Source organism: Salarias fasciatus, chromosome 5, assembly GCF_902148845.1.
Source record: "Salarias fasciatus chromosome 5, fSalaFa1.1, whole genome shotgun sequence".
Lineage (NCBI taxonomy): Eukaryota > Metazoa > Chordata > Actinopteri > Blenniiformes > Blenniidae > Salarias > Salarias fasciatus.
Genome location: NC_043749.1, coordinates 6,282,055 through 6,342,095, shown reverse-complemented (window position 1 = coordinate 6,342,095; position 60,041 = coordinate 6,282,055). Strand labels below are relative to the sequence as shown.

General features: G+C 44.3%; 4 protein-coding genes and 1 long non-coding RNA gene across 10 annotated transcripts; 2 read left to right on the top strand and 3 right to left on the bottom strand.

Annotated features, from left to right (window-relative positions):
* The first annotated feature begins 3,193 nt into the window (after nucleotides 1-3,193).
* LOC115388545 (uncharacterized) lies at nucleotides 3,194-12,283 on the top strand. Its single transcript, XR_003931483.1, has 3 exons — nucleotides 3,194-3,301; nucleotides 11,880-12,037; nucleotides 12,143-12,283. It is a non-coding gene; the product is annotated as an uncharacterized LOC115388545 (long non-coding RNA).
* Nucleotides 11,766-14,336, bottom strand: tada3l (transcriptional adaptor 3 (NGG1 homolog, yeast)-like). Of its 2 annotated transcripts, XM_030091704.1 has the most exons (9): nucleotides 14,172-14,336; nucleotides 13,662-13,900; nucleotides 13,324-13,571; nucleotides 13,091-13,196; nucleotides 12,852-12,987; nucleotides 12,654-12,757; nucleotides 12,446-12,552; nucleotides 12,135-12,326; nucleotides 11,766-12,030 (listed from the first exon to the last, which is right to left on the bottom strand). In XM_030091704.1, the coding sequence occupies exons 2-9, from the start codon at nucleotides 13,869-13,871 to the stop codon at nucleotides 11,838-11,840; spliced, it is 1,296 nt and encodes a 431-aa protein (XP_029947564.1). In that variant the 5' UTR covers nucleotides 13,872-13,900; nucleotides 14,172-14,336; the 3' UTR covers nucleotides 11,766-11,837. The 2 variants fall into 2 exon arrangements, with proteins under 2 accessions (XP_029947564.1, XP_029947565.1); XM_030091705.1 differs by lacking the exon at nucleotides 14,172-14,336 and having other exon boundaries at nucleotides 13,662-14,152.
* Nucleotides 14,337-14,683: 347 nt separating this feature from the next.
* On the top strand, nucleotides 14,684-17,382 carry LOC115389148 (actin-related protein 2/3 complex subunit 4-like). Its single transcript, XM_030092583.1, has 6 exons — nucleotides 14,684-14,822; nucleotides 15,448-15,566; nucleotides 15,820-15,931; nucleotides 16,021-16,116; nucleotides 16,568-16,738; nucleotides 16,845-17,382. The coding sequence occupies exons 1-6, from the start codon at nucleotides 14,820-14,822 to the stop codon at nucleotides 16,848-16,850; spliced, it is 507 nt and encodes a 168-aa protein (XP_029948443.1). The 5' UTR covers nucleotides 14,684-14,819; the 3' UTR covers nucleotides 16,851-17,382.
* Nucleotides 17,383-17,755: 373 nt separating this feature from the next.
* Nucleotides 17,756-28,519, bottom strand: pfkfb4a (6-phosphofructo-2-kinase/fructose-2,6-biphosphatase 4a). Of its 4 annotated transcripts, none has more exons than XM_030092082.1 (14): nucleotides 28,283-28,519; nucleotides 23,697-23,813; nucleotides 23,504-23,600; nucleotides 23,362-23,428; nucleotides 23,206-23,280; nucleotides 23,070-23,126; nucleotides 22,853-22,974; nucleotides 22,074-22,281; nucleotides 21,851-21,997; nucleotides 21,675-21,779; nucleotides 21,065-21,194; nucleotides 20,429-20,491; nucleotides 20,277-20,341; nucleotides 17,756-18,502 (listed from the first exon to the last, which is right to left on the bottom strand). In XM_030092082.1, exons 1-14 carry the CDS (start codon nucleotides 28,332-28,334, stop codon nucleotides 18,443-18,445), a joined length of 1,365 nt encoding a protein of 454 aa, XP_029947942.1. In that variant the 5' UTR covers nucleotides 28,335-28,519; the 3' UTR covers nucleotides 17,756-18,442. The 4 variants fall into 4 exon arrangements, with proteins under 4 accessions (XP_029947942.1, XP_029947940.1, XP_029947941.1 ...); XM_030092080.1 differs by lacking the exon at nucleotides 28,283-28,519 and adding an exon at nucleotides 24,352-24,631; XM_030092081.1 differs by lacking the exons at nucleotides 17,756-18,502; nucleotides 28,283-28,519 and adding exons at nucleotides 18,527-19,812; nucleotides 24,352-24,632.
* Nucleotides 28,520-31,645: 3,126 nt separating this feature from the next.
* On the bottom strand, nucleotides 31,646-46,051 carry mapkapk3 (MAPK activated protein kinase 3). 2 transcript variants are annotated; one of them, XM_030091151.1, is made up of 12 exons: nucleotides 45,379-45,423; nucleotides 44,398-44,838; nucleotides 42,003-42,072; nucleotides 41,405-41,544; nucleotides 39,158-39,222; nucleotides 38,952-39,031; nucleotides 38,726-38,852; nucleotides 38,476-38,551; nucleotides 38,240-38,364; nucleotides 34,439-34,524; nucleotides 34,254-34,334; nucleotides 31,646-32,318 (listed from the first exon to the last, which is right to left on the bottom strand). In XM_030091151.1, the coding sequence occupies exons 2-12, from the start codon at nucleotides 44,472-44,474 to the stop codon at nucleotides 32,163-32,165; spliced, it is 1,083 nt and encodes a 360-aa protein (XP_029947011.1). In that variant the 5' UTR covers nucleotides 44,475-44,838; nucleotides 45,379-45,423; the 3' UTR covers nucleotides 31,646-32,162. The 2 variants fall into 2 exon arrangements, with proteins under 2 accessions (XP_029947011.1, XP_029947010.1); XM_030091150.1 differs by lacking the exons at nucleotides 42,003-42,072; nucleotides 44,398-44,838 and having other exon boundaries at nucleotides 45,379-46,051.
* Nucleotides 46,052-60,041: the final 13,990 nt, after the last annotated feature.

Here is a 60,041-nt window from a genome sequence, read left to right as displayed (position 1 = left end):
CTCAGGTAGCAGGGAGCTGGTGTGGAATTATCACCAGTCCGTCACAGGGCAAATGCAAGAATGTGGGCACTTGCACACTCAAAATGCATGTTTTTTTGGGGTTTTTTTGCAGCCAGAATACCCAGAGAAAACCCATGCACACAGAGGGAGAACATGCAGACACCACATTGACCTGATCTGGGGACGATCTTTTTTTTTGAGGTCAAAGTGCTGACCTCTGTGCTCCCGAACATGTTTAGATTAAGTACTGACAGCTTGGTTTCCTCCAAACTGTCAAGTTAACACGTGTAATTATCAGATATTGTCCATAACAGTCTGGTCAACTTTCTGTAAAGTACGCATAGAAGCTCCTGACCAGTAGACCCCAACCTTTTTTTTTTTCTGGGAGACTCCCAGACAGTCTCTGAGGAAACTACCTCTCCAATCTGTCATCTGAAAAACATTACAGTGGAGCCAGACTTTGGCAGACACCCTCTCTATATGAATGCACAAAAGCAGGGTCCCAGCTCTAAAGAATGTGTTATTCAAGTTTTCTATGAGCACATTTCTAATTCTTGACTTCAGAGCAGAAATATCAGGACTCTCCATGTGATCTTCTTGGAGTCCATCCAAAAGGGTTCCAGTGGTTCTCCACTGGTCTTCGGGGCCCAACATCAGCCCTCAATGGAGCTGCGGCACAAATCAAGAAATATTTCCAACTTTTCATTAAATTAAATAGGGTGGAGTTTGAACCTGCAGGAAATGATGAGAATATTACAGTTTTCCAACACACAAAAAAAAACTAGTTTAATGAAAAATGAATAAGTGACCAGCAAATAGGAATGTTTAGAAGGAACTAATACTGTCAGTGCATAATGAGCTGTAATTGAGTTAAACTGAAATTAAATTGATCTCGACTGACATGTAACTTCAAAATACCGGTCTAAATGCTGCTTTGGGTTTTAAAAGCTCTAACCTGTCCATAGCCAACATGCCCTCGTTGCACAAAACACAGTTTTGTTTGCCTTTGAAGTTAAGATATTAAAATAGGCTATATATATCTCATACTCTGCATTATGCTTGTGTGTAAGTAAACAAATTTGATATAGATTTTTCCTTTTTAATGACAGAGGTTGTGATACCAATCCTGGCTCGTATGGGCCTTGAGTCCAGTCCCGTCGGCCTGTCTCGGTCCTGAAGCATCCAAAAGGCTTCAGCTACAAACTATATTTACACGGCCTCTTGTAAAAAAGCTACTGGACCCCAGAAAACCGTCACGCGCCCTTTGTGGTGAACTTTTCTTGCACCAACACCTCATTCAGATAAGATGAATGTGTCTGGAGATAATTAAGGTTAAATCAGGCTATCTAGCTGCTGAGGGTTAAGAGTGTATTCTTAGAAACACTGTCGTGCACACGTCTAACTTGCAATCTCAGAACGGTAGAAACTCTGCTGGTTACTGCAAAAGGAAAGTAACTAATCCATTAAAGTTCAGCTAAAGGTGCATCACTGAGGTATTCGGAGGAAGATGCTCGGTGGCCTTTAGGAGAAGTGAGAGGAAACAGCAACACACAACCCAAACAGCTCTTATAAAAGCAGCAGATACTTTTATCTGAACACTGTTACATGCGGGATTTAGTTCAGGAATAACGGGGCACTCCTCTTGTAAACAAGAGTTTCGTGAAATAGGAAGAGGAAGACAGCTTAAGCTAATGCTAAAGCTAACAGTGGGCAGGACAGAGAGATGCAGCAGCTTTGGGGATTTATAAATGTGTTCTCTAATGACAAACTTGTCAGCCCACGGAAACCAAATATAACTGAATGGCTAATTTCATAATAATGAAAGTTAATGAGCTGCTAATCTGGCAGAGTTCTGATGAAGCAGAGATGACAGCTGATCTGTTAGCTGGTTTCTGTATCCCTGCTCGTGTTTTACACTCAGATTGATGGGAAGATTTGAGACAAATGGGATTAACTATCAATAAAGCTGACTTGACTTGACTTGACTAACTGTAAGCAGTGAACAGATGAGCTCAGAACAATAGCCGCTGACAGAAGGAGGAATTTCCATACAGTCGTGTTCCTTGCACAATCCCTCTGCTGTGATTGAGAGAGTGTCAAGTCTGCGACTCCACCAAAGCTCACAGGGTGACACAGTGGAAGGTATTGCAGAGGTTTCACTTCAGTTGCATTACGTGTAGGAGGAGGGAGACACGAGTGGAGCTTTAAAGATTCAACAGTCCTCAGCAACAAGGGAACAAGGATAAAGGTAGTTCAGCTATGTGAGAAGATGCCAAAACCCTTTAACAAGCCAATCGTTCAGTTGAGCGAGAAGACATCCATCCAGTCCGGCCTGTTAGACTGGGCAACGTCTTGAAACAATATCCTCGTCTATATAAACATGCTCATTTGTCCCACTTAAAATTCCTTCACTGGCTGATTAAGACACGATGGGATGAAGAATTATGTCATAAGAATTTAGAGCGAGCGATGTCTGTAATTGTATACTGTCTGCAAACAGTACTGTGGGTAGAAGCTAAATACCAAAACACAGAGAGAAGAGTGCAGCATGGAGTTTCCTAACAAGAGCTCGATTCAGCTCAGACTGTATTTTCCGAACCCTGATTAATAATGGTGTGAGGTGTGAGGAGCACATCGTGTTTTCTAAGTCTGTGAAGATTACAGCAAAGTGTTCAGCTGGGCTTGATCAGGATATTTGTGGAGCTTTCAGAGCTCTCCAGTGCTTATCCGACGGCAGGCCTGTATTATATCAGCTGCTGTTGGACTGCCCTACATGTCGTTCTCACACCTCCAGCTCCTTCTGCCACTTCCACTGTGGCTGGTGATAATGAGCTGAACCAGAGGAGACAGGACTGGAACTTCTTAAAGTTCCTCAGTGTTAACATTCATTAACAGAATAAGAAAGTGAACTGAGAGGGTGTATCTCAAAGAACTGGATGTATGGAAGCCCGTGCGCATTTGCCGTTGTTTGTTGCCTTCTGGAAGCATGATGGGACGTCATGTCCGACACCCCACCGGGCTCAATAACAGCCCCATCTCCCACCACCGCATCCCAACACGAGCAGCGGAGCAGAGGAACCGCAGATGCTTCATCCTCCCCTCAGTTTCACACCAAACCGCACGAGTCTGGCAGCGTCGGCATGCCCACACAGAAATGCTCTCCCTCCGCTGAACATGCAGCTTTGTAAAGAGAGGCTGTTTCTACTGTGTCATTCTGCATGTGAGCAACTAACGCAGCGAGGTAACACTCTGCATGGGGTGAGACAGCAAGAAGACAGGAGGCGAGGAGCTCTGAAGCCAGGTCAGAACCCTGCTTATAATAATGCTACCAACCACAAAGTACAGGGCAAATTGAATGCTTTGACCTTTGCCGGCCATGTTCCTGACACTTGTTCGCTGTATGAGCGTGTGCGTTGGCAACACGCTCAGCTCAGAGGTGACGGTGGCGTTAGCAGTGGGAGTTTGTTGGTTCTGTGCCATTTTTTCCTTATCTTGAGCCAACATGCTTGTACTAACAAGCAAGCGCCCCCACCTCGACCTCAAACCCAGCTCGCCACTGCTGGAGGGCAGAAAAGTGGAGAAAGGGAGAGTAGGAAAAGGAAGAGGGCTGAGGTTAAAATGAATAAAGAAAGAGAGAGAGAGAGAGAGAGAGCAGTTCTGTGCCTGAAATGTACTGACAGCTGAGCTTCCTGTCTGTGAGGGGCTTTCATGGCCACAAACTGACACACACAGACACACGCACATACACACACACACACACACACACACACACACATCAATCAATCCACTTTACATAGAAACTCTGTGGATATGCACAAACTCGACCTATTTGGTGATGAGTTTCAGGATGACGCAGTCAGACGAGGCTGAGACTTGTCGGTTGTGCAGAAGAGCCGCTCTTACGTAACGACTCCTAATATCCAGCGTGTGAGTCTGCATGAGTGTCATGTCTTTGGTGTTCCCCTCTCAGACAGCCACAACCTAAACCACAGTGTGTGTGTTTGTGTGTGTGTGTGTGTGTGCCTTTAGTAATTGCCTTGCTGTGTGGCCAAACACCGCGGGGGGGGGGGGGGGGGGAGGGGGGGGGGGGGGGGGTCAGTCAGCAACAGGTGTAAAAGACCATGTTAAAAGACACAGCAGACCTCTTTCTTCCATGTTTGACTTCTGGACCTTTGCTGTCACTGCTGGTAAACGAGGACAGCTGTGAAAATGACAGAAAAACCAGGAAAAAAAAAAAGTCCTATAAGAATCAAAGAGTCAAATAAATGTGATCTGTGTGTTTAAGGATGCAGAAACATGTCTATGGTCTGTGTTCTTCAGCACACAACCTGGATACTACTGAGGTAGTTACTTAATCAAATGTAGTGGGTAGAAAGCAGCTGCTGATGTCACACACACACACACACACACACACACACACACACACACACACACACACACACACAGGACAGGCTGTTACGGACAACTGCACTTGAGAGACAGATAGCAACAGTGTGTAGATTATGGGAGTAAATCATGTTAGTCACTTACATTGCTGACGCAGCTGTTAAACGTATTAACTTTGTCATGAGGGGAAGGTTTTGACTGTCGGGCTTCTAACGCAACAGAGAACATCTATGTGCACCAAGTGTTCCCTTAAATTCAGATGAACGTGTATGATGGATCAGGGTTCCGAAAGGAAATGTTTTTTCACTGTTTAGACTGTCTTGCAAGAAGTTAGATCAATAACACCCGTACGTCTCAGTTGATTAGCACAGTTGGAATCAGAGAAACGAGCTTATCCCAAACTCACAGGGAACACTGATACTTGTTTAATCCACCCGCAGAGTTGATCTGTTCCAGGATGAGAAACAGATTTTCCTACTCAGGACATTTGTTAGCAGTCAAGGTCACCATGAGATCCAAAAAGAGGCATGTTTCAGACGGAGGTGGAGGGTCTGTGGATATAAAATTAAACACATAATCCACCCAGAGATATTTTTGGTGAAAAAGTTTATCCCTATATATTTTTTTAATCCCCTAAACATGAACCCTCAGGCCGGGAACATCCCTCCCTTATTTCTCACATTAATTCTTTTTGGAGGTTTCCCTCAAACTTCTCCTATTTTAGTATGTTCCGTCCGACATGATTTGCCCTCTTGTGTAAAGAAAAAGCTCGCTAAGCTCCTTGTCCTCTCTCCCTCTCTCTCCACCCTCTCGTAAAACATTGTGGCTCTGTGTATTTGTGTGCACGAGTGTGTGTGTCTCCATGCACCGTCAGTTATGTTCCTGATCCTGGAGGGAGCGATCAGTGCGCTGTACGCTGAAGGAGGATACTCTGCCTGGATCCACCAGCAGTTCTTTATAAGGACAAGGGAAAAAAGGCTCCGCTGTCTCTATATTTAGATGGACTTTATTGGGCCTCTTGTCTTCGGTTTTCTATCCCCCTCCTCCTGTGCTGCTGGCTGTTAAAAAATCCCTCACCAAAGCCATGTGGGAGGCCGGCCCTCCTCTCCATCGCAACGAGGGGAGAGTGAGCCCCCGATAATGATCTGGGTGATAATAACAGAGCCGAGGAAACAACAGAGAGCTGGTGAGAGGACGGAGGGAGGATGAGAGAGAGGCGGTGGGTGGCGAGAGACGCTTTTTTCCTGGTGTCTCCTCAACTCCTCAGCAGCTATTATCCCCACTGATGGCGGTGAAGTCCTCGTCCATTGAAACGGAGGAAGCATTTGGAGATGGGGATGTTTTTATCATGTCACTCACGAGAGGAAACTGGTGGTTCCCTGAGTCCTGCGTGTCTTCCTGTCCGTCCCGGTCCTTCAGGGTAAGGAGGTGGGAGCCTCAGCTACTGCACTAAATCTGTGTTGGAATATCTGCATATCCATGCCGATGCTCTCAGAGCCCCCCTCAACATGCCTCTGCTATCACATCTTATCGCTAAAGTCAATAAATATTCCTCAAGAGCTTTGACCTCCACCACCTAAACTTACAGCCAATGACAACAGTGCACTAACAAGGCCCCCTCCAACAAGAGACAGCGGGATGACCAATCTTATCTGACTTTTTAAGATGATTTCAACAAAGTGGGATTTGATGGTGATCACATCTGTCCCAGAAATCTTGAAACTGAAGGCCATTAATATCAAACTCTTTCATGAGACTTGTCGAAGATGCGGGTGTTGGCTGGTCACTGACCTGGTGTGAAGAAAAGACTCATACAAACCTCCAGCATGGATTGGAGGTCTTTGCTGTGATCATAATCACTTTTACTCCTGAGCACGCAGCTACTTCCTGTAGGCATGCCAGTGGCGTCGGTTAGAGAGAGAGAGTCAGAATATCAGCCAATTACAGACAGGTGGTCATGCCTCAGGCAAATCGAGCCTGTGTGACTGACTGGCATATGCAAAGGGCATTTGCATGTAGAAACAAAGTAGAGAGCATAATGAAAGAAGATTAAGGGTCACAGGATGACCTGAAGTCACCAACATCTAGGGCAAAGGAGAACATGCAAACTCAGACACAGAAGTCTCATCCAACCCCCATTGAAACCTGGAATAGCCTACATTTAAAAAAAAAACAACTGTGGTATCCACTGCACCTACATATTGTGAGTCAAGGCATCTGCTCAATGCTAACATCTCATCCAGTTATTTGTAGATCGAATTTCATGTGATTCACATGAAAATGAAGATATCAGGAGATTTCCAAAGTCACTCGGTGCAATAATTCATGGCACTCCCTGCAGCAGTAGGGAAGAAAAAATAAAGCTTTAACTCATACAGTATGGTTTCATATGGGAGAGGGGAGGTAAATATAAGAAGATGACTAAACCCCAACAAACAGAAGCACATAAAGCCCTGAGGAACCAGGATCTGAATGTTAAACCTCTGGGTGTTTATATTTGTTCTGAAGGACTACTGTCTTTGCAGCAACACCTATAATCAAAGCTTGAGCTGATCCTCGGTCCCTTACTTCTTTTTTTGCCCCTAAATAATATGTAATGCCTTGACTGGCTAGAAACAGGTCTTGTCTTGTCTGGATTCTGCCTCTAAAACGGTAAGCGCCTGTGGTTGATTAGGCTTCTCTTTAGCAGAATGGCTCAAAGGAATAACAACAAGGCAGAAAGAAAATAGTCCTAATCTAGCGCCGACAGGTGGAGCTGACCGGTGACAGAAAAGGCTGATTTTCATACGTCCAGCCGATTTCAGGAGTCGCACAAGGGAATCATCAACTGCCATGCAAATGGAAGCAAATGAGATTCAAAGCAGAGCAAGTCAAGGGAGGGGTCAAAAATGTGGGTACGCCAGATTGTTTTATGTTCTGGATGAGGTATTTGAGTCTGTCACACTATCAGTTAATGGAATTGTTTGTATTTCTGACGTTGGGCCTGAAAGTCTATCCAGTTTTACCACAACGGCAGCAGCCGCCCAATGGGGAAGGACAAACCATGACATCAGAATAGTGGAAGTAGCTTCGGAGACAATAGTTCTCTGTGCGGGGTGAGGGCTGAGGCGTGGCCCGGCCGGACAGAGGCGCCTCTCAGCGGGCCGGGCAGCTGTCTCAACCTCTGTCTCTCACTCCGTCACACACAATTTCAATTCAGCATGAAAGCTGACATTGCATCGGGACAAAGGATCAACAGATTTATGTTAAAGCCCTTTACCCCTGTGTATCTGATTTTGTGTGTGCGCGCGTGTGTGTGTGTGTGTGTGTGTGTCTGTGTGTGTGTCTGTGTGTGTGTGTGTCCGTGCTTGTTTCCAGCTCAGGAACGCTGGGACGGAGGTGGCGTAGGAGAGCCCCGGACAAAAAAACTTAGTTCATCCACAGTGGACCAAACAAAGAGCCGATGGACAGATAGCCCCCCCTCAAACAGCCCCCCCCCCCCCCCCCCCCCCCCCCCCCCCCCCCCCCCCCTCCACTGGCCCCAGACGATAGTAGCATAGATAAGTGTGCATGTGTGTAAACACACAACGCACAGCACACTGTCTGCCCACATGACGGCGCTGTATTTACAGTCTGGCGTTCGGTAGAGCGGCGACTCGATGTCATCGGCCAGCGGCTGAAGCTCTGAACAGCCCTCCAGTGGAAAGCCCTCTTCGTCAAACAGCCGTAAACGTTTACAGGCCCTGACAGGGAGGAGTGAAGACGCTCACCATGTGGCTGAATTTCGCAGGGAGAAAGCAGGAGAGAGGGCGAAGCTGGAGCCTCAGGGACAGACCACCTGTGATTTGGAAAGAAGTCTGGCAATCCCTTAATAATAAATAAAAAAATATATGTGCAAACAGCAGCTGAGCATCAGCGAGTGTGTATGAGCAGTGTATAAACACAGAACCCACCTGCCCTTCAGTTTAGGTCTCATGACAACAAATACAACAAAAGCCCTGGGTGGTGATACGCCCAGCCTCGAGGGGCCGCCACAGCGCCCTATTCAGCCTCTCATTCACCTGCCAGCAGGACTCAAAAGGTCTCCGTGTTATTAAAAGCTTTCATACACAGGTTGACGACTTTATGAAATTACATAGAGCATCAGCCGAAGCTGAGGAGCGGGCCTTTGTTGGAGCCTCTAGACTGGATGTTGAACATCAACTATCAATATTATGTCCTTGTTTTTCTGAAAAGAAACGTTCATCGCGGGTTTAGGTCATTGTCATGAGATGAAATAAAACATGTGGGTAAAGAGAAAAACGGTTTATGAACAGACTGTTCAATACATGACTGTTCAAATCATTTGAGTGAAGGGAAAACCTTCTCAAGAAGCTGCAACAAAACAGCAGATTGGAACTGTTTCACATATAAACAAGCAGAGGAGTATGATTTCTTGGTAGAGATGCTGGTAAGATCTCAGCCTTAATGTTTATTTAAACACCAAACCACATCACAAAATTGTTAAACAGCTGGCTGGTCCTGGTTCGAGTCTGAATCCTTCCGTACAGGATTTCAATGTGTGTGAGTTTTTATATTATCAAACACTTCATCTATCTGACGCTGATTGGCGTACGGTCAGGTGGTGCAGTGATTAACACACTCACTTCATAATGAGAGAGTTCATAGGTTTCCAATCAAGTCCAGAAATATTACTACTTAAGTCTGGATATATTTCAGGGTGAGTGATGTGGTATTATTGCAGAGAGTTCTGCTGAGCTGAACATCAGCCACTGTAGAGGAGAACTACAAACATGCTGATATTTAGAACGAATGCTTGACCTTTGTTTCATGTATGTACATCACTGAGTGACAACAATAGAATAAAAACTGTGATTAACTACTTTAATCCTTTGTTTTGTCTCCTCCGCCACTGAGACACAAAGAGATGGATGGAAAAGTTTTCCTCCACTGTCCCTCTTTGTTGAAATGTTTGCTTCTTTGCTCTGTTCCTTTGAATCATTTTGGTAGTTCTATACATCCGAGGCCAAACATTCCTGCTATTAGTTTAACGATGGTGGATCAGAGTTTTCTGTTAGAGGGCTTGTTGGGGGAGTTCAGGCTGTGGCAGCTGCTGCTGTGGCCATGTGCTGGAGTCCCTGTGGAAGTCCCTCCGGATCGCTGTGCTGCTCTGTCGCTCAGTCTATAGGAGGAACCGGCTGAACCTCACACACAGCTGCACGCTGACAGTCCCACAGTTTTATCGTGAGATCAAGATCAGTGAGAACATCTTCAAGTAAAGGCCGGACACAGTGTTTATAACACCAACCAGAGGCCGGTGCTGCCAGCAGAGCAGCACTGCCACCTAGTGGTGCAAAGTACAAAGAAGAGGGGAGCGGTGTCATTTGAACATGAAACATCTGGAAAACCAACAGGCTTAAAACATAAAAAGCTTTGAATGAATGAAAATGTTTTTTTTCAGAATTAGTGACACTTGTTCCCAGTATGTGAATGTGACACATCTTTTCTCTTTTGTTTTGACTTTCCGTCACTCATTCACGGCTCCTGAACCAGCCACCTTTCCTCCCTCCCCCACACACAACCTATCTGTGCTGCTGGATGTGAGGATTGAGTCAAAATGCTGCTGGAGGACTCAAAACTTCAGCATGAAAACAAGTTTTCTGATTCTGTAAACATATTCAAACATTAAATTATGAAGTTATCTTCAGATTTCATAATTTTGTTGATAGATTAAGTGCTTCTCAGTATCTGCAGCATGATGGTGCCTCCACTGTGCTTTTTTTACACAACATAGGTTTTCATGTTTAAATATAAATGAACTGATGCATTCTTGAATATCTCTACAATGTTTTTAATAATAGAATGTTAACCTTCCCTTTTCTTATCTTCTTTCATTAGTTTTGTCCTTGTTTGATGCACTTCTCGCCTTTGTGCTACTTATTAGCAACAAAGTTTAACAAGTATGTTGTTGGCCTGTGGGAGGAAATGCCGTGCAGCTACAGAAGGAACTCAGCTAACCACACACACGTTGCTCTTCACACTTAGTTGCATCTTATTTTCAAAGAGGAGCATTTTTCTTTTACATATTTGTGGTACAAGCGCTAAAAAAGATCAAGTTAATGATTTATATTTGGATTCTGTTTGGTCTTCCAGCTATTCAGTTTCCCAAATGGTTGATTTGTTCCTGGTTTCCTGCCAGACGCCCTTCGTCAGCTGGTCTAAGGAGCTGGTGGAGGTGTTGAAGGCAGGAGCATTCAGGTCAGGAAACCTGGTGGTGACAAGATTTCTTTTCAAACCGCCTCTCCACCTCTGGCCTTGAAAGACAATCCTACCAGGAGGACTAAATCTGAGCAAGTGGACTTTCACGGATGACTTCTTTCAAAAGACAGATACTGAAAATAGATTGTTCTTGACATCAAACACGTTTTATTTCAGGAACCCAATTTCATCTTTGGACCGTTACAGCAGAGCCATAATAAACTTTTTTCTTTGTTTTGTCACACAGTGTGTGATGAAAATGTCTTAATTTTCACAAAACTGAACTAATACTCCTGAAAATGACAACAATTGGAGGCTAATGCTAATTCACTAGCAACAAGGCAGCTGCTTTTCACGGCAGCCTCACCAATACCTCTGTGTTGTGTTCTGCTACTCTTGACAAATTTGAATCAATACATCCTTTGAAATTTTTACTATTTACTATTTTTACTATTTACTATTTATTTTTTACTATATTTACTATTTACTATTTTTTACTATTTGCTATATTTGTTTACCAGGTTGAATTGGAGTCTCTTGCGGGCCAGTTTTAGCCCACAGGCCTTATGTTTGACACCCCTGGTCTAGACAGATGGCAAACTGCAGCTGCATAAGGGGTAAATTAACTTTGTTGTAAGTGAGAATACTAACCTTTAAGTGAATTCAACAAAATTCAAGGCCAAACACTTGAAGACTCGCTCAAAATTAGCATTTTGTACCTCAAAAATTACTAAGTGCGCCAATCATAAAATTACTTTCCTTTATAAATATATTTTGGAAGGTGGACTGTCATTGTGGATGCATCAACATAAAAATTTTTAGATAACTTTAATATTCCTTCATGCTGAAGGTAAAATATCAACAATGCCATTTTTGATTTTTGTTAGGTGTAAATAAACACAAACACACAAACAGCCCTAAAGTGGTCTTGATTTATTCAAACTGTCATAACATCACAATACAAATCAAATACAAAATAACATAAAAACTGGACCAACAAAGAAAAAACAGCAACGAAACACGTACAAAGTCTGAAAACGACTGTTAGTAATCGAATGCTGTACGACACAAAAAGCTACAACAGCGACCTCTCAGCTCAGATCACACAGACCTGAAGCAAACCTTACGTCACATCATTCGTGTTTCTCTAACTGCTGTTAGATTCTGTGTTAATTTGTGGAGAAAAGCAGCCTCTTCCAGCATGTTTCTCGCCTCTAGCCATCCAGTAACTTGAGGATGCTCTCTCTCTCCTTTAGCGACTTCCAGGCCTGGTCCTTCTCTTTCTTCGTCGGGGTGCGTTTCTTTTGCCTGGCCGCCATGATCCGTCGAAATCCCTCCATCACCTCATTGTCCGACACTCGGACCCTCTGCCTCAGTTCCTGTTTGCGCATCTCTTCTTTGGCCAACCTGTGAGGTGAGAGCAAATAAAGCCTTTCATGTAATCACATTCAGGACGTTTAACAGATCAGAACTCTTTGTGAATGGGATCAATGCCGAGCGTCGGCCCTCACCGGAGCAGCTCTTGCTTCCGGGCTCTGTTATGAGCGCTCAGGGCTTTGAGCTCGGCCTGTCTCTTCTGCAGCTCGGCCAGGACTTCGTCCTCAGAGTCGCCCCCTTGTCCGGGTCGCTCCTCAGAATCCAGCAGGCCCTGGGCCACCAGCTCCTCTTTGATCCGCGCCTCCAAGGAACGAGTGTGAGGAACACTGGAGAGGGGAATGAGGACAGGCATGTTAACAACAAGAAAAGAAGGAATCAAAGACATAATAAAGTTTGCAGACTGGTGGAATTTGAAAAATGTGAGTTCGTGTTGTGAAATCTTTACCTGAAACTTTTTCCTTGACTTCGAGGAGAAGTCCCCGCGCCGTCGTTAGCATCTTTCCCTGATATGTCCGGAATGGGAGAATCCTCCATGGGGGATATAATGTTCTCCTGAAAAAGGCAAAAGAAGCAAAACCAGCATAGTCTGGTATTACATCAGATGGTGAACATTACTATTTTGTATTTTCAAAGGTCAGAGTCCTGAGCGTCACCTCTACAAGGGCCTGCAGCAGGCGCTGTGTGAGAGGGCCAAACGGACATCCGTCTTCAGGAGAATCATGCTGAGATTCTGATTTTTTCAGCAGTGAGTCCACATCTGGAATATAAAAACAAAAAGAAACAAAAACAACATTAAGCAAACTGCAGCAATCACACTGATATTTTCAGGCGTAAGCTGTCGTCGCTCTTACCTTTTGCATCCAGTTCAGAGAGCGGCCCTCCCATGAGGCTCTTCTTCTTGTCATTGGCCCGAGCCCCCTCCCTCTGCTCCTCCAGCAGGTCCTCCTGCGCCCATCGCTGAGAGTAGTGTTTCCCAAGAGCAGGAATCTACAGGTCACACGATCAGCATCAGAGATCAATGCAATATTAACACTGAATAAACATTTATTTCTGGATTGGTGCCTTCGAATGACATTTCTTGCTGACATACCTTGAAATACTCGGCTTCATCCTCTGGGGCCTTTAGAAGCTCTTCAAGCAGTCGGATCTCTTCATTTGTAATATCAGCACAATATGGCTCTACTGATGCCCAGAATCTAAAATAAAAAAAAACAAACAAACAAAACAAGAACAGCTGGTTTTAAGAAGATTGACCAATCAGAACATAACAGTAAAAATCTAAATACAGGTAAAGTGGTTTTGAGTAGAGCTCTTGCTGTTGACCTGTTAGGAGCATCGTTTTTGGGAGTGCGAGGAATGTCTTGTGGGTCGTCTGTGAACTCATATTCTTGAACTTTTGGTTGTAGATTTTTGGATTTGGGTCTACCGGGACCGGGACCCGGTCCGTGACCCCCTTTGCCGTCTAGTTTCTGCTTTTTTGGCTTGTGTCGAGACGAGGCAGCAGGGTCGGGGTCTTTTCCCATCTTGAGAAAGCGCTTGTCTCCCTTCTTGTCCTGCCAGTCTGTGAGGATCTGAGGAAAAGCATAAGAATGGATGTACAGTGTTATTCAGAGAACAGAAGGGGGCTGAAACCCTGCTGGATGGGGGGGGGGGGGATCTACCTGTCTCTGCTCCTCCAGGGCACGGAGGCGGCGGCTGGCCGAGGAGAGGAGTGTCTCCAGCTCCAGCTGCAGAGTGTCGAGCTCCTCGATGCCGATGCCATCGTCCTCCGAGCGGCCGAGCACGGCGGTGTAGCGGGGGCACACTTTCACATGCTCCACGGGCTTGAAGTCGTAGTATTTGAGGGGCGGGCAGTCCTTCAGCTCACTCATGATGCCGGGCCATGCAGGGTCTGCCTAAACTGAGACCACAGAGCGGACCGCGTTAGAAGCGATGCAGTGACACATGCAGAGTCCAGTTCGACCTGCCCGGAGCCTCCGGACCGCATAGAAAACAAAGCACACGGGGCCCAACACGAAAAACTCTAAATTCCGTATAAATACCGAATCCGTGGGAAAAATCTGCACCCGCTCGTATTTCAGAAACTAAAACCTCGAATGTGTACGAGCTAAGTGGTGCAGTCGCAGCGTGTGGATTTCGATCTTTGAATGTTGTGCTGCGATGATAATTACCGTCACTGAATGGTCTCCATGATGGGAAAAACCACTGCGGCGAAAGGGGTAAACGGGGTAATCTTGAAGAAAAATTATTGCCCATTTAGGCTAAAATAAAAGCCACGAAGGAACAGTTAAACAAAATATTGGTAGAAAGTGAATTGAGTTTTTTAAGATCTCAGATAAAAGCAAGACAAACAGGAAGTATTGCAAATGCACGGAAGTAACAATTACAATGGTATCGTCGGACCAAACCATTTTGTATAAAGGGGCGTGTTATTACAAATGTTTTAACCGACATATTACTAAAAAGGATAATGATAGCAATTTTTCGTTATATAGTGCTATACTTTTCTTAATGTAAATCAAAAAGCTACAAAGTGTTAAAATACAGTCGGTCTTAATAGTCGTCGGGTGACAATTTCCCCCATTCATTGAGCGAAATGGACCCACCATATGAAGTGTTCGATTTTGTGCACATTGCATACCACCAGGGCGGAGCTACTAACACAAACCAAGCTGTGGTGCTGTGTGTGAAGGCAGACGCTTCCGTGAATGAAGACTTTGAGTAAAACGAACGCACACTAGCTCTACTTGACTATGTAGGATTTACGGAAGAGTCGTCCCAGGCGTGGCTGAGGAACTTCCGTCTTTTACAGCTGAAAAATGGTAAGGCTCTGCGTTAGATCGACCTTTCTTTAATCATTATTTTCTTTTCCAGTTCCATAAATTATTGGTACATTCTGTGCGAGAAGAGCTAGCTAAACCTGTTCGCGACAGAGACGTTGTTTTCTCCGCGGCTGCATTAGAAGAGAGGACGGGCATCTTTCATTCGGTTTGCAGAAACTGGAGATTGAGCTGAGCTGTCTGTTTCTCTCGGCTTCCCTCCTCGCCTCTTTAACCGCTAGCTTCTCTCAGAGTCACCCCATCTGAGCGAGGAAAATACGTGTTTGACATCGATGCAGGGATTAGATGATTTGGATGAGTTGTGAGTCGATTCGCTGCCGAAAGCTGCAGAATTCACTGTAAGCGGAGAAAAAGGCTGCATGCTACTTTGACGACCATCTGTTTCCGCCCAAATTGACACACTTCATTTTTAATCCTAGAATAGGCCAGCCTGACTGTGAGCACGTCGTTTTGTTGCTGCATTCCTGCAGATCCTAGCTGACCTCAGAGGATGACCCTGCTGCTGTATTCACCCTTAATAGACATGTAGTCTGAGCTGAATAACATCCTGCATGAGGCTCTTCTCTGCAGAGGAATTCCTGATCTGATCTGTTTATTTCCTCCACAGACAGCGACTTTGCGCCCATACTTGAATGCTGTGAGGGCCACCCTGCAGGCAGCCCTCTGCCTGGAGAGCTTCTCCTCTCAGGTGGTGGAGCGTCACAACAAGCCTGAGGTGGAGGTCAGGTACGTTCTCCCTGCTCTTTCTGCCTCCCGCCAGCTGTTTGCAGAGCACCTGCTGCCATCTCACAAGTTTGGACCTGTGCAAACACGCAGAAGAATTAGTAGAAGGCGAGAAAAATGACAGCAAGCACGGGCACGACTGTGGAAGTGGTCGGCGGGGGCTTGCTGCCGCCTGTAGGATAAACCCAACTTCCAAGGGACTCCTGCAAAGGTTTTTTCTTTAACTGGGAAACATTTGTGCTTGATGTGTCTCCAGGAGCAGTAAGGAACTGCTACTTCAGCCTGTGGTGATCAGCCGCAATGACAAGGAGAAGGTTCTCATTGAGGGATCCATCAACTCCGTCAGAGTCAGCATCGCCGTCAAGCAGGTCATTGAACCCCTCGCCATTCTGTCCGTACTGTCACTGGATTTTCTGTTTTTCTACAACCTGCTAAAGAGTGCCATGATCGTCTGCAGGCCGACGAGATCGAGAAGATCCTTTGCCACAAGTTCATGCGCTTCATGATGATGAGGGCGGAAAACTTCTTCATCCTGCGGAGGAAACCCGTGGAGGTGAGAGACGGAGCGTCCGGGTTTTAATGAAGCAGCGGGAGACAGAGCCAGAATCGGTATTCATGACAACAGATGACAGGAAGAGCTGAAATAAAATGAGGAACCATGTGAACCTTTTTGAGTTTAGCTTAGCCTTGGGTTTCTGCTCTCATACTTGGTGGAACCTGAGTCGAAATTTAAAAACTTACTAATTTTATAGTAAGATGTTGATTTAATCAACATGAAATACAGTCCTAAAGTTTGTTCGCTTTTATTTAAAAACAGTCTTTATCTTTGTGCTTGCAGTTATGCTCAATCACAGTCAGCCTCTCTAGTGAAGATTCCATTCTTGTTCCCCCGTCTTAACTTACGTCTAAAAGTATTTAAAAAAAACATTATCTGTACACTAAGATGTATATTTCCTTGTATTTGAGAGATGTGTTGAGTATTCACTCCGTTTCTCTCTCCTCAGGGTTATGATATTAGTTTCTTGATTACCAACTTCCACACGGAGCAGATGTACAAACACAAGCTGGTGGACTTCGTCATCCACTTCATGGAGGAGATCGACAAAGAGATCAGCGAGATGAAGCTGTCCGTTAACGCCAGAGCTCGTATTGTTGCTGAAGAATTCCTCAAGAACGTAAGCAGTCTCAATATTGCTTTGGGAGTTTTATTTATTTGCCTTTTTCTCCCAAAATATTAAAGATATGTGAAAACTGAAGACTGGGATTCCCTCCTCTCCACAGTTCTGATGACAGTGTTCGGTCCTCGGTCCAGCACGCGCCTGGAAACGCTCTCAACGGCCAATCAGCCGCGATCTAAAAGGAGTAAACAGCCAATCAGCGAGGAGAAGACAGGAACGTGACCAATCTGGCAATGACATCCCTCTGCACCCGTCTCGAGTTTTTCCCTGTACTCATGCATATCAATGACTGTATATAATGAAATATTTACCAGTTTCATTTTCAGCCACGTAGAACAAATCCCCAAACCGAGGCGGGTCCTTAAAGTATTAATCCAGTTGATAGCCATGAGTACAGGGGCACCGACGACGTGACGTTGCAAACAAAACAAACCAGGTTTTTATATTTTTCTTCCGTGTGTGTGTGTGTGTGAGTCTGCGTGTTCCGTCACCGCTGTTTCCAATTCATCTCGAAATTTTCTGTGTTCAGAGGATTTGAGGAAGTGATCTGTGTGGCATTAAATCATATGGAGCCAAGAAACCCCCACGACCCGACCTGTAAGACTCATGTTTAAAACAAGGAAATAAAACAGTTGTTTATACCTGTGGTGTCCGGAATCCGTCCTTTACCTGTGATGTTTCTGAGGAAGTTGTTTTCACTCGTCTCTCACATACAGTTTCAGAGAAAGAGGAAGTGGAAACCATTTGTTTACAATAGATGCTGTCAAAAAGTGAGAAATCATACCTACAATCCACATGAAATCAAAAACGGGAAGGAGAAAGACGGGCGTTTGGAAAAATACGTTTTTTTTTTATTGTAGGACCGGGACAAACATTTGACCCAAAACCATATTTTTCTTCTGCATTTCCAACGCTCGAGTGTTCATTACAGGTGTGATTTTACTTCATTCTCTTCATTGAGTCTGCATGTAAAATCGTCTGAGTGCATTTCAGTAAATTGGAATACAATAGAAGTTAATCATCCAATAATTTATTACAGTGAAACAAAACATTTTAATCATTAGTAATTATTTTTAAATTAAGTTTCAGTCATGAAAATCAAACGTTTCTCGCAATATTAAAATGTTTCTTAATGAAAAATGTCTTTTAGAGGCTGAAATTACCACAAATTTAATGTAAAAGTGTCTAAAATTTCCCGGTTTAAATGCTTTGAGTGTAGAAATAACTAAAGAATTTTCAATATTTAATTTGAGATGCATCTGATACAAAACAGCTGCTTCCACTGAGAACAAGTCAGGGAACAATATTCATCTGTAGAAAATCTAAGTGGCAGTTTGTTCATAATAGAAACTCTTTAAATCAGACAAAATACTTTAACTTTTCTTTCTGAGCAGGTTCAAAACCCACAAAGTGCACAATCACAGTAACATGTAGCAAGAAATTCACATGAAAATACTTCAGGATAATAATTCTCAGTGTTGTTTTCACAATTCACACACACACACACACACCGAGTCTATACTGGATTACAGCAAACAGGCAGGGGGAGGAATTACACACACCTCAGTGCAACACAACAGTTCATTCACAAAATAAAGTGCAGCCGTCAGCTGTGGCTGGGCGGTGATGGAGGCGGGGCGAGGCCGATCAGGTGCAACACGGTGAGGGTGCAGACGTCTGCGTGGAGCGAGGGGTCAGAGGTCAGAGGTGAGCCGGGACGGTCTGCAGGGCGTCCGCCGTCGTGCGGTGGACGTTCACATTCTGGAGAGAGGAAGGCAGAGGTCAGGAGAACTGTCTTGTCTGCACTCCACTCACTCTCTTCTGCACATTTTTCTTATTATCAAATCACACTGTAATTTCTTTTCTCCACCGTGAATCAGTTTCTGCTGTAAATCTAATCTGTTGACAGATGGTCGTCTAACATCATCCATCAATTTTAATTCCAAGTGTGCCGTTAACTGCTTACAAAGGGTTGTTTTTTTTTTTAAGTCTTTTTAGAAATCTTTTTATTCCTAACAATATTATTTTCACTTCTTAAAAAAGTTCAGATGTTGAAACAGGCGTGAGCTTTGTAATGCTTCGGAAAAAGCACTGCACGGCACACTGGGAGTTCTGTTCGGGCTCATGAATGGCTGCTGTTTGTTCCTCAGCCCAGGCGGGAGTGTGTGCATGTCAATGAACCGGGGTGGGGGGGGGTTTCTCTCTTCGGTCTGCACGGCTGAGTTCAACAGGAAGTGGATGTTTGATGTGAAGATATGAAGGAAATGGCAAGCTTTGCTGGGAGCAGTGAAAAACCATCAATAACAAGTAGAAGTTGATGAGGCGGCTGCTTAATGTTCTAAAATGAAGCACAAAACCAGTGTGGTGAGGATTAATTAAATGTTTGAGTGGAGTTTATTCACACAGAGAACAGAAATACTTTCGATTGTGATCACAAATAGGAATAAACTACTTCTAACTTCAACAAAACAACAGATTTTTTTCCCCGTTCCATCAGTTTCAGACATCTAAACAAAAAAAAAAAAACAAACACAGATTTTGATGTGCAAATTAGTCAAAAACGCACAACTTTGTTCTGCTGTGCTGTAGTAGTGAAAATTAGAATCTGTGATTTTTACCATCATAAATATAAAGAGGAGAAACTCCAGTTAGCATCGTTAAATCACTTCAACAAACAGGAAGAACATAAGCTACATGTAATCAACGAGTCTTCAGAAAACAGGCTCAGCTTTCATTTCTTCACAGTGGGGAGTCCAGCATCAGTTAAAGAGGAAAAAACAAACCTTCATCTGATTTTTATTAATTCTCCAAAAATGGGAGAACATCCACGACACACGATCCGTGACAGGATTAATAGTGAGAAACTGGATTCCAGTCAATTACCATCATCATCGTCATGTTTTTTAGGATGGAATCAGAGGAGAAGGAACAAAAGCAAAGTGTAGATTTAATCAGACTGCGGAGGGTTGAGTGTGCGTATCGGAGGGGAGGAGGGGGAGGGGCCTACTGCCTCACTGGTGAGCTGGCACAGTTAGCAAAGCCTCCTCTGACATCCGCGACACTTCTACGTTCTGTTCGATGGAAAAACAAAGAGGAGGAGGAGTCAAAACACAAAGGGACAGACGGACATCAGCAGGTCAGACACATGGGTGAGGCGCTCTCTTCAACGCCCTCCTAGAGTATTACACATCCTGAACAGATCTCAGACCAGCCGGTTTCTGTCAGCGTTCGTTCATCAGTGTCATCCTTCTTTCACTTGCTTTCGCTTTTCTAAGCTCAAAAACACTAAAAGGGATTTAAGAGCACAATCATTTAATTATTCCTAACTGGAGAGAGAATCAAACGGTAACTGTGTGAGGATGAGAACGTGGACCGCGGCGAGCAGTGACAGATTCAGTCAGTGTTTCACAACCTGCGATCCAAACACAGAGAGGCAGAAAAACCTGCTCTGGACGGAACCAGTTTGTGAGTAAACTTACCATGAGTGTCTGTTGACAGTGTGTTACAGTGTGTGTGTGTGTGTTGTGATACCCACCTCGGGCCTCTCTCTGTGTGTGTTGACTGCCTCCACGTTCAGGCAGATGGACTCCACTTTACAGCCTGAGCAGAAAGGAGGTTTGTTAAGTCGGCCTGTACTGGGTCTGGTTTGGGTTCTGAGCGCGGCGTGTGAGGAGCAGAGGGTCCTACCGTAGGCCACCGGCGTCAGCTTCAGCACGGTGTGCAGCGGGCACTTCAGGTACGGCAGCTCCTCTGTCGGGACACATTTACACATCGTTAAAGATGAAAACACTCAAACCCGATCAATCAGTGAGTCCCTACTCACTTAAAGTGTCAGAAAAACTATTATTGGATCAAATATTAATGATGAGGGGACTAAAACCAACTACACGTCAATAGCGCGCCCCCTGCTGTCTGGCTGCAGCATTTCTCATTAATGGGAATTTTGAGTCAGCATGTGGGACATAAACTCAATCAAATGTAAAGAAACACATTCCTGAAGGCAGTTTCTACCATAATAAGAAGTTTTTCATTTTTTTAAAGAATATTTTGGTCCTGACTGCTGATCTGATTCCACATAAATGAAATTAAAAACGATGACTGACAACTACAGCATGAAGAATGAGCTGAGAGAAGCTCAAGTAGCCACCAGGGGGCGCTGGAGATGTGTTGATTCAGTCTCCGGGATCTGTCCTGTTGTTGATGTTTACCTGATGGTGACTTGGTGAGACAATATACTAAATAGTTGTCATAAATCTATCATTAATATTTCTAACAATGACTCAAACTGAACAAAACCTGCTGAAGCGTCGGGAGGCGACTGACCTGCCGTCTTGTCCAGGAAGTACGCCAGCAGGCAGCGCATTACGGCCTGGTGGCAGATGACCAGCACATTCTCCTGTCTCTCCAGCTCCATGATGACGGGCTCCAGCCGCTGCACCAGGTCTTCATAGGACTGAGGAGGAAGACATGAGGAAGAAAAAAAAGCTCACAAGCTGCAGATCAGAACTCTCTTTGCTGAGTGATGACTCTCAGGTAAACACGGCCTGACGGCTCCTCTCCACAAACAGCCTGGAGCAAATCGCCTCAGAGCGTCACTAAAGCAGCCGCAGCGTGAGACTAATGGAAAGGTAATGAGATGGAGTAAAGGTGGGAACGGAGTAACCGGCATAAAAACGACCAGAACACACACACCCACGCACACGTGCGCGCCTGTTCACGGTCTGATGTGGAGCCTTTGTTGACCGTGAGCTGGTGTCCGTCCAGAGAGCGGCGGTCCGAGCTGAGGCTCATTAGCGGAGAGTGTGTGGCCGGCGGCCATCTGGACACCGTCCCGTCGTGTTATGAAGCAACAAAGGAGGAGATCCACAAAGGAGACAGAGGAGCACTGTTCACAGCAAGGCCGACCCCAGACGAGACGTGAATGTCTACTGACCTCTCCTTTAGGGTAGCGGTAGCGGTATTTGTCCTGGTCCCTTAAGGCAAACTCCAGGGGGTAGTGGTCCTGGATCTCCTCGTACATCAGCTCCTCACACACACCCTGGAAACACGTCACGCTCTGGTTACACCCGGAAGATGGTGCAGACGCCGGCCGCAGAGAGCGTGACTCACAGCGTCAATCTCGTTCAGGACCTTCCACTGTTCGTACGGCACGCTTAGCGCCTCGGCCGTCTGGATGGTCCTCTTCATCTGGCTGGTCCACACCTTCAGGTCACTGATGCTCTGCGCCTGGATGAAGTGGCTCAGCTTCTTCGCGAACTGAGCAGAGGACGAGAAGAAGTCAGGAGAAGGAAGGGCAGCAGTGGCGATCAGCGCCGAGTAGAGCGCGCCGCACCTCTTTGCCCCTGAGCGTCAGGCCCGAGTCTCCTCCTATCCTGCCCTTGACGTTGAGTTCGCTCTCCCCGTGGCGACACAGATAGATGGAGCGCGGCGTGATGTGGATGTTCATGAGGTAGTAGACGATCCGGCTCTGGACGTGGTCCAGCACCCGGTTGACCAGGTACCTCTGGCCCACGTCCATGATTTTGATGTAGGAGAGATCCCTGCGAGGAGACGACAAACCCACGAGTTCTACAGTCATTCACCTGAAATAAAACCTCCGCAGCTCCAGATGCCAACACCTCCACACACCTCCACACACTGAGCGCCTTTCAAACACCTCCTCAGCATGGACTCAGAGAATATGAAGGAACTGGTTTTGTGCATGCTGGAAATGTTAAAGGGTTGAGAGTCTTTGTGTTTTGCCGTTTTGGCCTCAGCAAAAGGAAGAAACTTACTAAAATTAGACGTCTGCTGGATGAAAATATCCTAAAGATTAAACTTAATGAAAATGAGCTCCTGTCAACAACATTATCAAACCAGGTTCCCTCCTGTCTCCTTATTTATGGGCTGCATTATATATCTCTGCTCTACTGTAATCAAGTCGTCAACATTGAAAGTAATTAACATTTTGCAGACGACTGAGTGAACTGAAATTACTTGTTGACATTATTTCATTATGCTAACATTGGATATTTCCTTGTAGCAACAAGCCAGAGGTCAGAGAGACAAAAAAAAGGAGGAAAAATGACCGAAAAACAACAATTCATCAGCCGATCTGCTCCTGAAACGCACCTGTCCAAAACTTCATCCAGCGTCTCGTAGGAGTTTTCGTAACACTTGATCCTCTTCATGAAGTCTTGCACCGCCTCCTCCGTGTCACAGTTGGTGTAGTCAGGGCTGCCCAGCTTCACTTGCTGAGGAGGAGGAGGAGGAGGAGGAGGAGGAGTGAGCCTCACACAGACTGACGTTCATCTTCTGTGAAGCAGTGTTTCAACAAGCAGCCACTCACCACGATGTTCTCCTGAATGACGTCCGGGTCCTCACACACTGACTCCACGAAGAAGGCCTGAAGGCAGACGGCGAGAAACTCAGTAACGCCGTCGATGAAACCTTGCTCTCACTCCCACATCTGGAACTGGAGTTACCTTAAAACCGTTCTGCTCTGCAAACTGGAGGATGGTTTCCCTCCTCTCCCTGGTGGTGTTTGTCGCATCGAACACCTGACCGAGCAGCGCGGAGAAGCCCGTTAGCAATTGGCACGATAAGTGCAAAAAACATCTTCAATGCAACGTTGAACTCACCGCGACCTGGCCCCCCTCCTCCGTCAGGTACTGTCGCACATCGTTCAGCGCCGCTGAGGCACACTGTCTACAAGGATCACACAGAAACAGGCATAAACATCACATAATATGAGTTAAAATAAACTATTATCACAGGCTTTACCTTCTAATCCTTAATCCCTCTTCATTGTCTGGACGGAAGAACTCAAATGACTTGTAGATCTTCACACACTCTCTTCTGTACTGTCCAACGTTGAACTCTGTGGGGGAGAAAACAAACAGTTGAGCACATTTTTATAAAAACTTGAACCTGGACGAACGGAGAGGAAGTATTAATGCCACCGAGTGAGTCGCACCTCTGGTGGGCACGCCGATCCAGTTCAGGTAGCGGGTCAGCTTCTTGGAGATGTAGGTCTTTCCTCTGGCAGGCAGGCCCACGGTCACGATCAGCGTGGGACAGTTGGTCATGCACACTGGGGAAAAAAAAAGACAGAGAAATTATGAGATAACCACACATTCACGCCCACAGTTTAATCCCGTGTAATCCCGCGTCGTCTGTGACGGAGACAAAGGCAGATCAGGGCAGTTTGAGGGGTCATGGTTGAGACATCTGGAGAAAGCAAACAGTTTCCACACTGTGTGCACAGATGTCTGGGTCAGGGAGCGTGAGTGTGTGCAAGTCGTCTTTTGTTACATATTCCCAAACATGTAACAGTCCTTCTTGGGGTCTCCATTCATGCACTCTTTCATTCAGACCGAGTCCGACCACAGTGTGGATGCAGATGGAAGAGATAAACACACAATACAGCAGCAACGTGTTCCTCTCTGGACGCAAAGTTACCGCTCGGACGGCGTGTTCTGCATCATGTGGGGTCTTACACAAGCCAGAGGGCCAGGCTGCCGCAGCAATAAGACCCTAATGCCGGCAGGATTAACGTAAATCATTCATGCGGAGTGGGCTCCACGCGCGTTCACGCCGAAGCCGCACGCGGAAGCGCCGTCGACACGCACCTTTTCTCTGAGAAATGTGTTTCTCCGGGAGGCCGTTTTTGTACGGCATCCAGATCTTCTTCAGGGGGTTCTGCGTGAGCTCCCGCGGGTTCGGCGGGGCTTTGTTGTCCTCCATGCCGTCCTGCGGGGGGCCCGAGGCGGCCGCGGCGGCGGCGGCGGCGGCGGAGGGGGCGACACGAGCGCGGGGCTTTTTCCCGAGATGCTGCTGTGAAGGTGACCGGTGCTTCATCCAGGCGCCTCTCTCGGGATGGAGACGGCCCCCAGGTCTCTCTCCCTCTCTCTCTCTCTGGGTCACGTGCCCCTCTCTCACTACGGCGGGGAAACCGACCTATCTCGGAAGAGCGTAACGACAGCAGCACGAGCGCATGTTTTTTTTTTCTCAAAGTCGTATTACACGTTTGATGCGCGCACACGAAAAAAAAAATCCATGCAAAATCTCACGGGAGCCAAGCAGGTAAAATATCGCCATAACATTTCACACCTGAACTTTAGAGGCTTTGTTGTTGTTGTTGTTGCACAAAAGAAATGTTTTTTTGTTTTGTTTTGTTATAACATAACTAAACAAATTCTTCCCAAAATAACTAAAATATCTACACGAATCAAATTCTGATACCTTTTGGTGCAAAATACAGCGTAATGAGTCCATTACTCTGAGGAAATGTGTTTATAAAAAAACAAAACAACGTTTTGTTTCTGAAATGTTTACAGTTTCCTCGGTGCTCTTGGGGGCCAATTTTGGCCCACAGGCCTTATGATTGCCATCCCAGCTTCAAATCTTGATCCCCTCAAAATCAAGGAATCTATATGCTTTTTATAAGAATGACCAACGTTGGAGGATTTTTTTTATGTAATATAAGTAAATGAAGGTTAAAATTGTACTATTCTTTCCATTAATTCATTCATTTATTCATTGATTCATCATAGATGTTCCGTGTCTGGTGGCACATCAGCTGGTCCCACATGGTGGAAGGCCAGGTTCACTCTGGGTAGATCACCACCCTGTCATGAGGCAGGCAGGCATGGTCACATTTACACTCAGTTTCACAGGGTCACATGCATGTTTTTGTTCTTTTTTAACCATGAGAGGAAACTAGCGTATGCAAGAGAGAGAAAAAACATGCATGCACAGGGAGAAGGTGTAAATTCCACACTAATAAAACACATTTTCATTGCTGAATTTTAAGTAATGGAGACAAATTCTAATTAATTATGATAAAGTATAACAACATCATATATCTTTGCTGATGGATCCCAGCAGCCATGCTAAGAGTCAAGCTGGGGGCACGATTAAGGTTTTGGATCTGAGAGGTTGGAAACCAGGAGAGTCCGTTATTACAGTTAAAGAAAAAGGCAGAGTATATTTTTCTTAAAAGCAAACAGAAAAAAAATAGTCTGAGAAGCATGAGTCAGTTTCATTCCTTCACTTCAGTCGTTTCATTCCGTTTAACTCTGCTTCACTGAGCAGTTCAGCAAACTCTGAAAGCACTTCCAAAAAAGAAACAGATATTAGATATTCCAGTACCTGAGCTGTTGTCAGGCCTGAACTCATCTTTCTGGAGAGAGATGTAGAGGATTATCGGATGCTTAACTATCTATAGTAAACTCATTACTGGTGATATTCAAATCTATTTATTGACAGATTTACTCTCTTATGACATACACATGCATGGCCAGACTTGTTCTAGAAAACATTTTAGCAAATTTTTGCGACATCATGCAGAATTGGTTAAAATCCACATCTGGACTGGAAAAAGGCTACTTAAGTTAGATGAAATTACAAAACCACAACAATCACAAACCAAGTACAATTTTGAGGAAGTTAACAGCGATGTGGGGTGTGTCGTCAGTCGGTTCCTTCGGGAATCAGCCATGTAAAGAAGCTGCATAAGATAATGAACCACTAAAGTATTGACTTCTGTGAAGATGAATTCACTTTAAGATTTTACGGACCAAAACTTTAAACTTTCTCACAGCAGGAACGAAGGTGAAAATGAAGATATTATTGATGGTTTTCTGGTTGTTTTGGTTTCAGTGCTTTGCTGACTCAGAGTCACAGTGACGACTTCCTGAGAAACCTGACAGACCACTGCTGGCATTATCAGGACAACTTACTCATCTCCCAATAACGTGTCTGCTCCACACTAACCAACATTAACAAAGGCCTTTTGTAATGTTTTTTCAAAATGTATTGCATGCAAATTATTAGCAAACACTGTCCACAAGATGTCATCACTATACAGACACACACATACACACACTCGCCCGCTCTCTCTCTCTGCACAATATAAACCATTATGAATAAAACTGAACTGAATCAATCATCAGTAACAGTTACATGTGTGAGAGCAACAAATCAAAAATACTCACATTGCTGTTAATAAGTGTAATTTTTGGCTGCTTTCACCTTGTCAGTATGTAATGACACTCATACAAATACAACGTAGACCATTTGATCTATCTCAGTACTTTAAAAGTTACTAACTGCTCACGAATTCTTCCAAATTTTGAAGGAACATTTGAACATTTTTCTCTAAATTTCTGTAGACAATGACTTTATTTATGTTTTTACAGGAATAATACATTCTGCTTCATTTGTATAAAACGTATCCCACACCACCACTCTTTAAAACACGAGCATCGTACAGGCTGAGTGACAATGCAACTTTATGAAGTTGAAAAGCATATAATGATAAAGCATAGTGATAAAATGACATGGTTTCCAGTTAAATGCAGGCACTGAGCAGCCAACAACAGGTGAGCTGAGTATAAACAGCAGAGCCCTGGCCACAGAGATTACCATAGTGATTGATACATGCCTCATTAACACAGTGACAACAAAATGTGGCTGACAGAGAGGGACCTTTACACACACACACACGAGTGTATTCCACATGTTGGAGAGTGAGAGCACCTTCTGTGTTTATCTGATGCACTGATTATGTGAGGCTTGACTTGATATTGGAGCTGCGACCTAAATGTGGCGAGATGGAGGTTCTCTAATTAAAAAGCTCCTGTGCTCTCTCTCTCTCTCTCTCTCTCTCAATCTCCCTGAATGTACCGAACAGATATAATGTGTGTCAGGTTCATCAGGTCCACTAAGCTCTGGCTCAGAATCTCCGGCAAGAAGATGTCTGAGAGTTTCAGCTGAGAAAAGAGCGGCGAGCTGAATATTCTTGACTGTATATATAAACCCAGACTGGAAGTGGTTGTTAAGTGGTTTCTTTCAGGGCCTGTTTTGAGAACACTCACACTCCGTCCATCATATCTGCTTTATGTGTAGACAGATATTTCTCACAGCCACAAGCAGAACAGGAAACAGAGCTCAGCTCCTCCTCCTTCCTCCTCCTTCCTCCTTCCTCCTCCTCCTCCTCCTCCCAGCAGCTGCCAGGCTCTGGTTGCAGCTAGCTGCCTTTAGCTTGAGCCACACTGGACAAGTCATGTCCCAATATAGCAAAGCAGGTTAACGTTACACTGGACAGTAAATCAGCCTTTACTCCACAGAGAGACTCGGCTCAGCGCGTGGGGGAAAGTATGACAGACCCTGACAGACCAATCAGAAGACTAAACACAGCTTCAGATGAGATCATCTGGCATGGACGTGTTTGCCTGTCGTTGTTATTGTTGTTATTATTGTTACTGTTATTGTTCAGAAGCTGCAGACAACCTTCCGCCTCCTCATGACGATGAACCCTCAGCTGCTCCAAGCAGGTATTTCACATCCCGGCGGCACTGCCTCTATCTGGGGGAAAGGTCTCCAGCTCACGGTCACACTCATCATGCACTCTTCTTGTTTACGTCTCGACCTGACGTGCCTCCTCCACCCCCCCTCCAGCCCTCTACCCCCCCACGCAGCCGCCGCCTGCTCCTTTCAGAGCCAAAGGCTGCACAGTGTCCAACAAACTCCCCCCGCAGAGGCTCGCGGTTCTCTTACCGGTTCCGTCCGGGTGCTGGGTGGGCTTGGAGCGGCTGGAGCAGCCCCTCATCCTGCGCGTCTGGCTGATGGAGCGCGCGGCGCGGCGCGGCGCGGTCCGGTGCGGTGCGGTGCGGTGCGGTGCGTACGTGCGTCCCGCAGCAGCAGCAGCAGCAGCAACAGCAGCAGCAGTGGCAGCACACAGAAACACGGATGCTCGCTGTACACACCCCCCTCTGCCTATAAGAGTGTGTCCGTGAGTGTGTGTGTGTGCTTTTGACTAAATGGGATGTGACAAAGTGCCAGCCTACCTGCCCTCCTCCTCCTCCTCCTCCTCCTCCTCCTCCCCCTCACCAGGGGGGAAGCCCCCACCGGTCCTCACAGCGCTGGACGTGACTTTCATGCTGGAAACTCAGAAGTTTATCTCGCAGTAGGAGCCAACTTGATCAGAGTTTTCACACTTCCTATACATTTCAGCATACAAATACATAGTTATAACAATGTCTGATTGCGCCTCACTGGTTAAATATCACACAAAATAACACCAAACATGCTCCTCTACAAAAAGCATGAGTATAACTAATGTATACCTTTATCACACAGCAGTTTTTCACCGTATCCAAACTGTCAGACACTCCAGAAAAAGAAACCACTGGCAAACAACTGTTCAGTTTAACCAAATCAATGTAAATCTGCACATTTATAAGAAAAAAAAATTATAAAAACATCACATTTATTGTAATTATTGATATTTTTTTCATGCTTGTTTTCATTTTCATTTGATAGAAATGTCTCTTTCTTTATACTTTATTGGTATTTTAGTCCTGATCTGTGTTTTATTCCTGTCATTCGTAAGTGTTGAAAGTTGACACAAAAACAATTTAAACTAATTTAGATTGAAATTAGTAACTGACATCGATGAAGATTTGATCTGGTGTGTGTGACATGGTGATGTTTATAAAATTATGATTTTATTCATATCATGATTAAAATGAACTGGTGGAGGATAAAACTCTTAGTGTATTTTTCCTTTTGATTGAAAACACATTTATAGCAGCATTTATTAGTGTGATCCAAACTGTATTTCATTACAGCCACAACAGAAAAGACATTTCCTTTTCAATGGACTTCAAAAAATTCCATTGCTTTGTAAATTTCACAACACTTAAATCAGCTGACTACCAGCACACAGCAGGAAGGGCTTTGAGGTTTTCCCTGAAACTGTTTCACTCAATGAACAGATTTTTTTTTTCATTAAATTATGAAAGAATTTCACTCCAGTCTAAAATATTACAGGATTACTCACTTAAAAAGAAATGAAATCACCAAGAATTGATAATAACCATTATACAACAATCACCAGAACTCATGCTTTTCCATATCCGTCTTACAAATGTAAATTGACAGGATTGTGCACCCATTTTCTTGGACACCAGGAGGTTCTATGTTGTTTTCCAGTGTCTGAATGTGTCATCTGTGTGTGATTAAGAAACCATAAATGCAAACCAACATTCTCAAGAAGTCTGAAACAGTTTCCTGGCTATTGCTCCACTGGTCGTGGGGAAGACGCAAGAAAAGCCACAAAAATCTACCCTCAGAGATTTGTAAAGAAGAGATGGAGATGTCATGAGAGGCCGATGGAGCCGGTGAGACACGTAAACATAGTTTATTTTAAATGTATTTATACATTTGGCAGTCCAGTGGAGACACTAGCAGTCTCTGCGCTGCCCAAACGGCGACCCTCTGGAGATAATATAGGCATCATGTGACCTGCCTGTGAGGACTGGAGGCTATTTCTGTATCAGTGATGATACTCTCTCCAGCAGCTCTGTTCAGGAGAACACTAATTGACTGCACATCAGGAAAATAATGTGTCGGTCTCAGAGATAAAATGTTTATTAAAATGAATGAGGAGGCTTCTGAAAGGTTCACCTGTTGATGTCTGACCGTAACAGAGAAACCAAAGCATCCAGAGAGGGGACGGCGGCGGCACAGAGGACAAGGGACAGATGAAGGTCACATTTCTTCCCCGCTAACCTTCCCACATTCCACCTTAAAGGCCACCACGATCAACCCCACCGCCCGACGACTGCCCGCCTACGTCCGCTTCACACCCAGGCCCCAGGCGGTCCGAGCGGGACTCTGGTCAGACCTGTTACTGATCCTTATCGCAGACCTTCAGCAGACGGCGATTCCCTGTTGTGCTGATCTGGATCTCATTTTTACAGGAACGAACAGCTTCCTACAGCTGTGGCAGTAATCTGCCGCACAATCTGCGAGCTTCAGGGGAGTTAAATGAAAATCTAACCGATAAAAGAAAAATCAAAACAACTTTCACGCTCATGTTCTATCTGTAAGGAAATGACGCTGAGTTGATCAGATGCTGCAGCTTGAGCGGAGTTTCAGTTGACGGCTCCCTAAAAAAAATGATGAATGACACATTCCAGCGACTGAAGAGCAGAGCTGAGTAAAGCTGACCTCAGCCTGAGCCTGACCGCCGACCTCTGACCTCAAAACACTGATGGACGCGGGAATGCTATTTTAATGTCACTGCCGAGCTCGCCCAGGGTTTGCAAACTGGTGCTGGAGGAGGATTAGCTGGTTTTGTCAAGTAAATCTTGCAGGAAGTGTTTGAGACACTTTGATGTCAACATCACCTCGACTGGACTTGTTGCAAACAAAACAAAAATAATTGTCATCTGTGCCATGCTGTGACGAACTGATGTTTGCAACATGCAGTAAAATTCCACAACAAACACCTTCTTACTTGTTTAATGTTGTGATTTTCCTCCCTAAAAGAGCAGCTGATGCTGGGGTTATGGCCGACCCCGCATACGAGCAGCATATATAATCAGCTTCCAGGATCCATGTGATCAAAGTGGGGGAAAGGTTCTTACCGTGTTATCTAAACATAATAATGCTGACCTTTTCCAGCCCAAGTCCGATGGCTGCGTCCCAAATAACTACGGTACTCCACTGCTGCTATTCATAGCTGGCTCACAAAGCCTGAACGACGTAGCTTCGAAAATAATAGCCTCACAGAAAAACACATCTTTAATTTACTACTATTCCAAAAAGAAGTTTAATTTAGAATATTCTTATACCGTGCACTGCTGAGCAGATGTGTGAAAAACAGCTTTGTTTTGTCTCTCTGGCCTCATTGTTCAGAGGAACTGCAGCCTCTATTTACTGGAAGCACTTTTCTCAACCCCTATAAACACACACACACTTTCTCAAGCACAGTGACACAACCCATGCACCGAGCACAGCGGTTGCCTCACAGCCGCTTGCATGAAGCACCTGCTCTGGAAACATGTGCGACTGAGCGTTTTTTTTTCATTGTTCATGCTTCAGATGAAAGAAAAAATTCTCCCTCAGGCTGAATTATGAGTCATTACAGAGGTTTCACTTTATTAACAAGACAGCCGGTGTCCGACTCTGCTTGTATTCCGAAAAGAAGGCAGCTAAAGAAAGACGGTTTTAAGACAACACGGGTGATAATCAGTGTTCTAGTTTCACAGTCTGTCCACAGTTTGATTTTTTTTTTTTTTTTATTTCCCTCCGTCTCGCTCAGTGTGTGTGATCTGCACACGTGTGCATAGCTGCAAAAAAAGGCAACCTCGAAACAGGTCTTCAAATACACGATACGTCACTACAAATACTTCATGTCTGCACACAGACACTCTTACAAACAGGGCAACTCTACAAAGTACATACAAACATAAAAAGAGTTAAAAACAGAACAGACGTGCTGGCTTCTGTCAGAAAACAGGTGTTGATATGTCCTATGAATGTCCGGCTGTGACGCTGCTGTTTCCTAAATTGTCCTTTCAGGTCCGTCTCGTCAGAGTCCAGAGCTTTTCCTTCATGTCCCGAGGAGCCGGCGGCGCTGGACCGGGCCTCACTGGCTCTGGCAGACCGTGGAGCCGCCTTTGCCCCCGGCGGCGGCCTTCTTGCGCCTCTTGTTGAGCAGCGGGTTGCTGGACGTGTCGAGGTCCTTGATCTTCACCTGGTCGTAGTCGACGCGCATGGTGGCCAAGGCACTGGTCATCTCCTCCTGTGGGGACCGGACACAGACACCGAGAGGAAAATCAGGCCGAGCAGAGAGTCAGTGACTCAGGAGTTTCCAGATGAAGCCTCATTCCTGACGGTAAACCAACGTGATTTAATCTCACTGGAATCTAAAAAAAATATTCCTACAGAATATTTATTGAGTTTAATTAATATGAAGAGGTCTTCTTTTCTTTTCACATCTTCACAGATCAGAGAATCTTTTTTCTACAAAACGGTTTCCTAATTTACAAGATTAGTTTGGACAGAGCACATTTTCCTTTGTTTTTTCTGAATTATTGACATGTAGCCTCAAGCTATGAACCAAATCTTTTAACAACTTACTCGAGCTGACCTTCTTTTCTAAATCACGTGTGACCAAAGAAAAAGAACGGTTGAGTCTGGTTTAATTTTTAGGCATTTCCTCAGTTTAAAAAAATAAAAATTCAAGTGCTTAAAATCTTAAAAACATAACAAAATACATATTTTGTTCATTGACACTTTTTCTACGTGGTTAACTGAACATTCATCAGTTGAGCAGCTCTCCTAGTCCCACAAAAGTACCCAGAAATATAGTCAAATAATATTTTATTGGCATTTGCACAGAGTTATTCATTCACTTATTAACTTCGGCAGAGGGGAAACAAAGCTGGAAAGGATATTTCGTAAAGCTGAGGCTGTGAGCGGCTGATGTTGCACAAAGTTCAATGCTCTTTTCACTGTTCAACCCTTCATTGTAAAACACGGCACCTGTGTGCTAAGTTTCTGTCCTGTTTTTTTTTTTTTTTTTTTTTTGTTAAAGAGTGCAATCTGTGAAGTTTTTGCACAACGCAGCTCGGCCCGCTGCAGAACCACACGGTTCTTTGTGTGCCTATCGTTTCAGAGAATGCTCCTTTCAGACCTTATCTCCTCACAGCACCGCTTCATTCAGCTGCTGTGAACGAACGTGTCTTTCTACTCATCGCTCACAGCCACTGAAAGTGTGTGAGGGGTCATTTCCACCCAGCAGAGAAGTTCACCCCACACTGACTCCATGTGAGCAAACAATCTGCCTATTTCCTTTTATTGCACAGAGAAAAGTGGCAGCTGCTTCATGTTCAGGTTTGACTGTTAACCTGAAGTAATTGTGATCGTTTCTCCCCCTGGTGGCCATCAGAGGAACATCAAGGCATTTCATGGTCAGGGGCATCATGGTTAGCACTTTAGCCTCAAATTATGGGGCCGATCTGTGTAAGTTTCCATGTTCTCCCTGTGGTTGTGTAGGTATTCTGTACTGCAGTTTCCTCCCTCTGTTTAAAACCATTAGTTACAGGTTGATGGGATAAATAATCTGCAGGCATGAATGTGAGTACGCATGTCAGGATAATAGGAGACAGAGGATCAATAAAAGTGATCCGCTTCCACTCAAGCTGTGGCTGTGCTTAAGCTTTTCAAAGCTGTGGTCTGAACGACAACATGGCGATTTTATCAGACGTAGTAAAACATTTTATCTGGTTAGTCTTATTCACCCATTCATGTATCTGTGACGACAGCTGCAATGCAATATGCTCCAACAAGGGATCAATCACGAGGATTGGAAGACGACCTGCTTGATCGACTGAGCTAGGAGTATCAAAGACATCTTAGATCAAGGTCAAAATACTGTATAGTTTTATCTTGAGTTGTCCGGATGGTGAATATAGTGTCCTAATGACCTATAAATGTTAACTTTTTTCTGTTGTGCTGCAGAGTGGAGCTGAATCGGAGCCTCTTGAGGGCTTGAGAGTTTTCAACTCAGCCATCCTATACTGTAGACACAACATGAATGATTATTGTTAAGGTACCTTTTCTGTATTTTCTACCCACAAGATATCAAAGTTCAGGCCACAGTCTGCGTCTATTACGTTTGTGTCTGTAATACCAACAGACGACCAGAGGGGGGCGGTGTCGTGGTGCCTCTCACCTTCACGTCTTCCCACATCTCTCTGTCTTCAGTCAGGACCCTGGTGGTGTGGAGGGGGGTGGAGGGGACCACCATGGACTGCTGCAGAGAGCACAAACACACACACACACACACACACACACACACACACTCAGGCAGGTGAAAATAAACAACAATGGCGTGTTCGTTCACACACAGATACTGACATTGATCCAGGGGTGGTTCATGAACTGGGTGATGGTCATCCTCTCGTTGGGGTCGGTCTTGAGGAGCTGGTGGATCAGGTCTTTTGCTGGGGGGACAGACAGTAAACCACATTAACAGGAACCAGACTGAAGAAGCTTCTGTGGTTTCGGGGGCGGACTGGCCTACTTAGACAAGAAATAGGTTTATGTGAGAGAGGAGCGAGTGGAAAAATAGATTTATGGCAGGGAGGGAGTCATATACTGTCATGTCACACCAGCTAACTGTCTTCTGAGATATCTTGACGGAGTTTAGACAACATCAGCTGCTGCTGATTTTACTAAGAGAACTTCTTCCCAGAGTAATCCAGCATGAAGGAAACATTCATTTAAGGTGAGTTAATAAAGATGATCGGACCCAGAAATTTACTGAAAGCTATATAATAGACTGCATGTATAGGTCTACAGTTGAAGGATTTTCAGCCAAAAAGATAAAAGCTTCCACCAGTTCCAGTTTCTCAAAAGAAGCCCAATAATTGCAAAGCAGCTGAAAGTCACATGTCTGCATGAGAGCAGGGATGTGTGGCGAGTTCAGCATCAAACACATGACAGTTGGCATCGTGGTTTATTTACGTCACTAAACTAGACATATAAACAAACAAACAAGAAAAATCAACAAGATGTGATATTTCTAGCTATTCCTTCACTGAGGGTTTCTGGGTGAATGTGTGTGTGTGTGTGTGAGAGACTCACCTAATAAAGCTAAATATTTAAAGTCAGAGCAACAAAAATGTTCAATATTTTATATTTTTCATGCAATAAAACAAATTTTCACAGACAAATCTTTTTCTCAGTATTTGCAATGAGGAAGTTTTGTAAAATTAACATTGTGTTCCTAAAACCTTGTCATCGCCTCTATCAGTTCCTCAACTAGAAATATGGAAGCATGTTCAGGAGCAGAAGCTGAAGTAGATTTATTGGTAACACTTTACTTGAAGCATCCGGTATAAGACATTATAAGTAGTTATAAATACTCATAAATGATCACAATGCTTTATAACCCACTATACAGCATAGGATACTATACATGCTATGATGGCATTATAATACTTTATAAATGTACTCATAATGTGTTATACAGGGGGGCTTCAAATAAAGTGTTACCGAATTATTTAAACATTTCTGTATACGAAAAATAAACTGAACATTTAACTCTGGATGAAGACTAAATTGATTTAACTTTTACATCAAATCTATTTGGCCTTTAGTGTAAAACACTGACATAATCCACATACTGGAGGCAACGTCCTTCACTCAGTCCGGTAACCTTCTGTTGGCTGGTGGGAACATGACAGAGGCGCGTTCAAGGCAGAGAAAATCTAAACTCAGAAAGTAGCCCCGAGGCTATTTGTCAAAAAATGTGAAATATTAACAATGAGAGATAAGAAACAAAAGGAACTGTCTGTATATCATATCAGCACCAGTAGTATCAGCTTTATTTTACTTTAAATGGTGTCAAACATCTCAAGCACACACACTCTCCCTTCAAATACGAGAAAGCTATAAAGGTGTAAATTGTAATAGTGGCTTAGTAGTTAGCTTTTCTGTTTCTCAGTGGAGTTTGCATCTTCCCCCACCTGTATGTTTGTTACACAGGTACTCCAGCCCCCCCGACCCCCACCCTACCCTCAGGACATGTGTGCTGGATCAGAAGTGATGAGTCTGAACTTTCCATAGGGGTGTGTGGTTCTCCGTCTCTGTGTTTATGTGATGGAAACTCGTTCCTGTGTCTCACTCAGAGTCGGCTCAGTTCACATCCAGATCCCTCGATGCCTCAGCTGCCTTCAGCAGGTGTAGCAGACAGGCGGATGTTACTTTGCAACAAATTGTACTGAATATAGAAAGGATGGTCATTTTTCAAAGTTTAATTGGTGGACAGAAAACATTTCAATGGTGGAGAAATGTGTTTCTATTAGGGATGCACGATATCGGTATCAGCGATATCGGCAATAAAAACACGTTTATCGGTATCTGCAGATACGAAAATCTTTGCCGATATTCACAGCCGATAAGGTGACGTAGTAATTGGGCGTGCGCAGTGACATCCATAGTGCGCCAAAAAAAACATTTTTAACTGAAATGGTTTTGTTCTTTATCCTCATTCCTTATACTGAAACGGACTGGCATTTTAGGTCTGAGCTAGCGAGCTAACATTTTTGCACTGCTTGTTTTTTGTTAAAGCACTTTGTTAGTATTACTTCAGGGAAGCACCCTTCAAGTCGGCTGTTCAGTTAGGATTATTATTGTTTTCCATCGGAAAAAGCTCCTTAAATAAAATGTAGCACTTCATTTACTTGCACTGCAGAGCTCTGTGTCTGTCACCAGGCCGTTGCAGTAGCTCTATAGTCAAATGCAACTTGGTTATGTTTAAATGTGCATTGTAAAGTTCATGTGATCTAAAGAAATTATTTTTCTGTATTTCAACACGGAATGTCTTGAGTTTGAAAAAATAATACATTTCTTATTTATGGTAAAATCAAATGTTTTTGTCTTGTTTTATGTGTGTTTCTTAAGCAAATAAGACTTTCACAATAAGAGTAACATGTACATTCCAGTACAGGAGAGACTTAGTTTTCTTTACAGTGAAAAAAAAAAGCCTTGTGATTATCGGTATCAGTATCGGTATCTGCCAAAAGGGGGTTTCGATATATCGGCATATCGGATACCGGCAAAAATCCAATATCGTGCATCCCTAGTTTCTATATTTGACTATTTTTTTAGTTCCAGCTTCATGTGACCAAATGATTCACGTGTTTAAAGATGTAAACAACAAAATAAAAATCCACTGCAAGTTATAATACACATTTGTCTCAAATTAATTTTTGAATTTGCAGTTCTAATCCAAATTTCAGGTTTTATAATGCTCATTTCCAATGGTCGAATGGTGACTTGAGATCAAATAATAAGTATTCTCTTTTATAATGAAAAATGCAGAATGAATCCAACTGAAGTATTGAGAACAAACTGCACTGCATGAGGCTCCTGAAGTAGAATAAATTTAACACCCCTGATCTAGACTGAAAACAGGTTCTATAGAAGACACACAGCACAACGTAAAAATTAAAAAAAGAATCTCACAAACTTAACGAACATCGAAACTGAGGTAATAAAATCTATTTTGAGAATCTACGCAGAAAAAAAGAGCAGATTCTTGTTTAAAATACAGGAAGTTAAAGAAAATACAAACATCAGAAGAATGGAAAGTGGAACCAGAAAAGTGTTTTTCATTCAGGTTTTTTGAGGTTTTGCTGCTCTTGAGTTCTGTTTTAAAAGCCAATCTGCACCGACTTGTGAGAGGTGTGTGGATTTATTTTTAAAGGTAGAAATTTTAAAATAGACAATATTTGGTATGTGTGTTGTCTCCAAAGAAATTGTTGAAAGAAAAAAAATCAGTGTTTTCTTTGGAATCTTTACAATTTGCTTGGTGGTTTTGCGGGCTGGATTGGAGCCTGTTGAAGGCCGGTTTTGGACCACGGGCCTTATGTTTGACAGCCCGGGCGTCGAAGCGTTACATGCCATGATATTTTTAGAGCACATATGTTTTATACTGCAGAGATGGTTCATGGTGAAATCCCTGATCACTATCGCTGCCTCCTCGACGCAGTACAGTCATCTGAGGGGACGCAGTGAATCAAGTGGGGTTTTTTTATTTAATCTTATTTCCAGCCGGGGGAGGGGGGTTACTGATCAGGGCTATAGACGCTATTGCAGAAGCAAACTTAATCTGAAGATCGCTTATCGGTTTGAAATGAACCACATCCTCACCTTCCTGCGACACCTCTGCCCACTCTGGATTGGGAAATTCATATTGGCCCATCCTGATCCTCCTCTTCATCCCTGGAGAGATGGCCTGGCCCGTGTTGGAGTAGAACGGAGGAAAGCCACACAGCCTGCGAGGACACACACCGTTCCCCTTTACACACCGTTCACAGAGACGACGGCTAAAGGAAGAAAAACATCTGAGAGGATGTTGGTGTGGCGTCCACCCAGCCGGTACTCACAGGATGTACATGATGACGCCCAGAGACCACATGTCACATGACTTGTCATACTTCTCCGGACCCAAAACCTCAGGAGCTTATCAACAGTAACACACACACACACACAAGACAATGTACAAATGGAGATTAGGCGGCTCAAGAAAAAATGACTCAACCACAAAGGCTTTCTTCCTTTGAAAACATCTGTTAATCTTGTTGGAATCCAGGAGTTGTGCTTCAAACACATGATCCACGTGGAAGAGGGACCTACCCACATAGTACGGCGTATAGCAGGGGGTCTGCAGGGGGTTGTGTAGTGTCGTCTCCTTAGCAAAGCCGAAGTCTGTCAGTTTGAGGACTGCGTTTCTGTCTTTGGTGGTGTACAGCAGGTTCTCTGGCTGCAGAGGAAGTCGGAGCGGAGAGATCAAAACGCGCTTCGCCGACCTGAGCCCGCCGCGGCGCTCGCGACGCGGCTGCTGGCCTCGTCTCGGCGTTACCTTGATGTCTCTGTGCGCGATGTCGATCTTGTGGAGAAACTCGATGGCCGTGCCAATGTCCCTCATGATCTCTGACGCCTCTGGGAGGAAACAGAACCAGACGGTCTCTCAAACCAGAAACATTTACAATATGTTACAATAACAGGTCTTCATATTTCCTCAACGACAGGAAGGAGCCTGAGCTGCTATCCTCCATCAGTGCTCACCTTTTTCAGTGAACGCCTGGTCTCCTCTGGCTTGGATCCTGTTGAACAGCTCTCCTCCCTCCATACTGCACAAACACACAAGTTCGGACGCAGTGTAAAAATGTCTGTGCACGTTTATATGAAACACAATGGCAAAGCTATCCAGGGTGGCGCCCAACCGACACGGACGAGATTTAAACATGAACATATTTCGGGTGCTTATGAATCCTGAGATTTTTGAGATTTCATGTCATGAATAACAGCTACTGAAATATAGGCTACTCTGTAAATACATCAGCATAATTCTCCCCACAAGAGACACTGAGCAGTGGACCAAGCATCGGTAGAGCTGAGAGAGGAAAGAGTTCACACGAACACAAAATAACCACTAAAGGAAGCATGAACTGTGCCATGATCTACATAGGAAACCAAAATTCATGATAAACTGACAGCTACTAGAAAAGCACAGAGCAGTAAAACCTCCAGTGAGGTCAGACTGGGTCGTATGTGAGCTGCAGCGGCTCTCACACGCTCCGTCAATATCTCTCAAATCAGAGATTCAGAAACAGCGATCGCCGTTTTGAGTCAGACGGCGGCGCTTCCCACTCGTCACTTTCGTAACGACGTAACACGTCGCAATCGCCAGTGCCAGAAAATTTCCCTCCCTGTTCGTCAGAAGAAGCGCGCCGGGCGCAGAGTGGAAGTGCTTCGGTTCGGAGCGAGCGCCGTGTGAGTCACTGATAAAACGATAGCGGGGAGAGAAGTGTGAGCATGACTGAGAGCTGAATGACTGCCTGCCGTCCTCTTCTGACCCTGGTTCACACAAAGGAAACAGAGAATCTCTCACACACACACACACACGCGCGTACAAGGTCACTTCAGATGGTACAACACAAACACCCACTGTGTCAATAAAGGTGTGGATTGGAATCTGTCACAAAGGAAAAACAGGCTTGTTTCACTTTTTCTGTCTTTTTCACGGACTCTTCATCATTTTTTTTTCATTAAATTGGCGAAGAAGAGTGATAAAATGTTCCAGCTCAGGAACACGTGTGTCTGTGTGTGAGTGTGTGTGCCACTCGTAGTGTTTCGCGCTGTCGTCGGAGTTATTATTATGTCCACTCTGCCGTGACACATGGCGCTCATGTCTTCATGCCTGTCTCCGGGCAGCGTCACGTCTTCGCACTGACCTTTAGCTTGAATGAACCGACTGCCCTCAGGGCTACAAAGCACTGATGTCACCTCCCCACACACACACACACACACACACACACACACACACGAACGTAACATAAGACATAAGTGAGAAATCATTCCACAACACAACCTGCTGCTTCACAGAGTGTTCTCAGTGGGGAGCAGTTCAGCTCAACGATCTGAACCACTTGAGGAGTTTGAATGTTCTCCCTGTGTGTTGGAGACTCGTCCTCCCTCCTGCAGTCAAAAACACGAGTGTTGGTGTAACTAGTGGTTCCAAACTGTTTGGAGATCTGAATGTGTCTCTCCTATCTTGACCCGATGACCTTTCCAGGTCGGACCCTGTTTTAACACCGCTGAGAACCGAGATCAGTTCCAGACCCGACGACAAGAATTTTAATGGATCAGCAAAGTGACATATGCTGATATACGCCGGCAGGAAGTTACACATAAACAATCTTCTGGGTTCTGTTTCCATCTTCTGTAAACATGACAATGCTGTAAAAATGAGGAAATACAAATTCACATTGAAACTTTCCCCCAATCATGTTTTTGTTTTTTTTTAGGAAACTACATGGGCTTCACCAATATGTATTGGAAAAAAACAAATATTTCCATTTGAATTGTGGTCACAGTCAAACGTGGGCAAGTCTCTCAAAAAAAGTAAATGAATGGTGAAAACAGGAGTAAGCTCCTTTCTTCTGGTGACATTTTTCTCATAAAAGGTTTGTCACAATAGCGAGTTACATAAATCTTTTTAAAAGTACTGCTCCTGCTCAGAGCTGTGAACCGAGGGAATCTGTAATGACTGTAAGCTGTGTGAGCTGCGTTCCCAGTCCCCAAGCTGACATTAAAAAGAGTGAGTCACCATCATGACCTCTGTGTACCGTCTGCTTTTTAGTGCGATAAAGGATCTTCAAAAGAACGTTGTCTACATTAAAAGAGATATGTTAAGACGGTGGAGACCGCTGAATTTCACCAAATCTGAGACGGTGAAACTCAGACGGCTGCTTTCCAGAGACGCTACCCGGTCGGGGTGGAGGCGGCGAGGCGACGAAACGTGAATCCTACCACTCCATGACGATGAGCAGGCACTTCTTCCCCTGATGCATGTTTTCATACAGGCTCAGAATGCGGACGATGTAGGGTCCCGCGGACACGCGCCAGTGCAGCTCCACCTCCCTCCGGGCTTTGGGGCTGTCGTACAGGATCTGAGGACGACGGGGAGGCGGGGTGAGTTACAGCACAACACATTTACAGTAGTTTAGTAATGACTCGGGTTTCCATTGAAAATGCAGCTGGATGGATTTCTGCCTCCTGATTTCCACATTCTAGAAATACGCTTGTGTCAGCATGTAAAAACAGAAACAATTCTTATTCGAGCAATAACTAATACCTAGATAACAGGTTAGTTTTCGTATTAGAAAGATTTATCAGCGATTGTGCTCTACAAATAAGTTGTTGTATGTCTGAATGGCAAATCTTCAATCTGCCCTTCAACCTGTAACCTGAGGACACACGTGTGATTTTTAAGACAGCCGGGCCACGTGACAGATGCGTCTCTCTAACACACACACACACACACACACACACACACACACACACACACACACACACACACACACACACACACACACACAAACCAGATTCTGACATAGCGGACAGTCACCGTGTATTTTTGGATGTGACAGTAATAGAGTGGATCTCCTGGTGTCCACAAGGCCAGTGACAGAGCGAGCCTGTCGTAGAAAACAGAAAACACACACACACACACACACACACACACACACACACACACACACAGTGATGCATGTGTTGAGCTTCAGGTCGTCTAAAAAAATTGCCACAATGTGAAAAAACCAAAAACAATCTTTCAACATTGAGACTCCTTCAGAGGGTGAAAGTGAAGTTTCTTGGAAACTCCAAAAGAGAGAAGCAGCGGCTCCGAAGTGTAACGTTGTGTTTTCGGTTGCTAAACCTGAAGAGGAAGTGAAAACTTCAGAGCAGGGGACATTGAAAGAAAGCAGAAGCTGAATGTTTCCGGTGACTTAACGTGTCTGATCTTCCAGCACCCGGCTGCTGTTCAAACCTCAACAGCTGAACCTGCGTCGGAGCAAGGCAGCAGGAAGGCCTGTTTCTGCTTCGTCATTTATAGCTTTATGGCTTCAATCAGAGCGGACGTTTTGTGGCCAGCTTTGCCCTTAATTTCCTGCAGCGAGCCAGAGTTAATCAGACTAATAAAACAGGACTGTGTGGATCTAGAACACACAGCCGGAGCAGGCAAAGAGAGTTCAGCTTCAGACGGACTTTTGCTAATCTTTGGACGGACTTCTTACAACGAGAGACTCGTAAACCAATCAACCGCATCCCGGCACTTACTTACTCAGTACAACTGTGTCACGAGCAGCTTACAGCACAGTGACACACACACACACATTTCTAACAGGATCCTCATTCAACACACACGCACACTTGAACCGCTGCAATATGTTTACACTCAATTAAGTATTAGTTGATACGAGAGTGCTGGTCTATGTCGCTTCATAAAACGGCGCTTTATCTTTACAGCCTGGTCCAATAAAGTACAGCTCATAAAGTCTCCAGTAAAGTGGTTCAGAAAGCAGCATACAGCAAACTGGTAAACATGGATACACCGTGGATTTAGAAAGATCTCTATGTTAAATGTTAATGTCAGAAACACGATGACATGACTGAGGAGACTGTACGTCAGACTGTTAGTCAAACATCTTAACAAGGCTAAAGCTTTTTGATAATAATGATATTAATATTAATAGAAATGTAATGGTGATGTAAAAACAGGGATATATTCGTCACTCACTAAACACTTCCATTATTACACAAGTTTTATACATAAGCAAGAAAACCTTCTCTGAGACTTAAGCACGCGGCAGTGTAGCTCACAGCAAACCTTGTGATTAAAGTCCAAACAAGGCAATAAAAGCATAAAGCCTGTCTGGGTTCGAACAGCATCAGAAAGGAGCTACAACAAGACCAGAGACATCTCTCTTCTTAATCATGTCAAATGCTCTGAACTCCAGCGCTTAATGAGGATAAAAGCTCCAACTCTGGACGTCTTATTCAAACCAAATGTCTGGATCAATTCTATTAAAAAAGGAAACGTAAGTGCTGCGGCAGAAGAGAAACCACAGAGCTCCACATCCACTGAGAATGGACAAGAAGGTGAATATTGTACAAAGACGCTGAACAGGAATCAATCAGTCCTGAGGTTTACAAAAAATCCCCACCAGAGTGGAAGCAAACCTGCAGTTTCTACAGGTTTCCACTCACTAAAATTAGATCAGGTCATGGAATTGAACAATCACAAGCTAGAAGTTTGGATTGTGAGGGATATTATGGCAGCAGCCATTAAGAAGCCTTCTGAACAACACGGCTCTCTCTCTCTCTGCTGCCGAGTCGACAGACCTTGATGACTGTAACTCAATTATGGTAAAGGTATGGCTCCCCTCCAGCTCCGCTGTAAAGCAGAATAAACCTATCACCATCCATTAAGTTCAGCGCTCACTGCAATACTTAATTAAAAACCCAGTGAGCTGCTCAACCCTTATCGCCCCGCTGCACATCAGCCACTTCATATCATGACTGGGGGCTTTACGGTTGCCTTGGGAATGTTGTAAATTACGTGAAAGTGCTCACTGATCAAAAATCTGTCACGTTAATTCATTTCTCAAGCAAATCACCGCATGTCAGAGAAAGAACCGCATTGACCAAAACAAGAAAAAGCTTCTCCTCTCTCTGGAAAGCCTTTCAATGGGATCTTCAGTGAGTGGGGTCAAAAGCTCAATGTGGGGGCTTCACGGTGTTTCTCCCAGGGTTTGTGCCACGCTGATCAGAGACAGGGCTTCCCATAAGGAAGCTGAAATCCGTCAAACTACCACATGAACCCTCGATCCAGAGTATGGCAGAGGCTTCGTGTGTCCAGCTCACTGCTTCAGTTCTCTTATCGATTCTGGAGCCAAAATTCATCTCTGATTTCATTTTCCCAGCAGTCTGAGCAGATTTCTCTCATCGGTCTCGATGCTGACATTTTCTTTTTCAGCAGTAATTGTTTTCCGCTCTCTCTCTCTCTCACTGTCGAGCATCTTGCGACTTCTGGCCTCATGCTTTTTGTATTTCCTACTGTACTTTATCTCCGTCTTATCTTCTGTCTGCTTTTCCGTCCCACAGCCCGGGTCTTCAGCTGCGTGTGTGTGACACTGCTGCCTGCTTTGACAGCTCAGATCCACATGGATTACTGTAAGCCTGTAAATCTCTCTGGGTGCGCGGCGCTGCGGAGACAGGTGACAGTCTGACAATCCGTGCGCGTGTGCGCCTCCGCTTGTGTGAACGTGTGCCCAAATTTCCACTTGTCCCTCCGGTGAGGTGCCATCATCGACGTCCATGTGACTCTATGAGGCTGTGTGACACCGGACGGCACATGGGTGCCCGCATGCCCCGAGACTTCTGATGCCTCTGAACCACCTGGACTTCAAAAAAACAGAAGTGTGATCAAATCCACATGTTGCACATGTGAGCTGTGTGGAGTCCAGCACATACCAGTGCTTTAATGCCAGCAGCAGCAGGCACATGGGCGGTCAGAGACACCCACCCGCTACAGAGTGATCAGTAACCATTTCAACATGACCAGGGTTTTCACAAAGTTGTGTTTTTGTCACTTTTCACGAGTTTAATCTCATAATTGCTGTCTGCATGTGTGAACAAGATAAGAAGTGTTAAAGAACCACCCATTCCAAACACATTAAGGAAGAAAACACACAAATATGACATTGAGCACGTTCTGGGGTAAGTGTTAATACAAATGGTACCCTTTATCCTGAACTGGTCCAGTTGATTCACTATGGTTATAATCTCCATGTTACACATGTATTTGTGATTATTTTACTTTAGATTGTACAAAATCTGGGTGTAAAAACTTCCAATAAATCATGTTCTGAATAAGAGAGTGTGAAAAGCTGTGCGGGGTCAATGTCCTCCAACACATATTAAATATCAGACGACTTTTGTACCTTCAAAGCGCACTTCTGTCCGGTCTTCTTACTGAAGCACTCCAGGACTTTCCCATTGATCCCCAGGCCCAGGACCTGAGAGGAGATCTTATAATCGTCCGTCACTGCATTGCGCTTTATCTCCAGCTTGGGGTGAACGGGCATGGGGAAGTGCGTGCCGCCGGGGTCCGCGGCCGGCGGCGCGTCCTGCGGCTGTCTGGGGTGGACGGCCGGGGAGTCCGTCTCCTCCTCCACAGCCTTGGGAGCTTGCAGAGGTTTCTCCTTCCCGTTTCCATTCTGTAGCATGTTCCTGGTTGAGCTCGGGGGAGTGTGTGGCTGAAATACTCCCGCTGCGCTCCCTCCGGTAAATGCGCAAAGCGGAGAGAGAGAGAGAGAGAGAGAGAAGGCTCAGGACGCGTCCGCTCGTCCCGGACTCCTCTGCAGGGGGCTCCACACACCACCCTCACCTTGTCTTCACAAAGATCTGCTTCAAACACGGACCCTGATCAGTAGATATACTGCTTAAAGTGATCAATCAGCTGTACCGGTCTGTAGATGTGAAGTATCCAGTGGATCAGAATGAAAAGGAAAAATGAAATTAAAAATAGAGAGACGGCGGGACTGCTGACTGTAAACTCGCCTCTGGTGATCTCAGTTTCCCGGTGATCTGAAGTCCCGTAAGTTGTGTTCACATGGCCAGTGGCTGTCAGTGCTTGTTGAAGCACCACCCACTTTTCGGTAAAGTCCTATTTCTCAAGCGGCTGAAGCTGCAGCCTTAAAGGAGCAGGACGGGCGGCGCTGCGTGGATTCACCGAGGAGGACAAGTGGCCCCACGAGGACCACGATGGAGGATCCCGAGAGCTCAACCACTGCTTTCCTGCTCTGCCAGCAGAATGTCATGAACGATTAGGTAACTGTACGAAATGATGAAGGAAATTGCGAAAATTGTAAAGAAATCATTAATTTTTGCATCACAACAAGGAAAAACTTTAACGTTTAATTTTAAAGGTTATTATGTCACTATTTTACCTGTCTGTCCTCCTCAGGATGAATGATGAAAGTGGCCCCCACAACAAAAACGAGTTTGACACCCCTAAATTAGAAAGACTGAAGGACACACACACAAGGAACATTCTTGTGATTTATTCAGTTTGAAAAAAAAAACTGTTTTCTTCACAGTCGGGCTGATATTTCATAAAAATGAGAAACGTGTGTGTGTGTGTGTGTGTGTGTGTGTGTGTGTGTGTGTGTGTGTGTGATCCTGATGAGGGCAGCTTCCCTTTGATCTAGTGTCTCTGGCTTTGCTCTGCAGGCAGTGGGAGAACACACACACACACACACACACACACACACACACACACACACACACACACACACACACACACACACACACACACACGCAGACTTGAATTCATGACGTAACCAGTGAAGGTGAACGGTTCGTGTTTTCCGCCCCGCTCTAAGTGTTCTCCTCAGTCTGACATGCCGGTACAAGGTGTTGGCTCCATGCTGTGGGTGGAAAATACAGAGCTGCACTTTCAGACGCTTTGCGAAACTTGACACTAACCGGAGTCTATTTTGGGTAAGTAATAAAACCACCAAATGAGATACACACAAACACTTGAGCATACACCCCATCAGTTAGTCACAACACCTGCAGAGAGCAAACTCCCAGCAGCACTCTCTCTGATGTGAGTCAGTTCAGCCCATTTTTGCCCATAGACTCCCAGGTAGCTGAGCACCGAGCAAACTGATGCTGTGAAGCTGTCAGCTCTCCAGCAGAGTGTGTCTACTGGTCTGAGAGCGTGTACCACACTGGGCAGATGTGGAACCCAGAGGTTGGAGGTTTGCGGTTGGGTTTGGGGACCTGATCTGCATGAAGCTCCTCGAGCCTGGACTCTGTCAGACGACCTGCCTTGTTATCCCAGCGAGCCCCCTCCAGGAATAGACCGTGGCTGGTATTTCTCTTATCTCTGACACTGACTCTGCAATAATACGAGAGAGAAGCAAGCTGAATGTTTCAAAGAGATATACATCACACAGACATAAAGGATTCTCCTCAGTCTGCTACATTAGACTTGACTAAATGACACACGATCAGAGATCGACTTGAAGAAAAAGACTGAAAACTATCCGACCTCAAAGTCAAACCCAGCAGTATCGATCGAGACGCAGGAGTGTTGTAACGTCATTCTGGAGAGTTCCTGAGAGAAAAGCCTGTGGGAAAAAGAAGCCGCTAATCCAGAAGACAGGTGGAACGCCTTTCAGATCCATTTCTGGAGGGCATTGATCTCCTGGAGGCCAGAGGCTTCAGAGATCACTGCGACTCTGAGATATGACCATCAGAAATGCGTTACATCTGAAAGCTAAAACATTGAATAAGTTATTTCATAATAACTGAATAATGACCTGATAGCAGTATGAGAACAACTCACAGCATCATCGGTTATGTATCTGAGGACGTGTGTATCAGCTGTGTGTTGATTTCACAAAGCTTTGGAAATGGAAACATAACAAGGCTGACTAAGAGCAGCTAAATAAGGAAGATATTTTTAAAATAGGATTTCAAGTGCACACACTGACTGAATACTGTATTTATCTGTTTAAATGTGTTTTTGTCCTGTTGTGTACAAACAGAGCGTTAGTTCAGATGATGAGTACACATGATGGTCCATCAGAACAGCGGGACAATGAGCGTCCTCCAGCTCTCTGTCCCAGCCGTCTGTCACACCGCCTCCTCAATTCATCTCTCCTGCAGTGTATTTTAAAACCTGGACAGGTGGAGCAAAAAAATAAAAAACAGAATCCTTTGCTTACGGGATGTGTTACGGGATGTCCTGGAAGAAAGTGAAGTGAACAAAAAGGATAAATACACTGATGTTTCAAAGTCCTTGTGCACCGACAGCAGACATGTCGGCAGAGCCTCCCATGGACTGACCGGAGAGCTGCCGACACAAAAAAGGGAAACGTTCCAGGCTGGAGAAGCACTCCTGCTCCGTGCAGCATGTCTACATGTCCTTACTGGGTTGATGTTTTCTCCACAGAGGACATCCAGCTGTGTTCCAGGAGACACTTCATGAAAACACCCGTTCTTTCTCCATGGCGGTGTGCGTCGTGGTCTCAGCCCAGGAGCCCTGAGTCACACAAAAAGAAGCTGATAAAGAGGGCTCTGCCATTAGGCTTAAAGGTTTTAATTCAGGAGATAAAATCCACATAATCCGTATCGATCGAGTGAGTAGCAGAGGGAATAGCTTGACTGCTGGACAAAGCGCTACGCACAGATCAGACCTGAACACAGGATGGTCCAGCAGACCATGAACCGGGAGTGTAACTCACGCTACAGCGTGTTATCGAGAAAAGCTCACCACAAAATACAGAGTGTGTTGGGCAGTGATTTAGCTTTTTTCCATATAAATGTTTCAAGTTATTTCTTGGCCACAAGAATCTATCATGTCCTAATAAAAATACATACTGACTGGTCAGAAATAGCAACAATAATTATCACCCTGGTGTCCATCCTGAACAAGACAAATGAAAATGACCTTGCTCAGCCATAGCATAATTTACTGCAGCTTACCCCATGAGTCACAGTGTGTTAGAAATAGACAATGAGAGCTCCCACAATCCCTCTGGAACTAACCCGGGCTCGTCCCAGGGAGATGATGACACTCAATTTTCTTAGAGGACTGCAGATATGTGAAGGTCTGCAGAAAGCTCGGTGCAAGAGGAAAGTACAACAGAGAGGTCTGATGTCTGCAGAAAGATATTCAGTGAAACATGGCATTCGATACAGGCATTAAACAATATCCCATCACTGCAGACTGCCAGTGAAAAAAGTCCATACTGTATGTGGGATTTTAGAATATTCTTGCTCATTGACATCAGAGATAAAGCTCTCCTTTGGGTTTCCCTCTGTGCAGCTGAGACAAAACACGATCTCATCCTCAGTTTCTTTAAGCTGCTGTTTCGTCTTGGCGCTGCTGCTGCAGAGCTGCTTCTGGACGCTCCTCAGCCACCACCTGGCCCAACACCCGGCCTTCCAGACCACTGAACACACACAGAATGCAGTCACGTAAACACAGACACTATGATTGAGTAAGTAGGCATGGCTACAGCTTGCAGCCTGAAATTATTTTGTGAAAAAAGTTGTTTTCTGTCTGGTTCACAACCATAACCAGTTCTTTCAGGAGCACTTCAGCTGACATTCACCTTTTAACAAAAACATGTGCCTGAGAAGTACATAAAAGGCAACTAAACAACATCTGATAGTAAGGCAAGGCAAGATAAGTTTATTTAAATAGCAGCACTCTGACTCAAGGTCACTCGCAGCACATTATTATGAAGAAAAACAAGAGATGCTTTTCAGGCAGTCACTGGAGCGACTGGAAAGTAAAAGTAGAGGATAGGGGATAAGTATGCTTATAAGTGTTTGATTTACAAAAGAAAGAGAGGCACTTTTAAATGTGCATTTCCACAGAATAGAGTGAAGTTAATGAGTGATTCTGGTGAAAACGTCGGTAGAGTATGACTTTAGCCTTCATGTAAATAACCAGTTCCAACATCTCGTTGCCTTGTTGTTATGACTTAAAGCCAAATAGCGTATACTTGCTATAGAAAAACAAAAACGGTGTGACAGCCACTGTTGAGTTGCTTTAAAAAAGTAACTAGTTGCTTCTTCAAAAAAGTAACTACAAATACTAACTAAGTTACTATATTTTAAAACAAACTAATTGCAAGTCAAAGTAGCTATTGCGTTACTTCAAAAAACATGTTTATATATGTCAAAGAATTTGGATTCACTCTTGAAGATGCATGTTTAATTATTATAAAACTGAATATACGATAAATGAAATAAATGGACTCTTGGGAGAATAAATTGCAAACAGGAAACGCTACATTAATCTAAACTATTCAAATGTTGCTGTGTGATAATATTATACAAGACACCAATAAAATTTGATTTTTAACTAGATAGCATTTCTATATTTGTAAAAGAATAATAAATCACAACAGATGTATGTCAATAGATTTCTGTTCTTCCATTTGCCTTTGAATGACGAGCGCTCTCTATGACTGTAGCTCTATCTCGTCACGTGACGCACTTTGCACCAATCCGGTTCCTTCTTTCTCTACACAAACTTGGTGTTCGACCGGCTCAGCTGGACTCTGGAGGAGGAAAAGCCAAGCTGAAAGTGGTGAAGTATAGTAATGGAACCGCGCCTCATATTATTGTCAGCAACGTTAACTTCATTGTAACGCTGGGAAAGGTAATTAGTTAGATAACTACTCGTTACTCAAAATAGTAATGCCAGTATTACTCCCATCACTGCTCAGAATTACGGTAATTTGACCTAGACATGTAAATGAGAAGCTATGCAAATTAAATTGTGACGTCATTTAGAGCTCCCCTGACTGAAGAGTTGCAACAATGTATCAGTTTTAGATGATGTCATCATCTAATATGATCTAGATATGCAAATGAGCAGGAGCGAGAGAGAGAGAGAGAGAGAGAGAGAGAGAGGGAGAGGGAGGTTAGGACCGTGATCTGCCACCAAAGAAACATGTTTGTGCTGAATGTGTGTGTACTCAGCTGCTGTAATAAAACGGACTCCAAAGATAAAACTGACTCCAAAGCAGGATTATACTCCTTTCCCACATTCTCCAAGAGACAGAGCTCGACAAATCGAATGTCATTATCAAGACTGCGGAGGAAATATCAGTTACTGAGCTTCATAACCTCCTACTGTCTCACTCCTGAAAAGAAACAGGAAACAACAATGACTCTAGTAGAGAATCAAGAAGAGTGCTTGCTTTTGATTCCCAAAGGAAGGGTATATATATATATATATATATATATATATATATATATATATATATATATATATATATACATACATACATACATATACATATACATATACATATATACACACACACACATATATATATATATACTATATATATATAAGAAAATATTAAGTCCCAATTTGTTTGAAAATTACATATTTGAATAGAGTCTAATTTTATTTTGATGATTTTCTTATTTTCACCATGTTTTTGATCAGGTGTTTGTTTTGCTTGTCACTAAACTGTAGAGAGTACTGAGCAGTCTCACCATTCTCTGCTGAAAGGCGATCCTTGAGTAAATCAGATATCACACAGTTATGTAAAGATTCAAAATAATGAAAATCTGAAAACATGCAATCAATTGATTTATTTAAATCTAAATTATTTTCATGAAAACAATATATATACAGCAAATTCTACTGTAGTGTTTAGGACAATGAACAGGTTCTTATGGGTAGATTTCAGTACAGTTGAGTGAACTGACTGTGAAAGATCAAAGGCTTTCTACGCATCCTACAGACAGAAACACATCACCTATCAATCATGTGGTTCAAAAGTAGCTCTGTTTCCTTCCATCAAACTTAAATCTGATAGTCCAACCATGGGCTGGAAAAGATAAAAAAGTTTAGTATATTTAAATCAACACATTTGCCAAATGATATTCTTATAAATCCATAATATGCAGCAGTTTCTTTTCCCTTTACATTTTCACGCAGAGACACTTTTAATAGTGAATGTTTCTAACTTTAGTCTGTCATACTGTTAACTTATCATAATATCATGTTAATTTAGTTATACAATGGAAAATTCTCAGTAGAATGTAAACAACTTTTCAGATAGAGGCTCAAAGAGCAGTATTTTTTTCCATTAAATCGTAGAATTTATTTATCTTTTTCCTATATATGATATGATACATTATGTAAATTTGGGAATAAAATACAGGTTACTAGGTTCTACACAGAGTTGTCTCCTTTTCCCTTGACTGTTTGTCTCACTGTTTCTCTCTCTGTAGTTGTGTTAGTTTTCTGTTCTCAGCTTTGTTTGATTGTTGTGCTTTTTATTGCGGCGGAGGATCAGTGAGGTAGTTAAGTCTTATGTAATCTCCTCTCTCTCTCGTACCTTATCTGCTCGGAAGAGGTGAGCGTCACACAGCTGAACCCTTCTGAGGTTTTACCCTTTTAGGTTCCACGGCCTTGGACATGAAGCGATATGTACGCACGGCTCTCACCCACTGGCAAATAGAGCTACAGGCTGTGGAAACACCTTGGCAATGATGCTGGCTGAAATTCTTCAGTGTCTACGTACGTAGGTGAGTCGCCAAGGACAGAGTAGATCACATCATCTGGAATGTTATTCTGCAAAATCTGTGGGAAAAAACCAGACACTTTAAAGACCAGATTCAAAATAATTTCAGAGCCTAAACTGAGTAAAATAACAACTGTTATCCCGTAAGAACAACACAACAATTATTGTTCATACAAAATCAACAAGAGATATTTTCTTATCATATTTAAAGAAACTTGGCAGGACGCCTTCCAGACTCCCATCAGTCATTAACTTTTCTGAACACGCCTTTCTCCAGGGACTTTGTTGGGTTTGATGCCAGTAACAAAGCAAACTGCTCCACACCCTGAGGAGGTGCTGCATATGAGTTAGAAGTGTTGTGATGTTAATAGGTTTTCCTGGCCAAGAAATAATGAAGGGATGATAAAGCTTCATCTTGGTCTCTCTGGGCATCTGAAGCAATGTTTCCTGCAAATTAAACTTCTTCTCAAGCTGTGGAATCTTCTGCTTGCCCTGATTTACACGTTTCCTCTGCAACCATAGTGTCCATTTGTTCACTGCACTTTAATGTCTAGTATTGGGTTTAAGGAGCAAACTGCTTGGCAAAACCCTGTTTGTCTTTTCCTGTTCTTCTGGAGGACCTCTGCGTGAGTTACTGTATGCCGTTGGAGAGTCTTTAAAGCTGGAAACTATTTCTAATTCATTAAGTGTTGTGCTTTTCTCTTTTTAATTAATATTCTAATTTTGCTGATTTGCACGTTTATTAATAAATTCTTAAAAACGTGCAGAGGGTGACATGGAGACAGTTTAGAAAGGATTTTGTCAAGTGGGCTCTCAAAAGACAAATGCTTTAATGTTGCTCTCAAATAACCTTTCAAACAAACAACAGAGTGCAGTTCAAGGTACTGTCATTTGGTGATGAAATTTTAAAGGTGAGTGAAAAACATGATTATTTATAGAAAAAAAAAACTTTTTTAAGGCTGTACTGTTTTTCCAGGGTCAGTGAAGAGGGTCTCTGTGAATCTGTCAGCCACAGTGTTTCTGTAGTAATGTTGTGGCTTATTTGAGTTGATTTGTCCAAGCAATTGACTAAATTAACAATAATTTAAAAAAAACTATCCCAGCAACAAATCTTACTATAATAAATAAAAGACAATAAAGGCTATTCTGATTCTGATTCTGATTTGGAACTAAACACAAATGTTCAGACATCAAAAGGTATTTGATTAAGAAAAAGCTTTTTTTAGGTTAGGAAATACAAACCTAGATACGAATTGTATTCATTCACAACATAAAAAAAAATTAAGGCATGCCTGTCAATTACCTTTCTGTGCAGCCTGATGCATATCTTAAGTCTGGCTTTAGAAAAGCATCAGGTCAATCACACAGAAACACATCCTCACAATTAAATATAGAATCGTTGTAACCCCATTTCATGTAGTCTACATATATAAAATGCAATCGAAAGTCTGACCTCTTAACTCCACCTGCTCGTCAGCCTGTTGGCGCCTTACCCAGTATGGACCAGAAGAGGGCAGCAGAACCTCATAAGACACTGTAATAACTCCAGACTGGAGTTCTTCAGTTTGTACCTGCCTGGGTTTGTCTTTAGCTTCCTCCTCCAGGTGTTGATGCTTCCCTCACAGGTCTTTTTAAAGATGGAGGAAGATAAGCTGAGTCATGTCCGATGGTTTCTTCTCAGAGCTAGCTGCTGGATGGATGTCCTTTCTCAGCCACCTCAGCTAGGTGTCCTCCACATGGCATGTAGGCCAAGCTCCAGACAGCGAGAGAAGGTCCAGTATAGAACACAGTTCAGCAGAGCTGCTCAACCTGCTTCATCCACTGAACCTGCACCTTCAAGCTCCTGAGCTCTTCTGGGATTTGTTTCACCCATTCCCTCTTTTCAGTCAGCTTTTCCCTGCTGTGGGGTTTCTCACGTAGCTTTGTGTTCATCACATGGTACATTTTACCTGATCATGAAAAATAACACTCACAGAGTTGAAAGTAGGATTGTTTTCACTCATACACTAATGACAATACCATGCATCTATGCAATACACTACCCCACTATTTTTGTTGCCTCAAAATAAGTGATCTACATTTTTTTCTGTCATACTTGATTTAAGTGAGTCAAATTGTTGTCTGGAGTAAAAAAAACAAATATATATAAGAAATGTCTCAATACTGAAACGGAACAAAAGGTAGTCAGCACTAAATGCAGAAAAAAGAAGATAATAATAAGATCAAGTAGCAGCAGCAGTTCAGAGTCTGCATTTTTAACAGCCCTGCTTCTCTTTCTCCATATAAAGACTTTTCTTTGATGAGTCATCAGCTCTCAGTTAAATTTCACCTTCAGTCCCTAAATTCCCGTTCCTGCCGCTGGGTTTGCTTTTTTCTGTCACCGACTTTCCCAAACCTGCTCCTCGGAGACTCCTTACCTGAATGTTTTACGTCTCTTCCTGCTTCAACACACCTGATTCAAATGAACACGGAGCCATAAAGCTCTGCAGAAGGTTTGTAACAACCCATTCATTTCCATCCGCTTGGAACGGAGAGACGTCCGACACTCCCTGAGGAACACGGCTTGGTTGACGCTTCACTGCAAAACTATGGTTTAAGCATCATTTGTGCATAATGTACATCGCTGAAAGCTGTGAGTAAATTTGTAGGAATTTCCCACAATGCCGTTCTCCACAGGTGCGCAGCAGAGCACTCACATCCTGCTCTGGGTGACGGTAATGGCTGTAATGATAAACCAAGAGCATTCGATTGGAATGCACATTTTTCTGTGTTCAGATTTGCAATCTCCTGCTTTCACACTCATGACAGCTTGATTGTTTCCACAAGGGGGGAAAACCCCGTTGACCCGTGCGATCCCCACACTCCTGGGTCACAGGGGCATCATAAGCCCGTCTGTTTCCCATGGCAGATCACAGGCATCATGCACTGTGGCCCCTGCTCCTGCCCCTGGCCTCTTCAGTTGAAACCCATCAGAGCAGCCGCAGATTGGGTAGCCAAGCACAAGTGAACAGTCTCATGTGTCTGAAACCTCACGTGTCACTTGTGAAGGACACCCTGCCACGCAGACAGCCGCGAATTAGGGTCGGGAGAGGAGCGGAGGGTCGCCCGGAGAGGACGGGTCTGCGGAGAAGTCACGTCTGAAGGGGGGCAGGAGGCTTTGTTCCCGGGGAGATCTACAACAGATCTACAACAGAGCACTCAGCCGTCGGAGTCGGTTATGAACAGTGTCCCACAAAAATCTAAAGTCTTGACTCAATCTAGACACTAAAAGATCGTGCGATTCAAGCACCAGTCATCCATTAACCATGATGGGCCGCACTGAAATGCTTAGTTTAAGATCTCCTGCATCGCTGGCATTTTTCCACGGAGAGCTCACCCTCTCGCCCACAGAGGAAATAAGACGGAAAGATCTAAACAAGCCACATCTAATGACGACATTATCATATCAGAAAGGTCTCGGCACCTAAATCGCCCTGACCACAGCAGTCTATTAATGATTAGCATGTGCCGGTGCTATTGATTAAATCAACGAGGAGATCCGGCCCAAAGAGGTTCCAAAGAAAACCACATCGGAACCGCAAATCTCTGATGAGGTAGTGCTCCTTAAAGGAAAAAAAATCCATCCCTGGAGCCAGGAGCCCACCGCGGAGAGGGTACAGATGTGGCCAGACCCCAGCCCTTAGCTTTGTTGAAACCTTGATCCACCCTTCAATCCTCCTTTTCTCTCAGAAGGCCTTCATTTCTCTTTGGAACAGCCCAGCTGCAGGTCGACGCACATCTGGCTCAGCATCCCAATACCATTATTAATCACTTATAATCACCTCGACGTATAATTTATTCTCTCCTGTCTTCACCCACCGTCTCTCACAGTCCTCAGACGTTCCAGTTGTTTTGCTCTTGCGGATAAAACTTATTTTTTTGTACTAATTCCACTGGCATCTGCTGCTCACTTCTCCTGAGGGCCAGATGTTGGCCAATGGGATCAAACACTGGCTATACCCCTCTTATTGTCACATTGTTGGGTAAGCCAGGGGGGTTTAGCGGTTGCACATAATCCCACATACCTCTTCCCTTTTGCATAAACCCACAATCCGAGTCCACAGACGAGGGCGCACCCTTACTTTACCGTGCATTGCTTTTCGCACAGACGTGGAAACGATGCCGTAAGGTTTCCGGGAAAACAGCATAAAGCTGTCTTAAAAGAGGACAGACATTTTATTTAATCCAGCAGAAAGATTCATTTTCTTTGATTTGTGAAATCCTGCTCACGATGAACACATTAACAGCATAGAGAAACTGCTGCAGGCATTGTGAGGAACTTCACCACCCAGCACTGCCGTCACTTTCAAAGCACGATATGAAAGACCGCCTCGTGTGTGTGTATGTGTGTGTGTGTGTGTGTGTGACAACACCGCTGCGGCCAGTGAATGTCCCTGCTATCAGTTCAAAGCCGAAGCAGAACCACCATGGGGCTAGCAAACGTCACATTAATGCCCCGGTGTTTTGTGGCTGCACGTTTTACAAGAACAAAGAGATGCCGGGCGGCAGCATGCGCAGGAGGCTGCTTCCCTCCACGTTTGATTCCTGACCTTCCTCAGTCATACAAGACATGGATGTCTAACGCTGGCCTCTGTAACATACATTGGAGTTGCCATCGCGGCCTGGATGGCTCACAGGTGGACTTGGCATGCCAGTAAAAATGTGTTTAATGAGTTGAGAAGGGCCTCAAAGCAGCAAAGTGGCCAGACATGAGAAACAGTCTGGAGCCCCGGACCCGTGCTGCTGGATCTGAAGCAGATGGATTTGATTTTTACTCTCATTTGCTCCTTTTCTCAGATCGACCTCTGGAGGGCAAACCTGTGTCAGGCTGCATGGATCATAAAAACGCTCCACATCGCAGCGACAAAGCCAACAAAAGACGACTGAGGTGTGTTCAGGCGCGTGCACTGATTGTAAAAATGAGATAAAAAGAATATAAAGGCAGAGCATGATATCTGCACCACATGTCTGCTGTGTGTGTGTGTGTGTGTGTGTGTGTGTGTGTGTGTGTGTGTGTGTGTGTGTGTGTGTGTGGGTGGGCGACGGAAAAAGTTATCGAGCTATTGTGTCTGTGTTTGTATGTGCGCACATTCACATACAAACAACAATCTGTGTGTCAGACGGTGTTTACTGAGGCGCGCAGTGGACACACACACACACACACACACACACACACACACACACACACACACACACGCACACACACACACACACACACACAGACAAGTCAATTGTTAGCCGGTGACATGAAGACGTCCAGCGCAGACCGAGGGGGGGGCATCGTCAGGAATGCCTACAATCGCAGCGTGTGGGAGTTTAATTTGTTGTCCAATATTAAACAGGAGTTTCAGCTATAAATAAACCAACAGCGGTCAAACCGAAGCCTCATCAAGAGGGCCGGTCTTCACCATTCCTCAGATTCCTCCCTGTTAAGAATTAATGCAGAATAAATGGAAACAGTTCCGCATAGTTTCCTGTCGTTTACACATGTGTGAGAGTTTACGGGCATAACTCTTTCATGGACAAACATTCACAAATCCACACACACACACACACACACACACACACACGCTCAGAGATCCACACATTATTGGCTTGGCGGCGAGCCACGGAGCTTCACGGAGGACTTGATTTGTCATCTCGCCTCATCTGGCCTCCATCAGCTCTTGGCCTGACGGCGTAATCTGTGTCATTCATTCTCTCACATGAAAGCAGAGCCATGCAACTGAAACTTGTAATGTTTGAACTCCAGCACGAACACAGTCACACAGAGAGGTGTGGAACTGCTCGAACGACAAAACTCCCTGTTATTATTATTATTATTATTTCTGTGTTCTGATGTCAGCTGTGGAGGTTTTTCTGTTGTTGTTCAATTTTTATCTGACACTTCACTTGAACTGCAAATCTTTGCTGACGACCTATTTATCTACTTGATATCTACAAGAATTCTCGGGTGAAGTATTTCACAGAATATCGAGATGGCCTCTTTTTTAATATCTCCAGCTCCTATAAAGCCTTAAAAACAGCATTTCTTTACAGATCCAAAAGAACAATTAACTCTGACCTCAGTGCTTTGCTCAAGCGCTTCCCATTAGCCTTGGTATTTACTGGTTGGTCTTGTGGCGGCCGCATAACGTCATATGAGATCCCACTGCGTGTTGCCATAGCGAGAGGGTCGTAACAAATGCGGAGACGTTTCAAACTAGACAGGGCGAACAAATCAAGGCCTGATCATGTTGGCCTTTGAGGCCTGTATGTGCAGTAAAGGTCATGTAAGGAAGTTGCTTAATCCTCTTCATCCCCGGAGAAACATATGAGCTGACATGCAGAACGCGAAGATGGAGGGAAGACATGCGGAGAGGAGAAGTGTGGAGAGACAACGTGCGCTGGGAGCACGCGCGCACGAGCGGCCTGGACAAACAGTGAGGGTGGGAAGTGGGGGTCCCTGTAAGTTTGACCCGGGTTCTCTAACCCCGGCCCCCATTAAGCTCTGTAAACGAGAGAAAGAGGAGCAATTAGAGGAGCCGTCATGGGGCAGGTAGGAGATACCTCTGACCTCTGCAGGCTGGTATTTGACCTCTCGCAGCTGGGCGCCTTGATGAAGATATATCCTGGACATGGAGAGAATTTTTTTTTCCCCTCCAGTTCCTGGATGAACTTAAAAATAAAGAGAAAGCATTCAGACAGTGGCATGTGCTGAGAAATGTGTTGTGGATATCTGTGTTTACCCTCATTTATATGCTCAGGTTTTAAACATGCGCTTTACTGGCGGCGGGGTGGGCCTGCATTCCTCCATCACAGAAAATGCCTCCTTAATTACGATCCAGTCAATTCCGAATTCACGTGTTTTGCATTGTGAAGCTAAAACGAGCGACCGCCTGCGTTTATCGCGCTGGCTGCTCTTGAAGACGTTTTACGAGTCAGCTGCAAACTTTGAACTCAAACCTCCGTGCCTTATGTTTAATGAAACCTACAATTTCAGCGGCTTTTTGGAAATCAGAAAACACTCAAGTACAGCATGAGCCTCCAGCAGAGGCAGAAACCACAGCTGGACTCTGATAATTTGATGTTTTACCCGTTAAACCGGCTCCATGAACACACAGGTGTAAAGATGTGAATCTCATTTCAGTGTTTCAGAGATACAATCTGATGTGAGAGATATAGCAGGACGAATTACCACAATACAGGCTCACTGTGTGAGCAGATTTCTGCGTACTCCTAAAACAAAATCATATGGTATTTTGTCAGAATGAGGACGGCACACATCACAGCATCACCAGTCCGTGGCAGTCAGTCTGAAGTATTTCTGTCTTGATCTCCTGGGGAAAAGCAAACAGGCAGGGCTGTGAACGATTTGTATGGCACTGAGGACGTTTATGGAAACCAATCCGATTCTGTGTGTCCATTCCAATTTTCTGAGCCTCCCGTATTTGAAGTTAAGCTATAAAACTGAAAAGACATTGTGTTTACTCTTTCAACTCGGGGAGCATGTG

What these genes read in the sequence shown, in the direction of transcription:
- pfkfb4a (XM_030092081.1), bottom strand. Translation starts at nt 24,580, where the DNA reads ATGAAGCACCGGTCACCTTCACAGCAGCATCTCGGGAAAAAGCCCCGC. An exon ending in TCCTGAACGAGATTGACGCT is followed by an intron (nt 21,780 to 21,850) that starts GTGAGTCACGCT and finishes ACGTGTTTCCAG; the next exon opens with GGTGTGTGTGAGGAGCTGAT. An exon ending in CACACAGAGAGAGGCCCGAG is followed by an intron (nt 19,813 to 20,276) that starts GTGGGTATCACA and finishes TCCATCGAACAG; the next exon opens with AACGTAGAAGTGTCGCGGAT.
- mapkapk3 (XM_030091150.1), bottom strand. Translation starts at nt 45,663, where the DNA reads ATGCTACAGAATGGAAACGGGAAGGAGAAACCTCTGCAAGCTCCCAAG. An exon ending in CCAGGCGTTCACTGAAAAAG is followed by an intron (nt 39,032 to 39,157) that starts GTGAGCACTGAT and finishes GTTTCCTCCCAG; the next exon opens with AGGCGTCAGAGATCATGAGG. An exon ending in CTATACGCCGTACTATGTGG is followed by an intron (nt 38,552 to 38,725) that starts GTAGGTCCCTCT and finishes ACTGTTGATAAG; the next exon opens with CTCCTGAGGTTTTGGGTCCG.
- tada3l (XM_030091704.1), bottom strand. Translation starts at nt 13,871, where the DNA reads ATGAGTGAGCTGAAGGACTGCCCGCCCCTCAAATACTACGACTTCAAG. An exon ending in AAAAACGATGCTCCTAACAG is followed by an intron (nt 13,197 to 13,323) that starts GTCAACAGCAAG and finishes TTTTTATTTTAG; the next exon opens with ATTCTGGGCATCAGTAGAGC. An exon ending in CGGAAGCAAGAGCTGCTCCG is followed by an intron (nt 12,031 to 12,134) that starts GTGAGGGCCGAC and finishes CTCACCTCACAG; the next exon opens with GTTGGCCAAAGAAGAGATGC.
- LOC115389148 (XM_030092583.1), top strand. An exon ending in AAGCCTGAGGTGGAGGTCAG is followed by an intron (nt 15,567 to 15,819) that starts GTACGTTCTCCC and finishes ATGTGTCTCCAG; the next exon opens with GAGCAGTAAGGAACTGCTAC. An exon ending in TGCGGAGGAAACCCGTGGAG is followed by an intron (nt 16,117 to 16,567) that starts GTGAGAGACGGA and finishes CTCTCTCCTCAG; the next exon opens with GGTTATGATATTAGTTTCTT.